General features: G+C 35.0%; 1 protein-coding gene across 1 annotated transcript; it reads left to right on the top strand.

The window, feature by feature from the left end:
* Positions 1 to 23,529: 23,529 nt before the first annotated feature.
* Positions 23,530 to 25,754, top strand: LOC149530375 (small heat shock protein, chloroplastic-like). The gene is made up of 3 exons (XM_089810349.1): positions 23,530 to 23,666; positions 23,763 to 24,079; positions 25,192 to 25,754. The coding sequence occupies exons 2-3, from the start codon at positions 23,794 to 23,796 to the stop codon at positions 25,620 to 25,622; spliced, it is 717 nt and encodes a 238-aa protein (XP_089666475.1). The 5' UTR covers positions 23,530 to 23,666; positions 23,763 to 23,793; the 3' UTR covers positions 25,623 to 25,754.
* Positions 25,755 to 72,089: the final 46,335 nt, after the last annotated feature.

Genomic DNA, 72,089 nt, shown 5'->3' with positions numbered 1-72,089 from the left:
AACAAAACAAAAGGTTCTCTTAAGAATGAAAACATCAATAGAACCATTTGGTCACTAGGCCTTTTACCTACCCAAAAAAGGGTGCAATACTTATGCACATAATATAATATGTATACACTTTGAATAATAAGTTAAGATTTAATAATCATTATATGATTATGATTTTTTTTTCTATTTTTTTTCAAATTTGAATATATAAGATTTTAAAAGATTAGGAGATAAGATTATTATGTTTATTTTGTTATTGTTTACAAATTTGAATATATATAAATTAAAAAGATAATGTGATAAGATTTTTTTTTAACCATTACAATTGTTTTAAAAATTCTAATGGTGCATTTGAATTTAATTTAGATTATTCAGTACTCAAATGAATGAAATTTCTAGGTAGAGTTGAATTGAACACCTTCATGTTTGTGTTATATGTATTTGCTTCAGTTTTTAAGATTTTTTATACAAGATGTATTTTTAAAATAGATCTTTTGTTTTCAAATATTTTTTTTAAAAATTAAAAATTTTACTTTTATTTAAAACAAAACTATATGTTTTGATTTATCAACTAAAAAATTATATATAATGATCAAGATGGTTATATAAATAATTATAAATTTAATTTTTTTTAAATTTTTAATTTAATATATAACAAGAGCTATGTTAGAGTCCCGCTTAATGTAAAAATAGACAAAATTAAGATGAGGTAATGGACGAAACCGATTGTTATTATTTTAAAACTATCATTACATTAACTTTTGTTGAGTCAACTACTAATAATTACATTGCTTTATTATTTTAAAATAAATAGTGCACATGCTAACAAATAAATTGTTATAACAAGAAAGTAATGATGGTAAGAGAATGTAATCCTAAAGAGTTACCTCGTAAAATTTAATGTATAGTAATATTTTTGAACTTTTAGAGAATAAATTTTCACATTCTGAATGCATGCAAAGGTAACGACATTCATTAACATAAGGAAAAAGATATGCATGCATAGCCAAATGTACACACTCACCATTAGAGTTATGATGCACTCATGGCTAGAAATTAAACTCATGCACAATGAAACATACTCATATGGTGAACTTCAGTTCTTTTAAATGTCAAAGTTTGAATTTAAAAATTGTCCTTTAATTCATGGGTCAGTGGAGAGCATTGTACTATGTCAATAGATTTTAGCTTGGACAGCCTCAAGTGGGTGCCATATTATGAGGATAACAACTTCATTGTTTTGCACTGTAAAAAGAGATAAGAGGTAATAATCATCCCTTTATTTAGAAAAAAAATTGGGGTAAAATGAAGAGTAGTAATATCGTGGTGTACTTTGTTACTCATCAAATGGAATGTGATATTAGTGCATTATAGTGATATCTTTTACTAGGATCTTTAAATGAACTTTCACTATGATAATCATGCAATTCCAAAAAAAAAGAAATGTAATAACAAAAGACATAAAATAATAAAATTTATCAAATATAATGCTACAAAAAGTTGTAATATTGATTAAACATGTTTATATAAGTCAAGTATTTACTAATCAATTTATATTGTTCTTTCATAGATAATTTTAAAATATTAAAAATAAAAATAATAAATTAAGCTTACCAATTTATGAATTATTAATAAATTATAGTGCCTTGCCACTTTTATTTTAATTTTTTTATTACAAACAAGAAAAACTATCAAATTTTAAGATTAAATATTTATATTTTCATTTTTTTTTAAATCAATTGTAAAAAAAAAATGATTTGAATATTTAACATAATTTAATTTGTGTACTGCTTATTTTCATTGGCCACACAAAAAATTAAAACTTGTAATAGATAGAAAGATTAAAAAACCACAACCAAAAATTAAAGAACTGACAAAAAAAGAAATAATCTTGAAAAAATTCAATGTAAAAGAGAAGGGATAGTCAAAGAGGGAGAGAAATAGTAAGAATGGGAGAAGAAGAGAGGGAGCTGAAGGGAGAGATGAACCTTAACACTTTAAGGGTCTATTTGGTTACAAGCATAGGAATAGGAAATTAGAATGGAAAATGGCAATCCTAGTCCTGTTTGGTTCACCTAAAATTTAATTGGGAATTTGTTTTAATTTTCAAAGATGCATACATTAACTAAAAAAACTTTGTCAATTTTTTCATATTCAGTAGAAGAAGACAAGATCACTACAACATTTGGGGTCAAATTGTGATAGCAATACAATTTGTGGTCACTTTCATGTTTCTTTGCAATTGTCCCCGACATTGTTACATATTGATGTTTGTGTCGTAATTGTGATGCCCCCATGAGTATAAACCAAAAAAAAAGACATAAACTATTCCCCTTTTGTTTTGATTTTGGTGGAGAGTTTCATGTGAAAGAGGGTGGAGAGCTCTGAACATTGTCATACCCTTGTCATTCATGCATTTCATTGATGTGATCTTTGCATTTCATTTCCATGCCCTTGCTCTATGATTTTATTGTTGTGTATCTCTGCATTTCGTTGTCATTCCCTTTCTCTGTGATTTAGTTGTCGTGCCCTTGTGGTCTCTGTATTTCATTGTCGTTCCCTTGCTCTACAATTTCGTTGTCATGCCCTTGCTCTACGATTTTGTTGCAATGGCATGCTCTTATGATCTCCATCCACTTGCTTTGCAATTTCATTATCATGTCGTGCCCTTGCTCTACAATTTCATTTTCTTTCCCTAGCTCTACGATTTTCTTCCAGGGAGCTATGTAAATGTTCATTTATTTTCCTTCTAAACAGGTATATCTTTGTATTTCCTTCTAAACATGTATAGTTAGAGATTTTTTAAAGGTCCTTATTACATCTTAGCACAATAAAAAAATTCATCCAGTTGCATATATATTCTAGAATCCAAATAATAAAACAATAAAACTCACTGAACCCGTGCTAAGTGACTTACCTCAAGATCCTCCACACAAAAAATGGGCAGAGTTCACAAGAAATTTTACAAAAACATATCATAGAAGATATTTTTAGAAAGAAACTAGTCATAACCCAGTTAAATGGGTCTAGTTATTGATTAGTTGGGTTGATTAAAAATTCTTGTAGAACTATCATCAAATTAGGTACAATAAAATGAACAATCAATTGTTCCCAACTAGCAGGATCAAATATAGTTTTCCAAGGTGATAAAATTGTACAACTAAGTGTATGTATGTATGTATGTATATGAACAGAGAGATCTTGGCACAATAGAAAAATAATAAAACTCACTCAACATGTAGCATGGCCACAGATGCAATGGAAACACCTATTGGTAAGTAGATTCCTCTTTTTCTCTCTCATTTTTCATGTGTTTATTTCACTTGAACTATTATTTCTTAGGGGGCATTTTGTAATATTAGATTCATTTTATCAAGGAGGCAATAAGGACATTCCTGGATGTACTTGTGTGATGAATTTCTTGTGAGCAATGAAGATGGACTTCCCTTGAGAGTAGCAGGAGGCAATGAGGACATTCCAGGTACTTTAAAGATTGATATCATTGTAAGGAAACTCAGGTGCGGAAACAGCTTCCTACACTAATCTCATAAAGAAAGTATGATGCAAATCCTATTAAAATCTTCTAGACTTACAGATTCAATGTCATGTAAACAACAATATTGCAACCAACCATACATACAGAAAATAGACAGAGAAAGGAACACATAACACAAGGATTTGTCGGTGGGGAAAAACCTTTCGGTAAAACAACCCCACCCCTTCAGAACCTGCACAATGTATTATCTTTAACATGAGGTTACAATACACTTGCAATGCAAGTTCAACATCAACAATAGAAGACTCCAATAGCTACTCGCAGTACCAACAATACACCTTTTTTGCATCGCATCTCTTCGCAACCCTAAAAATGCTTATAACATGTGCTTCACTTTAGGGCTATTCCCAAAATGTAAACCATATTAGGGTTTTACCATTCTTCGAGAAAATAGGAACCCCAAAAAAAATTCAACGTACAGTACTCAAATATCTTAGTTGCCACATATCTTCACCTGTCATTGAATCTTCCTAACATAGCTCTTACGTGTCATAGGAATCCGTCATAACCGTTTTAGTCATGATCTCCTTACACACAATTCAAGATGTCGACAAATCAACATTATTTGCAAGAAATAAATTTTACAAAACAAATAATAAGAATAGGAATTATACAAGGTTGAGACACCTTATTCCTAACAATCATGACATTCTAGGTAACTTACCATGCTTATACATGTATGAATATTTAGGTAATCTGATGCAGAGCCACACCTTGGAAAGCTCAGGAGGAATACTCACTCAACTGAGTTACTTCAAGGGGCACGACATCAATCAGTCGGGATCAAACTCAAACCAAACTCAAGATTGGATTAATCAGAATATATAAATCTCCATAGTTTATCTTCACCCGCACACCAAGATCTTTAACCCGGAATGTCCTCAAAGAAAATATATTTGCACTTTGACAAGAGAGACCAAGATCGAATTGCTGCCAAACTCCATAGTCGATTATCTATATCCTTTCTAAGACAAAAACTGAAACTTTCTCTATTACCCAAATTTGAATGAATCTCTTACATAGCCAACCAACTTATTTAAAACTGACTCTCCTTTTCTAATAAAAGGATGAGAAACTTTTTTTCATCTTCTACCCCAAGAAAAGGATAAGAATCTGAAAACCGCCTACTACTTATTATTGGAATCTAACAATCATGCAGTAGGCCGCATGTTTTTTTTCCGTCTTCTACCCAAGAAAAGGATAAGAATCTGAAACTGCCTACTACCTATTATTGGAATCTGACAATCATTAAAACTATTCTAATTTAAAGAATCTACACCCGGTCCTAGGTGGCTATATCTAGAGAGCTCATCGAATTGCTACTCTAGGTATGCCACCACATGTAGGACGTTTATTGAAAACATTAAATTTAAAATACACAAAACATAAACCTTTCTTATTCTATTTCCTGCTATACTACTGCAGCATACTCCCTTGTAGAAAGAATCTCAAGTCCACTTGAGATGAGATCGTGTACTGATGAACCATGTTTGCTAATTTGTTGCTCATCCATCCAAATAGCCTCTGTCACTGGTTTGTTCTTCCATTTGACTAGATACTGAGTGTATTGTCGTCTGCGAGTTTTCTTTATTTTGTATCTAGGATTTTCTCCAACTGAGGTGGTGTTGGTTTAGGTAGTTGTTGCAGATCTTTTGTTACTGAATCTTCATGTACGGCTTGTGTTTCAGAACCTCTGTATTGTGTGAGATCACAAACATTGAATATGGGTGAAATACCGATGTCTATAGGTAACTAAATTTTGTAAGCATTATGTCCATATTTTTCCAGAATTTGACAAGGGCCAACTTTCTTAGGTAGTAACTTTGTATTCTTCCTTTGAGGTAACCTCTCTTTCTTCAGATACGCCCATACTAAATCACCAACTTTGAATTGTACTTCTCTTCTTTTCTGATCAGCAACTTCTTTGTACTTTTGATTTGAATTCTGTAGCTACAACTTGACTTGATGTTGGACCTCTTTAATGGCTTTAGCAAATTCTTCAGCATGTGAACTACTTGGAAAAGTATTTGGAAGTTCCCTCAGCTCGAGAATTCCTCTTGGATGTGTACCATACACAATCTGAAATGGAGATTTCCCTGTACTTCTATTCACTGTATCATTGTATGAGAATTCAGCTTGAGCAAGTATGGAATCCCACTTTTCTCCATGTTGTTTTGTAAGGCATCTTAATAGATTTCCCAAAGATCTGTTGACAACTTCTATTTGACCATCGGTCTGTGGATGATATGCCGATGAAAATGATAAATTTGTGCCTAGTTTCTTCCAAAGAGTCCTCCAAAAATGACCCACAAATCTGCCATCTCTGTCTGAAACAATATTTAGTGGTAGTCCATGAATTCGCACTATCTCCTTGAAAAATAAATCTGCAATGTATGATGCATCTTTGGTGGATTTACATGGTAAGAAATGTGACATTTTACTAAATCTATCCACAACAACAAAAATGCTATCATACCCCTTCTGAGTTCTTGGTAATCCCATAACAAAATCCATACTAATACTTTCCCATGGTCATGAAGGAATAGGTAAGGGCTGATACAATCCTGCATTTGTACTTTTACCTTTACCTTTCTGACAAATGGTGCATTCTTCCACAAACTTCCGCACATCCTTTTATAACTTTGGCCAAAAATAGTGTCTACGAACCAGCTCTAAAGTCTTATCCAGTCCAAAATGACCAGATAATGCCCCACTATGTTTCTCCTGTATGATATTATCTCTCATTGAACACTTTGGGATGCAAAGTTGTCATCCTTTGAACAATAATCCTTCTTGAACCAGAAAATTAGAATATTCCCTATTGTACCTTTCATCCAGATTAATACATGCTTGATAAATGTCTTTGAAATAGCATCATCAACATACATACCTTTCAGATTTGAAATGCCTGTAGTTTCCAACTGAATTTGTGACGTAGTCAAAGTTCTTCTGCTTAATGCATCAGCAACCTTATTTGTTACTCCCTTCTTGTGCTTGATAGAAAATGTGAATGCTTGCAATGTCTCCACCCATTTCATGTGCATATGATTCAATTTCTCTTGACTGTTTATGAAACTAAGTGCCTGGTTATCTGTGTATACAATGAATTCCCTAGGTAGCAAATAGTGTCTCCATTTCTTCAGGGATTGAACAAGTGCATACATTTCCAAATCGTATGATGAATATCTCTATTTGGCTTCATTGAGCTTCTCGCTGAAAAAGGCTACTGGTCTGTCCTCTTGACTAAGAACGCCTCCTATGGCTATGTTGCTTGCATCACATTCTATCTGAAAGACTTTATTGAAATCAGGAAATGCCAGGACTGGTTGTCAGGCCACTTTTTGCTTAAGAAGTTCAAGGCTTTATTGGCTTCTTCTGTCCAAACAAATTTACACTTTTGGCCTCCTTTTATGGTGTTCAAAATAGGTGCACAAATCAAGCTGAAATTTCTGATAAACTTTCTGTAGAAAGTGGCTAAACCATGAAAACTTCTAACTGCTGCAATAGTTCTGGGAGTTGGCCAAGAAAGAATTGCACTTACCTTATCTTGATCCATCTTGAGTGTTCCCTTTGAGATCACAAAGCCAAGTTATGTCAGTTCCTCTCGCATAAAACTACATTTCTCCATATTGATCATTAACTTTTCCTCTTGTAACCTTCTCAACACCAAATCTATGTGTTTCAGATGCTCCTCTTTTATTTCGCTGAAAACCAAAATGTCATCTAGATATACGATCACAAACTTCCCTGTAAAATCCTTCAAGACTTCATTCATAAGCCTCATAAACATACTAGGAGCGTTAGACAATCCAAATGGCATTACCTTCCATTCATACAATCCCTCATTTGTCTTAAATGTTGTTTTTCATTCATCTCCTGGCCTAATTCTTATCTGATGATACCCGCTTTTCAAATCAATCTTTGAAAAATATCTTACTTTCCCTAAACAATCTAGTAAATCTTCTATTCTAGGCATTGGAAATCTGTACCTTATAGTGATCTTGTTTAGTGCTCTTGAATCTGTGCATAATCTCCATGTTCCTTCTTTCTTTGGTGCTAGGACTGCAGCTACGACATATGGGCTTAGACTTTTACCAATCAAACCAGCCTCTAGCAACTCTCCAATTTGTCTTGCCATTTCTTCATTTTGTTGTGGTGTTAGTTTATATGCCGCCTTGTTGGGTAATGTTGATCCTGGTATGAGATCAATGCAATGACTGATTTCTCGCACTGGTGGGAGACTTTTTGGTATTCCATCAGCTATAATTTCTTTGTACTTGTCCAGAATTGGTTCCACTTCGTTAGGTACCTTTTCCTTGTTCTTTTCTATCACTTCCACCTTCAAGTTTGAAGACTCCAACTCTAAATTTTCTTCCTCAGTCTGATTTTTAGCATCATTCTGCAATTTTTCCTTGAGTACAGGAATCAGTGCAAAGAGTGGGCTCTTCTTTCCTTTCACTTCTTTCAAGAATTCTTTCTTACCCATCACCATAACTTTGGCTTCTGCGGCTTTTGCTTCTTCTTGACTTGGCTCAACTAAAGGTATCAGTTCAATGACCTTTCCATTCTTTGCAATGTTATATGTATTCTTCACTCCATCATGATGTGCCTTGAGATCATATTGCTAGGGTCTGCCAAAAAGTAAATGGCATGCATCCATGTTAACAATATCAAACAATAATCTGTCCTTATAGGCTCCAATCTGAAATTCCACCCAAGCTTGCTCTTCTACTACAGTATGTTGCCCTTTATTTAACCAAGATATTATGTAAGGATACGAGTGTTGTATTCTTGGTAGCTTCAACTTTTCCACCATTTCAAGAGACACAAAATTTTCTATAGAACCAGAGTCTACTAGTACCTTGCAAACTTTTCCTCCAGATTTACAGGTAGTTCTGAAAATGGACTTCCTTTGTGGTGGTTCTTCTCTGATGGGCCTTTTCAATAGTGTTCTTCTCATCATAAGTGCTTCCCCTTTTTTCGGATAACCATGGTTGTCTGAATCTTCTTGTAAATCTGCTTCTTGTGCTAGATGTATTCTTCTTTCGCCATGAGTACTAGAGCTTGCTTTTGCTGGACATTTGTGTGCCATATGACCTTCCTGATTACAGTTGTAACATCTTATTGGTCCATTCGTCCTTCCTAGTGATCTTCCTCTGAAATTTGGCCTTCTACCTCTGAAACTTCCTCTGAAATTATCAAACTTATTAACTTCATTATGCATCTCCGTTTGTGGCTGAAAATTTGGACTCCTTCCTGCAAATGTACCTCTTCCCCTGAATGTTTGTCTTCCTCTGCCTTTGTTATTATTTTCTTGTCTCCTTTTGATTTTCTCTTCCACCTTCAAAGCCAGCTGATAGCATTTAGCTACCGTGTTAGGACTTAGCAACTGCAACTCTTCTTGTATGTTCATCCTCAAACCATTTAGGTATCTTGCTACCTTGATACTCTCAGGTTCTACAAATTTTGACCTTAGACTTGACTTCTGAAACTCTTTTGTATAAGTACAGACATCCATATCCCTTTGTTTGAGATTCTGCCTCTTCTGATGCAACTGTACCTCATAGTCTTCAGGGAGATATGTCTCTCTTATCATTGACACCATCTTCTTCCATGAACATATCTTCCTCTTATCTTCCTTTACCCTTTCTTCTTGCACGAAATTCCACCATGTAAGGGCTGCTCCCTTCATTCTGGACTTGGCCAATTTAACTTGCTGCGACTCTGAAACTTTCTCACATTCAAAATGATTCTCTAAGGCTTCAATCCATTCCAACACTAATTCAGCGTCCATCTTTCTTGTAAACATAGGTAAATCAACGGGTTTTCATCCCAAAGCCTTTAAAGCTTTAAAAAATGGCCTCTTGTTCTCAGCTATTCTATCTTCTTCACTGTCGGGTACGTCTTCTTCTTCTTCCATTCCTTCTTTCATTTCTTTCTTCTCAACTACACTCTGCATATATTCCAACTTACTGGCTAGTTCTGCCACTATCCCCTTCAACTCTCTATTCTCGTTCTGGAGAAGTTCTTCTTGCTCCTCGACCTTCTTCGCTAACTCTGCATTGGTCACCATCTTGCTTGACCCTACTGAAGAATCTTGATCAGGGGCGTTCAACATATAACTTCACAACCTGCAACTCTCAAGCTCTGATACCAAAAATTGATGCAGAGCCACACCTTGGAAAGCTCAGGAGGAATACTCACTCAACTGAGTTACTTCAAGGGGCACGACATCAATCAGTCGGCATCAAACTCGAACCAAACTCAAGATTGGATTAATCAGAATATATAAATCTCCATAGTTTATCTTCACCCGCACACCAAGATCTTTAACCCGAAATGTCTTCAAAGAAAATATATTTGCACTTTGACAAGAGAGACCAAGATCGAATTGCTGCCAAACTCCATAGTCGATTATCTATATCCTTTCTAAGACAAAAACTGAAACTTTCTCTATTACCCAAATTTGAATGAATCTCTTACATAGCCAACCAGCTTATTTAAAACTGACTCTCCTTTTCTAATAAAAGGATGTGAAACATTTTTTTCGTCTTCTACTCCAAGAAAAGGATAAGAATATGAAAACCGCCTACTACCTATTATTCGAATTTGACAATCATGCAGTAGGCCACATGTTTTTTTTCCGTCTTCTACCCAAGAAAAGAATAAGAATCCGAAACTGCCTACTACCTATTATTGGAATCTGACAATCATTAAAACTATTCTAATTTAAAGAATCTACACCCGGTCCTAGGTGGCTATATCTGGAGAGCTCATCGAACTGCTACTCTAGGTATGCCACCACATGTAGGACGTTTATTGAAAACATTAAATTTAAAATACACAAAACATAAACCTTTCTTATTCTATTTCCCGCTCTGCTACTGCAGCATAATCAACTCTACATTTAATAAAAGGAATATATGCTTGTATGAATATTTAGGTAATCAAATTTACATTTAATAAAAGGAATATATGCTTCAAAACCAGCTTTTAAACATAACTATATAAGAATTGAGTTAGTACATATATAGGTTAACCTTACATTAACTGTAAACTACAACACAAAGGTTGCACCAGGGTATTATATTATTGTAATTATAGAAAACCATCTGACTCAAGTGAGTGAATGATGGTGAAGAGTTGTATTAGGTGAGTAAAGCTCACCAGTGGTTATAGGAATATAGCTACATCAAAACAATTAGAAACCAAAACTACATATTTGTTAGAGTGAGTTGTTCAAGGGTCTTGATCCTATGGATGCGTGTATGTAGGCAGCTTGGTAGGCAGAATATGCCTCCAATGTGTAGACGCCTTGGACATAGTTAGGTAGCACTTAACTATTTTAAGACATTATATGTTAACTCACAAGGCTCATTCCCTTACAGAAGCCTCTACCACAATGACATTACCTCTAAACCATGTAAAGGATGTTAAAGTAGTTCCCAACCTTGAAACACTCTTATAAGCAATGGCAAAGCAAATGCGGATACAATACATATATTACCATTATTTATGTATATGTATGTATGTATGTATGTACGTATGTATATACATACAAAGATCTTGGCACAATAGAAAAATTGATCCAATTGCATACATATTCTAGAATCCAAATGATAAAACATTCTTAAGTAGACATTTGTGAGCACTAGGTGTGTGAAGACTCCATGTAAAAACATGTAGCAGCAAAAAAGGTCATGAAAATTTTTCATGACATGATTGCCAAGAGCATACACAAGTTCCTCAAGGTGACTTCCATTATTAAATTTTCATATACATTTTGCTTGTTATCATTTATTTCTTTATTAATTTTATTATAAGAATCCATCGCATTTTGTATTAGGTGATGAAACCTATGGGTATGGTAATATGTTTAAAAATGGAAGTATGCTTTCACTAAAACACATCCCACATTTAAATCAATTAGGGTTTTCTGTAAGTTGTCTATGGACTTAAAAGGATTATCATTCGGTGTTGTGGGTTATAAAAAAAAATTTCTTTATTGTCTAACAATCACCTGTTGCCACTTTGGAAAAAATTATGCCTCCAACATTGAAACCATATGATAAATGGGAATAATAGATGCCCAAGCCATAACCCATTTAAATTGGTCTAGTTTCTGATTAGTTGGGTTGATTACAAATTTTTGTAGAATTGTCATCAGATTAGGTACAATAAAATGAATTGTCATCAGATTAGGTGAATACCCTGGTCATTAGATGATTGTGAATGTGAAAATCTAATCTTCTCTGTGAGATGGTGTTTGCCTTTGAACATTTGTAACAAGTGAGAAATCATTTTTGGCATATTTATTATATCTGTCCACTAATGGCAGATGATTAAAATTTGTTATTTCAAGCACACTTTGTGTCCAACAATGAGACAAAGATGAGAAAAATTTTGTTATTCCTCTAAATGCAGATGCAATACATGACAAATTTCACAACTTGTAGTCCTCTCGATATTTGAACTATAAATTCTAAAAGACACTTGTAAGTGCCACCAATGTTAGAACACCTACCACAACACTTTCTTGGATATATTGCCATAAACTCTCTCTCTCTCTCTCTCTCTCTCTCTCTCTCTCTCTCTCGTGCCTTAAATTCTGATCAAACTTCTAAAAACTTGCCACTACCATATCTAAAATCAACTTCACATTGTGTTGTAACTCTGGCATAGGTGTTTGATCCTTGATAGCTTTCATTTCAGCATTTTAGCATTCAAGCTTTCAAGTTTTCTCTTCATTATATGTTTGGTTTATCATTGATTTCCTCCAGTTTGATTACGGTGCATCTCAACTAGTTGCTCCAATGATGCAATCACACATCTATCTCCAAGTTGTGCAAGAATTTGTTATTTTACAGAATCTAGATGGATACTGACAGTTGTAAAGACATAAACCTGAAGACCATCATGTGTGCATCCCACTTTAGGGAAAATTGGATGTCATGTTCTTATGTGTATGGTTCAATCACTTCCTTCAAACTCATCTATGGTGCACCCATGGAAGCTGAGGTTTTTTATTGAGCATATGGTGATGCTTCTTGTTGCTACTAAAGTGCCTCAAATTGGCGTTGCTCCATCACCCTAAGATAGCTTACATTCTCTCTAGCCCTAGGTTGTTCCATAGTCATACCCTCTACAACTTGATTCATCATTTCAAGGGATACATTTAGTTGACTTCTTATCCTCTCATTAGCAAGAAGCTCGGGGAAAAATAGTCTTTTCCACCCTAAAAACCATTGTGTTACTTCATTAAAATCAAAATTTGAACAAAACCAATGATACAAAACCTACTTTCACTTTCAAATTTTTTTTGCCTCCAACATTGAAACCATATGATACATTGGAAAAACAGATGCCCAAGCCATAACCCAATTAAATTGGTTTAGTTGGTGATTAGCAGGGTTGATTACAAATTCTTATAGAACTGTCATCAGATTAGGTACAATAAAATGAACAATTAGTTGTTCCTAGCTAGCAGGATCAACTACAATTTTCCAAGGTGACAAAATTGCATATGCAGATGCATCACTTGAATGCCACACATGAAGCACATTCCCCAACTTATAAAAAATGGTTGGATATAAAGGCTCCATGCGTTGGCCCAACAATGGAAGCCAAGGATGTAACCATGCATGTATTAGAAAGCTCTACTTGCGAGGATCCCAAGTATCTACTACTATTGTTAATTTGGGTATCACTATATGATTCAAAATGTTATGAAGTATTGAAGCCGATAGCAACTTCTCCCATATCTCCAGAAAATGTAGCATATGGTCAGGGTCCCTTGGCTCCTAGGAATTTGTAGCAGCTATTCTCACTGCTAGAAGAATAACTTCAGTTTAAAAGAGTTGAGTATAAGGAGTTGAAGGAGCAAGTTTTTCTTTTGCCTAAATTTCATAATCATGAGGGTCATTCCCTTACAGAAGCCTCTACCACAATGAGATTACCTCTAGACCATGCAAAGGATGTATATATGTATGTGTGTGTCTGTGTGTGTGTGTGTGTGTGTGTATTGTAGACACCCAAAAATTGGCAAAGACCTAAATCACGCATTTCTGATCAATCAGTGCAAATTAAAGAGAAAATTAGAAGAAACACAACAAAATTTCAAATCAAAAATCACATTAGGTCATTAATCATCTATCAAATCAACAAGACCTAAATCAACTTTAAAAGAGGAGAAAAATAATTTAAATTCATGAAATGAAATTCAAAAAGGGAGGAAGAAAAAGACAAAGTGTTGACAATAAATAAGACATTTATTAAATCAACAAAATCATTTATCCTCACAAAATTGAAAATCTCCCTTTTTCATTTTAAAATAATTAGAAATATCCTCAATTATCCTCAAAACCAAGTCTGTTGGACTCTTCCTCCTAGTCTCCTATGAGATATTTTCACTTTCACTTTCACCCATCAATCAAAGGTGAAAATCTTGATTCTTGCCCCAACCCCTTTCGAAATCCTATAAATAGGAGGGAAATCCAAGAGCCAAAGGACCCAAGTTTTAGGCATCTACACTATAGGCACATTTTGATTCATCATTTTAGCAAGTTCATAGCATTCTAGTATTGCTTTTATGTTATTTAGCATTATTTATTGCATGTTAGTTTGTTGCATATCCATTTTGATAGCATATAATCTACATTATAGTCATAGATCTTGCATGCATTCTTGTAGATCTGCATTTTTAGCATACTCCCATTCTAGAACTATCACTAACATGTTGGTCTAAGAGCTATTTTATCAATTGTAGTTAGGGAAACATGAGACGCTCATAGAGATTACATTCTGATGATGATATCTTGGGTCTAGTCTAGTTCGTCATCAATCTATTTGCATTCTACACTAAAGTTTCATGAATACGCGTTCACACCATATACATATATATGTATATATGTTTGTATGTATATATGTATGTATGTATACAGAGAGATCTTGTGGATTGTGGAGATCAATAGAGATCTAGGATTTCATTGTCATGTCCTTGTGTGTATGTATGTATGTATGTAAACAAAGAGATCGTGGCATAATAGAAAAACAATAAGCTCACTCAACACGTAGCATGGCCACAGATGAGATGGCAACGCCTATTGGTAAGTATATTCCTCTTTTTCTCTCTCATTTTTTATGTGTTTATTTCACTTGAAATATTGTTTCTTAGGGGGCATTTTGAAATATTGGATTCATTTTATGCAAGAGGTGATGATGACATTGCTAGATGTACTTGTGTTAGACGTACGAGAATCACTTAAGAATTGTGATGAATTGCTCATGAGCAATGAAGATGGACTTCTCTTGAGAGTAGTAGGAGGTGATGAGGAAATTTTAGGAACTTTAAAGATTGATCCTTTCTTAAATACTTTAGATGTTAAAGGGGAATTTAGATGTTAGTGGAGGCAGGGGCAGGGTGGAGCCAAATGAGCTTCCACCTTCACGTGGTTGGCCCTAATTAATAGAGAATATTAAACTATTCTAAAAACCAAGTGAAGCTCAACATTAACCTATGATTTCATGACAACTAACTATGTTAATCTCTTGGTTTCAAACAATGCATAAGGATTTCATAGTTCAAAATGTGGTCTCAAGTCATATGCATACGACATCAAGTGGAGCTGAAAAATGCAACAGGTTTGCATTTTTGTTAGAGGTATTTAATTAGGTATTTTAAGTTATATAACATCATGAACATTATAACTTTGACTCTTATAGGCAAGGGTAATGTCCTCAGCATGCAAGCAAATCAAGACTTTCTATGTGTTTGCTTGTTAGGGACATTCTCTTGGTGATAGCCAATAGAGTTCTAATGTTCATGATGGTATATAATTTTAAAAACTTAATAGACCTATTAAATAAATGTAATCATGCTACATTTTTTCAGCTCCACCTATTGTCCAAGCATATAGAACGCAGTTACACGTGCATTTTTGATTCAAAGTGGTAGCATCTTATTTTGGATGTGAGAAAAAATGACATGCACCAGAAGATGGGAAAATGATGTCACTTTTGTAAGTCTGGAACCTTTTTTGTACTTTAAATATTGATCCTTTCTTAAATATTTTAGATGTTAACAGGGAATTTAGATGTTGGGGGGGTGCGGTGGGGCCAAATGAGATTCCACCTTCATGTGGTTGTTCCTGGTTAGTAGAGAATATTAAACTATTCTCAAAACCAAGTGAAGCTCAATATTAACCTATGATTATATGACAACTAACTATGTGAATATACTATGAGCTATGAGAGCATCATAGCTGACTTTGAGCCAAAAAAAAAAAGTATATAGTAAGTCATTGCAATTGTGACGGTTAGCTATCACTCCCATAGAATTTCTATCACATACCCATCACTATAGTGACAGACATTGTCGACGGCTAGCCGTCAGTCCCACAACATTATTGTCGCTTTGACATCACATGTGCGACGGTGGCCCCAATGGCTAGTCGTCGCAATTGTGACGATGTAAGGTTGAACCCTTGTTGTGGTCTTGTTCCAAGTCATGACTACTTTATCCATCACAATTGTGATGGACTCCCATATCATCGTAATTTTTGACATCAAAAGTCTAACGCCCATCCGATAGGAGACAAATTGTGATGGTGTCGCTTGGGTGACGGGTGATCATCGCAATTATGATGGCCTGCCATTGCAATTCAAGCCCAAATTTAGTAGTGGATATACATCCTCAACAACTTGAAAGGGGCTAACATGATTAGATCAAGGGGTGCAAGTAAAGTTTACAAGGTCATTCTTCCCAATGACAACTTGTTTGATCGTCTACATTGTGACCCTGAACAAGAAATGTTGTTGTAATGGCCGACATGTTATGGGATCACTCTTGATGAGGCTCTAGGTTGAGATATATGCATCATGATTTCTCCCCTTCAATATTACAAAAGGATGTCACATCCAACAACATCTTGCTAGACGACAGTTTTAGGGCTAAAATTATAGATTTTGGTGTATGTAGAGTGCTTGACAGATTGGGGCTAAAATGTTCCTGCAAATTTATAACTCTGAACTCTCTCATCATTTTTAAAAAAACCATCCTATCACCATGCCATGGCTTGTCACCCAAATGGGAAAATGAGTTGTCATCCCTTATCAATTTATGTGGTCGAACAATGTTGCCCAAGCAAAGAACACTACCTTCAACAGGAACGGGCTAAAAAATAGTGCCAAAGAATGCAATGCCTAACAAAAAAAAGGCATTTAACCCACATGAATGCCCACTTAGAAATGGGCCCTTCCTCACAAACTTGGCTTGTGAGCTCAAATTAGCACCATTAAAAACAACACGAGCCTCAAAAATACAACTTCATGCGTGTTAGGATTAAACCTCAAACAATAATTACATGCAAATATAAACAATATCAAAAAATAATAGATCACATAGAAAAGAACATAAGACACCAAGATTTAACATGGTTCACCCAAACCTTGGGCTACATCCTCCAAACAGCAAGTCCAATATTATTATGATCTAATGATTACAATCTGTAATCCCTTACAGCTCAATACCGCTACAAGAACCAATTTTTGCATCACACCTTATCAAAAAATCCCTAACCCTAATCCCTTTTATACAAGTATTTTTGTTGCTTTAGGGTTAAAATTAGTTACAACATGTCAGCCATAAATTGGCGAATATAAACCATAGCCAATTAGCGAATAGTAGCCCAAAATTTTGTGTCATTGGCGAATGGCAAATAGTAGCCCAAAATTTTATGCCATTGGCGAATAGTAGCCCAAAAAAAAATTCAACCCGAAAGAATTTATGAAGTATGTACAATGCTTCCCTGATCAGTCACCACAAACTAATAATGTGTCCAAAGGAAATGCAGACACCTGCCAATGTGGAAAAGAAAATGATCAAATAGTACTATTACCATTTATGAATGCTTGAAATACAATCCCCTGCCAATGTGTTTTAGTTTTAAACATTCACTCTACTCATAGAAAAACACATGCATTTCATTTTCTTTTCATGTTCAAACAACTACCAAGGTTTGGCATTGCAATTAGAATAGCATTCCATCAAACAACATAAATTCTCCAAAGTTAGAATGGATCATTGCATAGCTCATCCACATGTACAAACAGTGATCATTCCACTATGAATGGCATCGTTTCGACATGAAGTAACTACCCAAGTCAAAACATTATACGACAGGGGAAGAAAAACACACCCTTGCATTATTTTTCATACACTTTATGGTTATGTTAGGTCACACACATATCAACCTGGGCTTCTCTAACATAAGAACTTGAGCTTCTCCGATGGAAGAACAGGGCCTACAAACCAAAGTGGCTTGCCCATGAAAGAAGTATTCCTATTCTCCATTCCAATAATAGGTATTTTTGGGAACGAACCTATGCTCATTTTGGGGATAAAATGGGAATACACATTCTTATTCCCCATTCCCATTTCACACACCAAACAAAGAATACAATTGGATATTCTAATTTTCAATCACTATTCCGGTTGTATTCTAGCAACCAAATGAGCCCTTAGTCTTCGTTTAAAAATAACATGAATCATATCTAGACTTACAAATTTTTTCTAAAATAATTCTTACAAAATTATGATCAATTTAATTTAGAATAATATCTAACAAATATAAAGAAAAATGATTAAGAAAACAAGAGCTGCAATGCAGCTAGAGTTCTGCCTTTTGTCAGAAAAATAGAAATGGAGGAGTTTATAACAACTCTAAGGTGTTAACTATTTATTAATGTTTTGTACTCCTAAATAGAGACATGTCTAGATAATATGAGTAGAATCACAAAAATGCAAGCAAAATCATAGAAAGTTCAACTATCATTTGGTAACAACAAAGAAAAATATGGTAACAACTAAGCAAAAGTGTGGTTGTATCAATGATCAGGAATAAGAGTGTGCAAAGAGCATGATCTAGTATCATATAAATTAACCTTGTAAAGACTAATTTGGAACTGATTTGGAACGTGGTTAGAGGCATTAACTTAGAAGAGGAATAGAATCCAATCTTCCATTGTTAAAATGTGACTCAAAAATTAATATGAATAAATGCAAGGTTGCACCATGTGTTTCCTTCTCATGTCTAGTAGCAAAAAGACATCAACTATAGAGTCCCAAATAGATAGTTTAGTTTTCTTTGGACTTTGGGTTTTGTATTATTTTTATCATTATGGAAGGATCTTTTCTCACCCTCATGTCAGTTTCTTGTCATCATACTTGGAGAATGAAAGAGAATAAAATGGTTAGCATGAAACAAGTGATTGGTTTGCATATTTAATCAATTGACAACATTTAAACAATAAAAATGGAAAAATTGCATTGTGTTTAAAGCTAGACAACAATCATTGTGAAGAAAATACAAAAAATGATCTACAATTAATAACATTCCAAGATAGTGATGCAAATTCTTCATAAGGGTAACCATTATCCATTAAATGAAACATGCCAAAGATGCCAAAGACACTATCAAAGAATTTTATGGAAGACAAAAGTCATTTTCTAGGTATCAACCAAAAAACAACCATCATAAAATTAGGGGAAAAATGAAAACTCTTCCCATGCAAGAAATAGAAATTGAAAAATATGTGGGATTTTTTTTTTTCCCAAGCTTGCTAGTGACCACAACAAGAGATGAAATAGAAAACTATAGCCAAAGATTATGTACAAATAGCATCAATAATGTGGGTGACATAAAATAATAGCATCAACAATGTGGATGATACAAAAGGGAAGACTTTGTGGGGGAATATTATGTAGACCTTAATGTAGAAAGTGAGATCATAGACAAGATATGTGGTAGCTATGCCACATTTCTCAAAATAGACATCACAACACCTTCCTTGATTTGGGAATAGAAATAATATGTAGTAGATTAGAATATGAAAGAATATTTTTGCAGAGTACTCCTTTAGTATAAAAGTTTAGTCTTGTTGAATGTAATACATATCTTCCTAGTTATAGTGAAAGTTGTGTTTGTTTGTGAAGGTCCTAAACTAAAACTCTTCCTTTTTAAGATTAATCAAAATTTCTTCTAAGAAGCCTAATCATCATGTGAATATCATTAGTGGCACTTATTTTTGAAGATCTTTCAATTCTTCTTAGAATTCATAATAAAATTAGAGGAAGTCAAATTGCATCTAAAACTAAAACTACGCTTTCCTAAAAGATGATCGAGTGCAACTAATGGGGTTGTGCATTAAATTCTATTGCATGAGGATGAGAATATCACTAGAAAATATTGTCTAGTGTTGGATGGAAATTTCAAGTTCAAAAATGTACATGTAGAGCTATCTTCCCTTGAGAAAAAGAAGGAAAGAAATCATATTTGAATCCAACTACTTACAAAAATAATATTCTAAATTTTAATTAAAAGAGAATAAAACGATAAAACATAAAGTTTCAGAATCAACTAAATTAAAGTACCTGTAGGTGACCAAAGCTATTTTGCAAATCTTGTTTGATTTAAAGTGTTCCCACATTTTTTTAAATCTTGAATTTTTGTAGATTCTCAAATATCCTTTCAAACTTGAAACTTATAAACATGTAACCCAAATTGCACAGGTCTCTATACACATACTTCTAATAGAAGATGAAGTAAAATTATCATTACTCATTTGAAATCAATAGATAAGTAGAAAAATCATAGGCTAATTCAAATTCATTTGAACATGAATTTTGACTATTTTGCAATTTTATTAGCTCAAACTTGTTGCAGCTCAATAATAATAAAGTAAACACCAGATTATTTGACAGATAATTGAGTGTATCTAATCATGGAAATTAGAAATAAAAAATAAATTATTCTAATGAATAACTGCACTTGTTGGAATATATTTTTGTCGACAGAGTAGTGCAAGGTGTGCCTTCATATAATTTTACTGCATTTTGTCAAAAATAAAAAATATATTACCAGAATCTCTTGAACAACTCGATGGACTCAAGCTCGGTGGTAAGTCACATGATGAGTGCCTCCATTGTAAATCCCCCATGATGAAGAGAAAAATTCCATTATACATTTTGACATCAAAAAATGTCTCGTCCCATTGAAAATATCTCCTGTAGATCTCCCTGTATCCATGACACACACCCATGTCCAGGGGCCCTTCCAAAGGACAAACATCTCTAGGCTTGAGCGGAAGAAACCAATTTTTAGAAAATATTGTGTAGTTGTTCTTCAAACAGTTGTAGTTTTGTCTTAGGTCAGATCTAAGGAAAAGTTATTGAAATGCAATAACAATCTTACACTTTATTGTAACTACTTGCAGAAGACAACGACTGCAGCACACACAAAACCTTTGAGATTTTACATTCACATCAGTAACAAGTTAGACATTGACTCCTAGCAAAAGTATACCCACTGCAGCCTTGATTTCTTTGTTGTAATTCTTGTTGTGAATAATACACTCTATTACACAAATCACAAGAGTCATGCTTAATTTGACAATCTATAAAAAGAAAAGAAAAGTAGCCATAGATAATTACAAGGAAATTTAGAAAAGATAAAAGAGTCATCTAAATCTGACACGAAAACATGGAAAGCTATAAAAGGAGAATTTAAAAATAAAGTTTAAAAAGTAGACCTAATAAAACCCAACTAAATAAAACATGAGGCTCAAATTCATTCCCACAATGGACATATTGTCTACAATAGAGAACCAAACAAGATCCCACAATGGCACATGCTTTGAGGTCAAATATCTAGTTGCATTGGATATAAACCCCACAATGGTAGTTACAAAAAAAATGGAATGCAGTCAAGGGGGCTGTTGCAACAGTGAGGGATAAATGTAAAAAACTATTACCCTTCTTAGAAACCACTCATTGCTTCATCTCAAAGCATTTAAAGTATCCTCATGGAGATGCAAACATGAAATAACACAAAATTCCAATGACAAAGGTTGAAAGACTACCCATGGACAAAATTTTCTCTAGTTGCATATGATTTATATAGGCAATTCAAGCAAAATAGCGTAGACGATCACAACAAGTTCTTTAATGGGCTTCTTTCCCGAGGGATCCTCTATAACTCAAAAGAAATAAATTCAACTTGTTCCCTCTAATGGTTGAAACAAGATGCATTCTAAAGAGATTTATAGTACAACTATCAAAAAACAGTAAATAGATATAGATTGAACTAAAGGAATTTAAAAAAAAAAACTTGTTTTCCTGTTCCATCCAATTTTATTTTATATTGTGTTCCTAATCTACTTTAGAACCACCTTTTCCAATTGGATTTGCACCCACACTCACTCAATTTATAAAGAAGATGAGGAAAATAAAAATCTCTTCTATGAGAAAAACATGGCATAGCTATGGTCCATAAATTGATCAAATCATTGACGAGGAATGAGACATAGTCATTGCTCTCCAAATGCTATTTTGACGAGGAATGAGACATAGTCACTGCTCTCCAAACTCATTTTGGAATTTCATGGAATCATGGGTGGAGCACAATAGAAATCCTCCAAATTCCCAAATTCTACATCATAGCAGGATAATTTTTCAAAAGTTAAATAGGGTACAAGTGGTCTTATCTTACAAATATTATCAAGGGATCATTGGAGCACAAATTTTCGTCACCTGATGTTGCCCCTGTCTCCAACATATTTTGGAAATTTTCATACATGTTCTAGCTTCTATGGGAGGTTTTTTTTTCTTTTGTGGGAAGACATAATTTCATGTGCAATTTCTATTTCACAAGCAAACAAGTACGAGGAATGCCCTAAACTGTCACCTATGACAGAACAGTTGGGAATTATAGAAAATAGAGAAAACACAAATAAGTCTTAACAAATGAAATCAACAAAATTACCATAGGAATGCACAAATATTGGAAAACTAAACAAACCTTTGAAATTGTAGTAAGATTGAGATAATGAACAGAATGTCAAAGATAGAGAACACATTTCATCTCTCAACAAGTTATCAACAAGTGAATGCTTGTGCATGCCCTCGATGCTTTACAACACATAAAAGGCCACGTATGTTCGTCTACACAGAGAAGCCCATAAAATTCATCCCCCATGATTTTGTCGCATCTTAATAAATTCATAGTAGCACAAATAAAGTTGTTGGCATACCAATGTTCTAGATTCTATTGGCAATGGAATTGTGACTTTACTAGATCACATTACAATGTACCAAAGACTCTTACAAAATTTGTAGCAGATGGAACAATATGGTTTGAGGTAAATTCTGGAGGACCTAGGCTTTTGCTATAAATTTAAGCAGAAATCACCCAAAGACTAACATGCATACATGCAAAATGTAGAACTACATACCAACCATGTGCTCCATTGTTTCTGGGTAGGTGGATTGTTAGCATTTTTTACCAAATTTGTTAACTTACAAATATAAAAAGACTACTAGAAAAAATAGTAGTGGTCAATCATAAAATTTTAAAAATTACAAAAAATCAGTTTTTAATATCCTAGGCTTATGCTATAATTTTAAGGAGAAATCACCCAAAGACTAACATGCATACATACAAAATGTAGAACTACGTACCAACCATGTGCCCCATGGTTTCTGGACAAGTAGACTATTAACATTTTTTATCAACTTTGTTAACTTACAAATATAAAAAGACTACTAGAAAAAATAACAGTGGCCAATCATAAATTTTTTAAAATTATAAAAAATATTATTTTCATATAAATATTTCAAAGGACCATAAATTAGGAGATTGAGACACATTTTTCAAAACATGATTGATAGAAGAAGGAGCAGGTGAAAACTATAATCTCGACCTGACATGTCACTTTAAGAAACGAGACAATAATTCTCACCATTAATCCACAACAATTCTCTCCGTTAACCCACAACACCTAATCTCTTTTTGAACGGCATATATTCAAAACTTAAGACATCAAAAAATGAAAATGAAAAACAGTAAAGTAAAATGTAAGGATAAAGCCACGTGGTAAGAAGCACCGAGAAGCCTCTCCATGCGTCCATGCGGTCTTCTCCGGCATCAGACCTTTCTCGAACTTTCTCTCTCTCTTCCTCTCAAATCTATAAGATGCTTCTCTTCTATGTGATATTCACATTGTGGTTGTCTACCGTTTTCTGCTGAATTAAGTGGTTTTCGTGCAGGCTTTTTGGTATATTTGAAAGGTGATTAAATCTTTCCCATCTTGTTCATGCTAGTGAATTTTCTCAGATTTGAAAAGGCAGTTGTAAAGATTTTAATTGTGTTTCTCAATTGTGCAGGTTTCTTAACTCTCTGAAAATACCGCTCACCATGTCTAGCCTGTGTATGTCTGCAAATGTTCCTGCTCTTTCTTTTGCTTCCTCCAGAAATGGAAGCGTTTCTTCAAAGCCCTGTGCTGTGAGAGCTAATTTACTTCCCTGCAGCACGTTTTTGGGTGCAAAGGTAGGACTGAGCTATTCGGGCAAAAGGAGACCTGTGAATCCTTCGTTGGCGAGGGCAGAGAGCAAAGATAGTGCCATAGATGTGCAGAAAAGCGGCAAAGAAGTTGAGAGAAAGACAAATGGCACGAGCAGGGGAACAGACATTTCGTCTTTCGGTAAGGGTTACTCTGAATTTTGAAAAAATTTCAATGAGTTTGTAAAATAAATTTAAAAATAGAGCGAGTTCTCCTTTGATCAATGTAATATACCTAAATAGGTCGCTAATTAGTAATTTAGGCAACAGATACTTCGTTTTTGGGTAAAAGCTCGAGCGAGTTCACAGTGAATTTATGAATTGAGAAAAGAATCCATTTAATTTACCAAAAAATAAAATTGAGTTATTGATTTTACTGATCTAATTAGTTTTATTCGATCGCTAGTGAAAATTAATATGCAAATTTTGGTGAAAGCTCAAGCGAATAGGCTTACTGCGAATTGTGAAAGTAGTCTTTTGAATTTAGTCAGAATTTATCCGATTTCTCCTTTTACTTATGTAGTGAATAATATATAAATCATAAATTTCGAGCCTGAAGAGGTGTACTGTAAATTAACGCAATTTACATCTTGGTAAAAGAATTTCGCGAGTTTACGCTGAATTGTGAAGATACTTGTTTCTGTTATTTCATCCTCGCGCTAAACGCCTGTGAATTGTTGAAGATTTCTTTTAAATTTGTTTTCTGTTAACTGCGAAAATTAATTTCATCCTCGCAGTGAATTGTTGAAGATTTCTTTTACATTTTTTTTCTGGTAGCCACGAAAATTTAGTCCGTCCGAGCAGTAAACGCTTAAGAGGGCGTAAGAGTTAATGTGAATTGCTAAAAAAAATTCTCTCAGTTGTGCAAAAAAATTCTTTCAATTGTGCAAAAAATTAACTGATTTCTCCTTTCATTAATTTAGCGAGTTAAAACTTAAATATAAATTTTAGTAAAAATTTGGGCGGTAAAAATTTACTGCGAATTGCGAAAATATGTCTTTGCTTTGGAAAATAATCAGCGGATTTTTCCTTTTGTTGATGTCGAGAACCATAATAGACAAGCCACGGGCATTTTGTTTATTGAAAGCTTTAAACGAGTTCAACTACGAATTATGACGTCTTCATTATTATTAAGAAACGGTGTTCTGCTTCATTTAACCTGAACGTACTTGAGTCAGCTGCCGCTAAGCAACAACAATGGAAATTTATATTTCAAAATTTTAAATAATTTTGTGGTAATGTGTTGTTTTGCAGGTCTGATGGATCCTCTGTCCCCGATGAGAACAATGAGGCAGATGTTGGACACGATGGACCGGCTGTTCGAGGACTCGTTCATGTTTCCTTCTACAAGGCCGACGAGAGAATCGGTCGAGGTTCGAAGCCCATGGGACATGATGGAGAACGAGAGTGAGCTGAGAATGAGGTTCGACATGCCAGGATTGTCAAAGGAGGATGTGAAGGTTTGCATCGAGGACGATCTTCTGGTAATCAAGGCGGAGAAAGAGAGCAAGGAGGAGGAGGACTCGTGGTCTTCCAGAGGGTACAGCTCCTACAGTACCAGACTTTACTTGCCCGATAACTGCGAGGCTGACAAGATCAAGGCTGAATTGAAAAACGGTGTGTTGAATATTACAATTCCCAAGACCAAGGTGGAATCCAAAGTAATCGATGTGAACGTTGAGTGAGTAGGGTCGTCGTCGGAAGCAGAGACTGTTTATGGGTAATTATTGTAGATGATTGTAAATGAAGGAGAGTTTTAATTTATTATAAAAGTTGTATATGAAAATGGGGAAGGAACTGCTCTATGCTTTCGGAAATATGTGAGGTTTTTCTAATGCATAGATTCTAAATTCTCATTTTTATGGAGAGTAAAATTTAATGTTGAATTTGTTTTGTAAGTAATTAATCATCTAGATCACTTTTCTACATTGACCCTTCCTTTTGACAAACGATTATTTTACTTGTGATTAAGTCGTAGATTACTTGGGAATTAAATCGACTGACTTGTGATTCAAGTCGGAGGGAATTAAATCGACTGACTTGTGATTCAAGTCGGAGGGAATTAAATCGACCGACTTGTGATTCAAGTCGGAGGGAATTAAATCGACCGACTTGTGATTCAAGTCGGAGGGAATTAAATCGACCGACTTGTGATTCAAGTCGGAGGGAATTAAATCGACCGACTTGTGATTCAAGTCGGAGGGAATTAAATCGACCGACTTGTGATTCAAGTCGGAGGGAATTAAATCGACCGACTTGTGATTCAAGTCGGAGGGAATTAAATCGACCGACTTGTGATTCAAGTCGGAGGGAATTAAATCGACCGACTTGTGATTCAAGTCGGAGGGAATTAAATCGACCGACTTGTGATTCAAGTCGGAGGGAATTAAATCGACCGACTTGTGATTCAAGTCGGAGGGAATTAAATCGACCGACTTGTGATTCAAGTCGGAGGGAATTAAATCGACCGACTTGTGATTCAAGTCGGAGGGAATTAAATCGACTTGTGATTCAAGTCGGAGGGAATTAAATCGAGTTTGATTCAAGTCGGAGGGGAATTAAATCGAGTTTGATTCAATAAAAGGAATTAAATTGACTTGTGATTTAAGTCAGAGGGAATTAAATTGACATATGAGGGAATTAAATTGACTTGTGATGTAAGTTGGAGGGAATTAAATTGACTTTGATTCAATAAAAAATATTGAAGATTTCAACTAATTTTTCAATCAACACAATTCAAGATCTTTAAAGTTTGGGGATCTTTATTTTTAAAATATATTTTTCTAGATTATTTTATAATTTTCTATTGATTAGAACCAATTTTTCTAGGGGTTTATTGTATTTTTATACTCTAATTTTTTTGGGACTTTTATGGGGTACTTTTTAGATCTTTTTAGCAACTATTTTGGGGTCAATTCCATGGCCATGGTACTACACTTTCTTTAAGGGTCGATTCCATGGCCATAATACTACACCACATACATAATTGAAATGTTTTGTGTTTGGATACTCTTCTCATAATCTGAGACTCCTCTCTCTACGCTACGATCCCATGAAGGCCATCTATATCATGTCGAGATTCATATTGCGTCACAATTCCCATAAAGACCATCTAAATGGGAAGGGAAAATGCAAGGATGAATATTGTCATAGACATAAATCCATGCTTATATATTTCTCCCACTTCTTGGAATTAAATTGACTTGTGATTTAAGTTAGAGGGAATTAAATTGACATATAGTTTAAAGGGAATTAAATTGACTTGTGATTGAAGTTGGAGGGAATTAAATTTACTTTAATTCAATAAAAATAATTCAAGATTTCAATTAATTTTTCAATTAACACAATTCAAGATTTCTGAAGTTTGGGGATTTTTATTTTTAAAATATATTTTTCTAAATTAATTTATAATTTTCTATTGATTAGAACCAATTTTTCTAGGAGTTTATTATGGGTACTTTTTAGATCTTTTTAGTGACTATTTTGGGGTCAATTCCATGACCATGGTACTACACTTTCTTTAAGGGGCCATTCCATGGCCATAGTACTACACCACCTACATAATTGAAATGTTTTGTGTTTGGATACCCTTCTCATACTCTGAGACTCCTCTCTACGACACAATCCCATGAAGGCCATCTATATCATGTCAAGATTCATTTTGTGTCACGATTCCCATCAAGACCATCTAAATGGGAAGGGAAAATACGGGTGCAATTTTTGCAATCATCGCTCATAAGGATGAATATTGTCAAAGACAAATCCATGCATAAATATTTCTCCCACTTCTACCACTCCTATGAGTTACAGTCTAGATCCCTACTCGAAAGTTAAAACATAGGTATTTTCCTCTAGAAATACAAAACAAAATCATTTCTTATTATGGTGCAAAAGAAAAATATAATATGGTGGAGAAAGTGACTCTTGTTAGTGTAAATCAACTTTTGCCTCCCCCGTCACAAAAGGAGCTACACACCGCACCTCTGACATCATATTCACAAAGAATTGACACAAATTTTATGATTCCAATCCAAATTGGAGAAAATGTATCAGAAATATTTCCTTACATAGCTTGGTGAAAAACCAAGTTTAAACCCTATAACAAAGTGTCAAAGAAATGCAACAATAATGTCCTATTGTCGCTTTAGCACATACTTGAGATAACGAATGTTCCTTTGTTCGGAACTCAATTGTTATTCAATTTCAATTAAATTTTGATATCATGTGTTGTTGTCATTCGAATTCCCCTCACCCTTCAACCACAAGAGGGGAAATAAAAGCCTAACACACACTCAACATGTCATTAAATCCAAAGTTAATTCCTCTGTTGGAGAAAAGGTAGGGTCAAAACAGAAGACCTAGTCTTCACTTTTCGACAGGAAACCAACTGGAAAATCTTCTTTCCCACCGGTGACTTCTAAGACTAGTTGGGAGAAAGGTGAGTTCCAGGTCTTTATCCCTAACCCCTTGGTGGATTTCTCTATTTCCTCCATGGATTTCATGCTGGTGGGCAAATTTCTGGGGGCAAGACTAGATCTTGATTCTCTAAGGAAAATGGTTAAGAGGAAAGGGGCTATTCGCGAGGAGGTGGACATTGCTCCCATGCTGAATGGTTTCTTTCTGTTTATTTTTAACTGTAAGGAAGATATGAATCTGGTTCTCTGTGGACGTCCCTAGTCTTTTGAAAAATGTTCTTTTACTATCAAAAAATGGGAGCCTAATATGGTTTTATCATATTCCTTTTTCCTTTCTACCTCGATTTGGGCCAGACTTCCTGGACTCCCTCTTGAATTTTGGCATGAGGAAATTTTTAAGGGTAGAGCCAGTTCTTTTGGTGAACTGGTGGCTCTGGATAATGCTACTGCAACCAGATCCAAACTCCAAAGTGCTAGACTGTATGTGAAGGTGGTGGATCTGAATCACCTCCCTGAAAAGGTGGATTTAATCTTTAAGTTTGATAAGAAAACTCAAGTAATCATTTTTGAAGATCTTCCTAATGCTTGTTATGCTTGTAAGAAACTGGGTTACTTGGTTAAAGACTGCCCCTCCAAGAGTAAAATCCACTTGAGTAGTGAGAAGGAAGTGAAGAAGACTAAGGTTCAGCAAAAGAAGGTTTGGAAACCTAAAGACGTTCATCTCAAAGAGAAGAAAGAGAAAGAGAACTCAATAGCTCCAGCAGCAGTTGTGGATATTGTCTCTGAGCTTCTTCTTGAGGATGGGGCTAGGCTCGTGCCTGAGACGGAGAACATAAACTCTGAAAAAGAAGTGAATGGCTTACAACTTGATCCCATCTTGCCTGAACAAGGTATAGATGACCTGTCGGATTTATCATAGCAAATTGTTCTTTATCAAAAGATGGAGGATAAATGGAGTGATCTTGATGAGATGATAGAGCTTGAGGAAGGAGAATTCTTGGCTGAATCTAGAGCTCATAGAGAGGATGATGAAACTCAGCCCAAGGAGATGGAGGTTTTTGCCCCTTTACTTTCCCAAGATACCCTTATTAAGGACCCTCCTATCCTAGAAGTTGTGAAAGAAGATGGAGTAATCTCAAAGCTTAAATCAAATTCAAGGAAAAGGGCTAAAAAAAAAAGAATAACATAAAGGGGGTCGAGACTTGAAGCAGTGAATTAGAGTTGCATACTAAAGTGAATCCCAAAGCTTCGACCCCGGTAAAACCTGGGAAAAAAATAGAGCAGCAGTCCAAGGTGAAACCAGATGTTGGGTCTCCGGATGGACGTGGAAGGAAATCTTCTAAGAAAACCAGGGAGTTAGAAAGCTTGCAGAATATTGCTGATGGTTGTCAAGCAACTATTCTAGATTATACCCCTAAAATATGGAAATGAAAATTATTACCTGGAATATTAGGGGGCTGAATAGTTACCATAAACTAGATGTTGTTAGAAATTTTGTTAGAGAACAGAAATTTGATTTTCTTCTGCTTCAAGAAACTAAGATGAACAAAGAGAAAGCAGAGCAGATAAAAGTTTTTTAAAATTACTCTATAAATGCTAGTAGTTCAGAAGGTGCTTCAAGGGGAACCCTGATGCTATGGGAAAAAAAAAAATTTACTGGGACTATTTTGAGGGCTGGTAAATACTTTATGATTGCTAAAATTACTAGTGCTGATAAAAAAGAGGACTGGTATATTGTGAATATATATGCGCCCAACATGAAAAGCCAAAGGAAGAAGGTTTGGGACTCTATATCCAATTTTTAAAGTATGGATTACTTTGGAAGGTGGATAATCATGGGAGACTTCAATGTCCCTCTTTATGACCATGAAAAAATGGGAGGTAATGCTACCCAGCTCGAAGGTAGAATGGACCTTAGGGAGTTTATAAACAAAGAGGGCCTAATGGATATGGATCTTCAAGGCATTCAATTTACTTGGAGTAATAAGAGAGTTGGCAATGATTGTATTCAAGCAAGGCTTGACCGTGCTCTTATCTCTCCTGATTGGACAAATTATTTCATCTGCAAGTTGGAAGCCCATCAGAAAATTGGTTCTGATCACTTCGCTCTTATTTTCACTGCTAATAAGATTAGTCCTAAGATGAATTTTCCTTTTAGATTTGAGAAGATGTGGATGCAGCACCCTCAGTTTGAAAGAAAAATGGAAGAATGGTGGAACATCAAAATTGATGGTACTGCTCTCTTCAGAGTGACTTCTAAACTTAAAATTGTCAAAAAGAAAGTCAAAATTTGGAACAAAAACTGCATTGGAAACATTTTTGAGGATAAATCTATATTGAAAGAGGACATCCAAAAAATCCAGGATATAATTCAGAAGGAGGGATATTCCCCAGACCTTCTTTTAGAAGAAAATGAAAAGCTGACTCAATACCACGACATCATTACTAAAGAAAAGATCTACTGGAGGCAAAGATCAAGATTGATATGGTTGACTGAAGGAGATAAAAATACCAAATTTTTCCATCTATCCACTCTGAAGCATAGAGCCAAATCTCACATTTCACATCTTACTAAGAAATATTTGAAGATTGAGGAGGATAAGGACATCATGGATGAGATGGTGACTTTTTTCTCTGGTCTCATGACAGCGGACCCCAATATCAATATGGAACACCAGGCTGAATTCCTTAGAGTGATCCCCACCCTGGTTTCAAAGGATCAGAACAAATTGTTAAGATCAATTCCTAAGAATGATGAAATTTTCAAAGCTGTTAGTTCTCTAGGAGGAGAAAAAGCCCCTGGTCCTGATGGCTTTCCCATGTTTTTCTTTTAGAAACTTTGGAAACTTGTTGGAAAAGATGTTTGTGATGCGGTAAAGGAATTCTCTGGGGCAAAACAAATGCTAAAGGAAGTCAATTCCACCTTCTTTTGCCTGATTCCTAAGAAAATTGGAGCTGATTCACCTAATCAATTTAGGTCGATCAGCCTTTGTAATTCTTTCTATAAAATTATCTCCAAAGTGCTTATTACTAGATTGCTTCTGGTGACCCCTTTGATCATCGTTGACCAACAAAATGGCTTCCCTCCAAGTAGACAAATCCTCAATTCTGTGATTTCTGCTCATGAGAATATTCATTCCTTATCTTGTTCTAACAATCAAGGATTTGTAATGAAAGTGGACATTGCTAAGGCTTATGACAGAGTTGATTGGTCTTTTCTCTCAAACATTTTGTTTGCCTTTGGCTTTGATAACAAGGTTGTTGGACTGATACATCAGTTGATCTCTACTTCTTCTATTGTTGTCTTGGTTAATGGTAGCTCTTCTCATTTTTTTAATCCCTCTCGGGGATTGAGACAAGGGTACCCTTTATCCCCCATTCTCTTTGTTATTATGGTTGATTGTTTGGGGAGGTACATTGGGGATCTGGTGCATAAAGGAGTTATTAAGGGCTTACAACCCTCTTCCCATCCTCTTATATGTTCTAATGGACAATTTGTTGATGATACCATCTTTATGGAGAAATTTGAAGTCAGGGAAGCTAGAAATTTGAAGCAAGCAATTAATCTTTATTCTTCTGCCTCAAGCCAACTGGTTAACTGGAATAAAAGTGTTGTGTTTTTTCTCAATACCCCTATTCTTAGACAACATAAAATTGCCAAAATCATTGGTTGTTCTATAGGGTCTTTCCCTTCTTCCTATCTGGGTCTTCCTTTAGGCTTGAAGGCTCTGGATTCCTTCTGGGAAGACCTTATTAACAAATTCAGCAAGAAGTTGGCTGGTTGGAAAGGGAACCTTTTAAGGCAGGTTGGTAAATTACTTCTTCTTAAAGCTTCACTGCAAAGTATACCAACTTATGCTTTAAATCTTTTTAAAATCCCCACTAAATTTGCTGAGGCTATTGACAAAATTCAAAGGAATTTTTTATGGACTGGTTTAGAGGAAAAAAATAGAATGCCTTTAATTGTTTGGGACCAAGTTTGTAAACCGGTCAGGGAGGGTGGACTGGGCATCCGGAAAATCAGAAGTATGAATAAAGCTCTTCTAGCTAAACAAGGATGGCGCGTCTTTCATGAAAAAAAAGAGTGGAGTACCATTTGGAAACACAAGTACCTTCTTAATTTTGTTTCTCTTCCTGATTTCTTCTCTTCTTCTGATGTTGCTCATCCTTCCTCCATTTGGGGAGCTGTGCAGGGAACAAAAAAAAATCTTGAAGAAGGGTGCTCTTGGAAAATTGGTAATGGGATTAGGGTGAGATTTTGGGAAGATGTCTGGCTTAAGGATCACCCCTTGATTGAAGATGTTCAAGATATGACACAGGTTGACTTATGTAAGTAGAGATATGGCACTCTTGTTAGTCATTACTGGCAGAATGACTCTTGGGTGAACTTGAAGGACATTGAACAATGCTTCAATCACATCCAATTATCTCTCAATGTTGTTTCTCTCCATCCTTCTTTTGAGGATGAGATTATTTGGTATGCTGATCCTAGTGGGCAATTCAAAGTTTCTTCTTTCTTTGTTTCTAAGGAGAAGGAAAATCTTCCCTTTTAGTCGCAGGCTTGGACTAAGGGTCTCATTCCTAAAATTAACATCTTCTTTTGGGTCCTGCTTCAAAATAAAATTCTGACCCTTGATAACTTGCAGAAAAGAGGTATAAATTTGGTGAATAGATGTATTTTATGCAATAATGGATTTGAAGATAGAGACCACTTGTTTCTGAACTGCTCTTATACCCAGCAAGTCTGGACTGAGATCCTTATGTATTGGAATTTGACCTGGGTTCATCATAACAATGTGGAATCTTCTTTTAAAAGCTAGCAATGCCCTTCTAAGAATTCTGATGTTCAATTCCTATGAAAAATTACTCTTCCTCATCTCTGGTGGGGTATTTGGAAAGAAAGAAATAATAGAATTTTTAGAAACGGAGAGGTTCCTAGATGGGTGCTTGGTCAAAATATTATTAGAGCTTTTAAAGAGAACTTCAAAGCTCTAAAGAACCCTGATAAAACCTTTCCTATTGATAATCCAATGCATTCCGAAAATTCTAAACTTCAAAATGATAACCCAAGATTGACCATCACTTCGAGTTCCCCCCCTTATGGTTGGATTAAAGGAAACTTTGATGGTGTTGCTAAGGGCAACCCGAGAAGTGCGGGTTGTGGAGGTGTGTTGAGAGATCATAAGGGAAATGTTAAAGATGCTATAGCAATCCCCATAGGCAAGACTAATAGTCACATTGTTGAAGCAACGACTGCCCTTTATACTATGAAAATTGTCGTGGATTTGGGATGTTTGAATTTATGGTTGGAAGGTGACTCTCTAAATATTGTGAATATCCTAAATAATAAAAGTTCTATCTCATGGTCGATAGAGGCCACAATCAAGGAGATCAAATACCTTATTCATAAATTTGAAAAAGTTGTCATATCCCATACCTTTCAGGAGGCCAACGATGTTGCTGATTGGATTGCCAACTATGCTGTGCTATCGAGGCAAAAGGTGAGGTGGACTGATGTATTAACTAACCAAGTTGATCTCAAAGCAATTATTCATTATGAAGCCATCCATGTGCAAGTGGGAAAGATTTGTAAAGATTAGAAAGTTAATGATTTCGTGGAGTGAGCATATTATTGCCAAATTTTCTTCCCCAAGGAAGTAAACTCAAATGAATGCGATGTGGTTTTCGCATGTATCTCCGAAAAAGGGAGTCTCTTTTGATGGGACAAAAAATAGTTTTCATTTTAACTCTTTCACTCTCTGCGTCTAGTTACTTTGGTTTGAGTGCGTTCTCAATTCTCTGCAGATGGGGGGCAAACCGCGCAAGCAGGAACCAAAAAATTGTGATGCTTGGAAGGCTCGTGAGGATGTATGGAAAATTATGCAGAAAGGAAATGTGACCTGTTATCTGGAGCGACTCAAATGGTTTTAAGCCACACATCACTACAGATTTCTTTAAGAACTGGTCCAATGACAAAGTCACTCTCCATGGTGTTACTGTGAAACTTACGGAGGATTTTACTGCAGAGATCACGGGGCTCTCCACGGCGGGCATAAAATTCACCAAGAAAACTAGTATTTCAAATGCAGCCTACAAAAAGTTTCCGGAAACGGAAGATGAGAGCAACTGGAAAAGAGTAGTGATTTCTTCGATGTGCATCAGATAAAGGAGATCTGGAGGGATTTTCTTTTCTGTATCCATGAGTATTTCATACTTGATGGAAGAAGTAAAAGAGTTCATAAATGCCACTTTGTTTTTTTAAAATCACTTCAGACATAAAGATAGAATATCTTTCCCCTTCTTTCTGCGGTTTTCTTTACTTCATAGTTTAGAAGCTCATAAGAAGAAGGAGTCCAGACCCATTTTACATGAAGGGTTGATTCTTCTTATAGAGAGGTATTGTAAAAATAAACACATTGCCTCCACTCCCTCTAAGGACAAGAAGAAGGACTCCATTAAGAGTAAGAAGGGTGACTCTGTTAAGGGTAAAGATAAAGCCCTGAATTTGAAACCCTCGGCTTCTCAAAAACATGAGGATGACAAGTCTAAGACCGAGAAAATGGAAAGCCGTGAGAATATTAACCCTAAGGTTGAGGAAGATACTGATGCCGAGGATTTAAGCTCTAATTTGGACGGGTACCCGGAGACTTAAGGTAATAATGAAAAAGGGAAAGAAGAAGCCAATAGTGAAGGTAATTCTGAACAGAGTAAATTTGTTAATGAGGGTAACCAAGCTATATCTAGTGGGGGTGATAAAGAGGAAGATAATACTGTTGGGAACCCTGTTGAGAAGAGCAAGGAGGACCATACGGCTAAGATTGCTTCTCCTGTCAAAGGGATAGAGGAAGAAAAAAAGAAGGATTCTGCTCACATAGAGGACTCTCGTGGGGTTCGAAAGGAGGATCAAATGGAAATGGAGAAAAATAATGACAATGTCTGTTCCCCCCCACATGGGACTGCTGAAGATGATAGCGACTCAATGTAGAGGGATACCATGCTCTCCTTCCTGCATTCTGCAAAGGATAAAGCTGACACCATGCTCAAAGTAGATTCCTAGATCTACAATGAAATGATGGGTTTGAAGAAAAAGGTGGAAATTCTCCAACATAACCTGGATACTATCAATGTCAAACTTAGCCAACTGGAAGGGCAGATGGGAGACATCCCTAATAAACTTAACAACTATGAGCAGAACCTTAGAATGCTAATCAAGGAGAGTGGCACTAAGATGGAACAGGTCACCTCGAGTATATGTGCGGCCGTCGCAAGCCTGGGCAAAAGGGCTAATGAAGATATCACTTCGGTTGAGGGTCCAAGCAAAAGAACAAGGCAGAGCTCGAGGAAGAATGCAATGAAAGTTGTTGCTGCTTCGGCTACTGACACCATTCAAGAGACTGATGCAATTGGTAAGGAAACTGCTAAAATGATCTTAGAGCTACAATAGTGGCTCTGGGTCGGGTTCCTTGGTTTAGTTTCTGTCTATTCTGGTTACTGGTTAGGGTCTTTGGTCCTGGTTTTTGGTTTTTATCGTTTTGACTGTTTGTGGTTCCAGGTCCCTGTAAAACCTAGTTAGTTTGTTCTTGGACTTTTCTAGTGGTTTCAGGTCCCTGTAAAATCTAATTTTGATACTGTTCTACAGTTTGTTGTAGGTTTCTTTTACCCGGTTGGGCTATAATGCTTTATCTTTCTGCTTTTTGTTAAAGGGTTTCGGGGTCCCTTCAAAACCTACTTTACCCGTAATCTAAAACATGTCATTAAATCCTAAGTATCATACCCAATTTCATGCCATGTCCACCTAGCAATTATTAGTATTAGTCACATCACTAATCATTAGTATTAGTATTAGTCACATCAAAGTTTTAAGGGGACAATGCATGTGAAATAATTAGCAATAACCATTTCAACGACTTGGAAAATACTAACTAGGATTATCCATTATACCTTTGTGTTGTCCTATACCTTTGCCTTGTCCTAAAAGGGACAGGCTAATCTCCATTTAAAATGCACTAAAGACAAAACAAAGTTAAACATTATTTTTTCCATATTCACGAAAATGCATATTTTTTTTCCAAATTTTTTGTTGTTTTTTACTACAAATTATGCAGATCATGAAGACCAAACTCTATTTTTTTAAATCATGATGTTTTCAATTTTATGAAAATTGGTCAACTGTATAGTTTGGATGGAGAATAGTTGTAGCCACATCTATAATAAAATCTAGTCATTAATTCAAATGATCATTCTATAATTGTTCTATTCCCAAAAGTACTATCTTCTAAATATAAAACAAGATAGATATATTTTACCACTCTTTCTTTTCTTAAAAGTATATATATAAAGAATGAAAGAAGATTTAAAATTTATGTTCTAAAATCAAAGAAATTAGAATTTAGAAATTAAAAAATTAAAATGTGATAGTATATTAAATTTATTTATAGTTTAACATAATTGAGTTCTATATTTTTTAATTAGATATCTTATGTCATTCTCAATGGAAAGTTTCATAACTTTCATAATATATAAATATATTAGACTAGTAGTAGGATCTATTGTAAATAATAATTATTTCTAGATATAAATTTACAATTCTAGAAAAAAAAAAATTAAAATTTATTATAAGTATTTATAAATTTGGAAGTTCTTGCTTTATTAGTTCTTCTTTTTATTTTTTAAGAAAGATATGTTTGTATTCTAAATTCTTCTTTTCTTAAAAAAGATCTATTTTTTTCTTATTTTTGAAAAGAAAAATTCTTAGGAAAATATGCTTGTATTATAAATTATCTAAAATTTAAAATTTTAAAGATAAAACTATAGATAATAATATTATTTTAAAAATATTTGTTAACCAATCAAATATTAGATGTTACTTATATTTGAATATTTATTTAAATTGATATATAAATGTGATTATATATGTAAAAAGTTAATTTTCTAAAATTTGGTTAGTCTAAATTTATATTCAAATGCAAACCTCCCCTCTAAAATCTTCAAAAACAACTAGAGTTTTGGGATGCTAACACTCATTTGGAAAGGGAGCATGGAATGAAACTTTTAGTCATCCTCACTCACTCATTTTTAACTTAGAAAATGAATAATCCTCACAAAAAGTTGGAAAAATTAATTCACAAATGAATCAATTTAAAGTTTTTTAAAATTAATATTTATTTATTGTTAAACTCTTTATTACTCTTCAATTTTTATCTATATCTATTTTGTATTTTGTTAGGTTTTATTGTTTTGTATTTTATTTAAACTATTAATTTTAATGTTATGATTCAAAACTTTACTTTCCATAACCACAAAAAACTATCTAAATTATAACCATAAAAATTATAATTATTTTTTGTTTAACTTTTTTACAATAGTTTATGGAATTCATATAAGTATTTGCCACTTAATATTCGAGGGGTGTTCGGAGATATTTAATACATCAAATAATTTTAAATTTGGACAAATTGTTGTTGTTATAAAGAAAATCTATGAATCAAAATTGGAAAAATGGACAAATTTATTTCTATTGTATAAATTTTACTTATACATAATTGAGATCATTAAGTATTGATGACTATTAAACATTAAATATTTTTACATAGATTATTAAAATATAGATATGACTCATGTCACACATATTTTTAAATTAAAAAATTTTGGTTAGTTATTTGTTAACAATAACTTTGTTAACAATAAGGGGAGAAAGTGCCAGAAGGTGACTAGGGTTGCTAATGAAGTGAGCTTAAATCGTTTCTTTCTAAAGAGCAAAGAACCCATTCGTCATAGGGGAGGGTTTTTGAGGGAGAAGCTTCTGGAGCCTTAGAATGAAGTATGTCTGATGCTAATGAAGTATTTAATGTGTGAAGGGAGGTATGGTGTTTACTAATATTATCATTTTCCTCTTCTGAACCATTTCTATCACCGTGATCACATTTCTATTTCATTTTTTCTGTTACACGATTTGGTTGATACAGTTGCTGATGTTAAAGAAAAAATGAGGAAGGGGGTAAATTATATTATTCTCCATCAAGGGTTGATGTTTCATCTTTATCAATTTCACTAGCTTTGTTATCCCTGAGATTGTTGAGGTTGATATCCCTACTCTCCCTAACCCCCACCCCCACCAAATCCCACTTAGAATTATTGTACCTAGAGCCCCTACCCCACAGCCTTCTCCTCGTGGGTCCCCTATGGAGAGGAATATGTCTCCCCTTGGTAAAAAAGTGAAGTCAGAGAAAAGTAAAGAGAAAGAGCTAGAGGACACTAAGGATGAAAGGAGAGGCAGTAGGAGGAGCTCTGGCAGAATTGCGAAATCTAATGCTAAAAGGAAGTTGAGGTATGGGGCCTCGTAGGAGGAGGATTTTGATTCACCCTAAACAAAGATTAAAATAGAAGACTTCAAGTTATGGTGGGGGGAATATGAAGGAGGAGGAGGTGGAAGTCTTAGACTCCTCAATGTCTGGCTCGGGAGGTGTGACTAAAGGTGGGAAAGAGACGACTCATGTTTTGGCTTCCATTGTGTTGGGGTGTGTGGACCTCATGTGGGACTAGTTTCCTGACATGGAAGGAAAAGCGCCCTCCCCTATGATGGTGTCCTCACCTGCTAGGGTTATAACCAAAGACAATGTTATCTCTAACCCCCCAGTTTTGTAGGAAGTCGCTAAGGATTTGGTGGATGGTAATCAGTGCAGAAAGCAAGAGGTCCTCAAGGAGGCTCAAAAACTGGCTAACAAAGAGGTGTGGGAGAGAGTGTATGCCCTGAAGGAAAGAATGAGACTTCTGGCTAAATTCACAATCAAGGTGACACATGTTGCGGCTAGTACATTGCACCTGCTGAAGGATAACCAAGAGGAAGATTTGACCAATGAAGATGTCAAAATGTTATTTGACTTCCTAGTTGGGGACTGGGCCAACATCCTTCTTAAAGTGAAGGATGAGAAGAAGCCCAAATAGGGCCTTTTCCTCTTTGTTTTCCATGATATTAGTTTGTTGGTTCATGAACTTTGTTACATTTAAGGCAAATGTACCTTGGTTTATAAACTTTTACAGTTTATGTAGTTATGGTATAGGCAATAGTAGTATGATGCCTAGTAAAACTCTTATTTTGATCTTTTCGGGTGGTATTTTTGTGATTAAAAGTATTAGGGGGTATTTTGTTCGGTGGTTATCTGATGGTTGTTGACCAATTTGACTGTTGTCAAGCCAGCACCCTTGTTTTGACTACTTTTTAATTCAAAAACAATAACTTTTCTAAAATTTAATAAATTTTTATTGTAGATCATGTTTCAAACTCTCTCCTCTTTTCTCATTCGCTTAAATTCTACATTATTACCAAATTTCATAAATTAAAATATTATTATTGATATATTATCTACAAGATTTGCACCAAGTGTCATGTGCAAGGCATTTAATAATTGCTAATTTTAAATAAATATCATTATAAAATAAGAAGTCAAATTATAATATATATAAATCTAATAATTGCTAATTTTAAATAAATATCATTATAAAAGAAAAGTCAAATTGTAACACATATATAAATCTAAGTTTCTTAGCTTAATTCAATAATATAATAAATTAATTTTACCGAAATGCATTCATCTATAAATATGAATACAAAATTCAAAGTAACGGTCTAATTGTGTCAGAGCTCTTATATCCTTTAGAGTTGAACCTACCAAAATATCAAAGGGTAAAAATGACATGTATTATTTAAGATACATTAATATTTAGTATAATTTTATTTATTTAATTTGACTAAAAATAAAGAAATAAATTTATGTATAGATTTATTTTATATATTAAAAACATTATAATTTTCTAACTATATTTTTTAAAAAAAATTAAACTCTATTATCTATTATATGATTTAGCATAATATGATAATCATAGTTATAGATTAACAAACATTGAAAAATCATATTTTAGATTATATAAATTAAATGTAAGGAAAAATTAATTACATTAAAATCTTGCTACAAAATTGATAAGGCAAGCATACACTCTCTATTTCAAACTCTTTATTTTGTTTTGATTATTGAATAACTTTTTTTTGAAACAAGTATAGTTTGTGAAAAATCATGGACAAGAAAGGTAAAGAGTTAAGAACCTCAAATTCTTTTCTTTTAATTTTTTATTAATCAAATATTTCAAAACAACTCTTTGTCCCACTTAGCTAATGAGGAATCTGGTTATATTTTCACAATATTTTATATGATTACTTTAGACATTTGCCCATATTCTACAAATTCTAGAAAAATGAATTACAACAACACTATTTCCAAACTCTTAGAACCTTTACCTATTTCAAGAACATAAGGGGTTGTTCTACTAGAGATTTTATCCAAATCTGTTATGATCAACATGCGAAGCTTAAATACTACAACAAAAATTTCCAATTAAATTGTGTACGTTTCATGTCCATCTTGAATGTTGAGACAAGTTTCTTAGGAATCTCAACATTGATAGAATACCTAACCCGTACAAAAGGCATGGACTCAAGCTCTCTAAGAGCTCTTGTTAAATGTTTAGTTATATGGAAATGAAAATCCTTATTCAAAATAAGGAATGATGGATAAAATTGGTATGTTGGAAATGAATATCGATATTGAAATTTTTAATTAATTTTGAAAACTTCAATCTTAAACAAAGAAATTTAGGCTAACTTTAATTTATATTTTGTGTAACTTCAATTTTAAAATTTAATGTAAATATTCAAGCTTTAATTTTTATTTAATGTAAATATTCAAGTGAAATTTTGTTTAAATTTAATTGTGATATTTAAGCTCCAACTTTAATATATATTTAATTAAATGTAAATATTCATGTGGAAATTTATTTTAATTTAATTGTGATATTTAAGCTTGAAATTTCTAATTATATTTTAACATTATATAATGTAAAAAATTAACAGTCTATATCAAATAATTAGCTATCAAAAATAATCATCTATATCAAATCGTTGTTATAAAGGTTTATTTTTAAATAAACATACCTTGACCTTAGAAAGGTCCATTTTTTCAAACATTATTTAAATTAACATACAACTAAGATGAATTTACTTGTGATTTAGTTGGGTTAAAAATATAATTATATAAGAAATGATCATATGTTGAAGGTAATGTTAATTATCTTAAAGTTTTGGACATGGAAATGAAAATCTATATTCATGCAAAACTAAGGAATTAGTCTTGTTGACAGAATATGTGGTGGCTAGTCTGGCTACTAATGAGGATTTAGCTCAATCTCTGACCTTGGTTACAGTACTAAAATTTCTTGTCTTGGTTCTAATGGGAATTTAGCCAAGCAACCTCTCGCAGTCAAGTGTTATTTAGGAAGCATGGAAGTTGTGGTAAACAACACAAAGGACTTGGTATATGTTGAAGACATCTTGGGTCTACTACTTTCAATCCCCATGGTGAGGATACGATGGTTGTTCAATGTACGATGACCACCACAACCAAACCACAAGGTTTTGCTATGGCTATGGTTGATGGGGGAGAATGACAAATATAGAAAAATAAAAGAAACCTATGAAGGAGAATGTGGGACTTAGTTCAAAACTTGGCCGACCCATAAAGAGAGTGCAAAGATAGAAAGTCATTGCAAGGGAGATTGCGGGGGGGAGATAACTCACCCTAAATACAAACCACACATGTAAGAAATGATTTTTCTTTCACAGAATATAAGAGGACTCATAGCCTGAGGACACAATATGCTATTAGACAATATACTTTCAAACATAAAGTGGATATCCTTTTGCTTCAAGAAGTCAAAATGTCCTACAACATTTTTTCTACTTTAGTGAACAACCTTTGGTCGAGGGCTTTTTTCACCTAGTTTAAATCTATAAGGGCCTTTGGAGGTATGGACACCCTCTGGAACCTTGCGCGAGTGCAGGGCTCCTCCTCATCCTTCTCTCATAACTACTTTGTCGTTTCTTTTCTTAAGGACCAAAATTCATGGCATTTGTTAAACATCTATGCTCCTAACACAAGAGCGGGAAAAGAGTCCCTTTGGGAGGAAATCAATAATTGAATGTTGACAAACCCTTTGGATAACTTTCTTTTGGGTGGTGACTTCAACTCCCCCCTCTACCCCATGGAAAAATATGGTGGATTATTTGATTACAATGATATTATGGGAGACTTGGTGAACTTTAAAAATGATTCCAATTTGGTGGATATTAATATTTCATGTAATCATTTAACCCAATCTAACAATAGGAAAGGGGTTCACTTGATTTAGGTTAGACTAGATAAATTTTTGGTTTCTTCATCTTGGGAAGCGATTAATGATACCCACCTTAAGTCCCTTCCCAGGACTACTCATGATCATAATTCACTTATTTTTCAATGTTTGGATGCCCCTTGGTGCAACCCTCATCCTTTTAGATATGAAATTATGTGAACAACTCACCCTACCTTTAGGGACCTAGTTACAAAGTAGTGGACTACTATCATAGGCTCTGTTATGTATAAGGTTGCTACCAAACTTGAGATTATCAAGGATGAAACCAAGGGGTGGAGTTAAACTTTTTGTAGGGATATCTTTTCTCAAAAGGACCTCTCCAACACTTTTGAACAACTTCAAACTTAGTTGGCTATGGGTAACACACCCTTGGATGTAGAAAACAAGGAGGAAAAATATTGTCATGTTGTCAAGATTGGAAACTTACTGGAAGCCAAGATCTCAGGTGCAATGGCTATAGGAGGGGGATCATAACACATTCTATAAGAAGTAAACTATTGACTTTACAAAATTAGAAAGGGAAGTGATAAATGACAAGTTGTAGCTTGACCCGCATGTTACAAATTATTTTAAGAAGTTTTACTCTACCTTGCACAGGGAAATAACCTCCAAGACCCTCTCTTGTGCCACCTTCCCAATTAGGTCACTTTTGGGGATAATGAAACTCGCCTTGGTCATGTTATCGATGAGGAGGTCAAAATGGCACTATTTATTATGAATTCCTACAAAGCCCTAGATCCAGATGGTTTCCCCAACTTTCTTTAAAAATTTTGGAATATTGTTGAGCTAGACGTCACCAGAGCTGAAAGAGACTTCTTCAAGCTAGGTAAAATTCTTTGAAAACATAACAAAGATTGTGTTGTTTTGGTTCCCAAGCATTATTTCCCAAAGGCTATATCTGAGTTTACACCCATAAGTATATGCTCCACCTTCTATAAAACTCTATATAAATCGTAGTGAATAGGATTAAGTCACTATTGGATAAAATCATTAGTCAAAATCAGGTGTTTGTTCTTGGAAGACAAATTCTTGATGTTGTCATCTTTGCACATGAAATCATTCATTCTATGGACAAAAGGAAAAATATGGTATGACCCTCAAACTTGATATTTTAAAATCTTGTGATAATTTTAATTAGTTATTTCTAAAGATTTATGATAACGTTAATTAGTCCTTTCTTCACAAAGTTCTTGAACACTTAGGATTCAATGATAAGTTTATTACTATAATTAAAGAGTGTAGAAACTGTTAGCTACTCTATTATTATTAATGGTAGTTGGGGAGAATTATTCCCCCTAAATAAAGACCTTTGACAAGGGAACCCCATCTCTTCATCTTGATTGCAAAGGTGCTTTACAAGAATATGTAGAATCTGGTTAATCATAGAAGCATCAAAGGCATCAAACTGACCTCAACGCTCCTCTCCTCTGTTATTTAATAGTTTTTGGATGATATTTTCTTCTTTGGTGGTTAAGGAATGACAATGGAAGCTCCTTTTAGACAAGAATTTCAAACCGTCTGGACAGAGTATTAACATCCAAAAGAGTAGAATATTCTTGTTCAACACTAGTATGGATATCCAAACTAGGGTCATCAATATCTCAGGTTTCTAGTCAGAAAATATCCACTCCACTCACCTGGGGCTTCCTCTAACTATCAAAGAGTTTAAAGATGAATTGTGGTCTACAATCCTCAAACGCACTCAAAACAAATTTTACAGGGTGGAAGGATATGATGGAAATATAAGAGGAGTGACTGAGAGGAGAGGGGTGAATTAGTTACCACTATAATAAATCCCAGATCCCTTAGATGTCAATACATAACATAAACTTCACTAAAATTATTGATGCTCGGTTAATACATAGGCACTTGGTTTACACTAGTAAATGTTGTAACTAGGCAAACACTGAAGTAACAATAATAACTAGGCAAACATTGAAATAGCAACAATAATGTGGCAAATGCTTAACATGTAAATCTTAAGATACTATTAGTGATTAACCTTACTTTAAAACTTAGTTGCATACACATGAAAGAAATAGCATGAACACAAGTGACACCAAGATCTAACGTGGAAACCCAATTTGGGAAAAAACACCAATTGCAACTAGTTACTGATTTTCACTCTTCTAAAGTGAGCCCTGTTAGGAGCCAACCTTGTTAAAGGTTTCAAAGCACACTGTTAGGTGTGACCCTGTTAGAGGATTTAATCACCCTATTAAGAGTGGCCTTGTTAGAGGTCTTTAGACACTTCAATCTAGAAATGCCACCTTGTTAGAGGATTTACAAATAGTTGTTAAGCCAACTTTATTAAGAGATTTAGATCATTTCTACAATGGTTAGAGAGTAACAATGAGATATCCTAATTTATGATGCAACTAAGTTGTTGATTACATATCTCAATTCTAGCTTGTATACTTGATCATTTATGATTGAATGTATCTTTGTAGCTCAACAAGGATATTCTGATTATCCTTCTAATTTGCCTACTCTAAGCATCTTCAAATTTTCTATTGCTTGCACACATTCAATCCTCAATTTGACCTTATATTTTTATCTTACACATTGTCAAGTTGGCTTGAATACAACTTAGAATACTTAATATGCATCTCCTTAGTCGGTTAGAACCAATAAATAAATAAATTGAACTCAATATGCCAAAATAAGAAAATCCTTCGTAGTCGACCCTACTCACTAGACACTAACTCAGAAATGGTTTATGTGTTTTAACCAAGTAAACTTGGTTAACACTGCATATTCACAAAGTTCCTTTGGTAACTGAGTGAGGTTGGTTAACATTGGTTCGTTCTAACTTTTCCTTCATTAACTAAGTGAGCTCAGTTAACACTCAACTTGTGTGATCTTCCCTTTGTCACCTAAGTGAACTCAGTAGACATTGTTTTCTAAACTTGGAAAACTCTAGGATGCTTGGTAGACACAAGAAACTATCTTCAATGCTCAAGTGAGCTCGGCATATACTAACTGGAAATTATATGAAATTTTGTGTAACATCAAAGACAATACACAATTAACCAATTTTTTTCAACAATCTCCCTCTTTGGAATTGATGGCAACATAACATATCATAATACAATGAAATTTTTAGAGCAAAAATAAAGTAAGGAACATATCCTTAGTTTCATTTTGATTCTCATCCATGAGAACTCCCTCTATCAGTGTGAACTCTCTCTACCTTCATTTTCTCCCTCTATCAGCAAACTCTCCTTTGATATTAGACCAAGTTCATCTTCTTTCTCTGATATCTTCAAATAAAATTTCTATGAAATGTGTACTCTCCCTCTTTAGAAAATTTCTATGACATGACAACAAACTCTCCCTCTTTGACATCTCATGCCAAAGACAATATTCAGAGAATATCAGTGTACCTTATGTACTGATTCATATGCAATGTGCCCTTTTCAATACTGCATCAACTAACTAATCTTCAACATGCTTTGGTTGATGCATCACTAAACTTCATTTAGTGAGCTTCAAATAGGGGAATGACCCCTAACTTACCTCTTAGATACAAATAAGCATCCTTAAGTAATGTCTTAATGAATATGTCTGCAATTTGTTCTTTAGTATTCACATATTCCAATCTTACCTCTTTATCTTGTACCAATTCTCTCAAAAAGTGATGTTTTATAGCAATGTGCTTGGTTTTGGTATGCATCACATGATTCTTTGATATATTAATTGCACTAGTGTTATCACATAATATAACCATTGGATCCTTGATTTCTATCTTCATACCTGTCAACGATTGCTTGAACTAAACAATATTGGAATAATTAACTACTGCTACCACATATTCTGCGTTTGCTATGGACTAAGGAATACAGTTATGCTTCTTGCTTGTCCAAGACACTAGTCTTTTACCAAGAAAGAATGCTCCACCATTGGTGCTCTTTTTGTCACCAACACTTCCCACCCAATCAACATCTATGAAGGCTTTCAAATCTAGATTGTCATTTTTATCATACCACAATCCATAGTCTTCAATACCCTTCAGATACCTCATGATCCTCTTGATTTCCATCATGTGATTTTCTTTGGGATTTTTTGAGAATCTTGCCAACGTACCAACCATTAATGCAATATCAGGCCTTGTGTGCACTACATATTGCAATTTTTCATTTATTGATTTGTATTTGATTTGATCTACCTCTCTTGAATCATAATTTTTGGAAAACTTATGTCCTGTAGACATAGATGTCCTAACTAGTCTTGAATCTTCTATTCCAAACTTCTTTAGTATCTCCTTGATATGTTTGGATTGAGTAATGTAGATATTGTCTTTCTTCTGCTAGGTTTGCAACCCAACAAAGAATTTTATTTCTCCAAACATAGACACCTCAAATTCTTTACTCATCTCTTCTAAAAATGCCTTGCATAAATCATCATTTCCTATAAATAAAGTGTCATCCATAAAGATTCCGCCAACAAAATCTTCTTGTTTGGTCCTTCTTTGATGTATAGGTTGTTTTTATCATTTGTTCTTTGAAAACCAATCTTTATCAAGTAGTTATGAAGCCTTTCATACCAAGCTCTAGGAGCTTGCTTGAGACCATACAATGTTTTTTGTAATTTATAGACCATGTCTTTTTTGCTAGGATTCACAAAACCTTCAAGTTGTTCTATGTAAACTTCCTCTTCAAGAATTCCATTCAAGAATGTAGATTTTACATCCATTTGATAAACTCTTAAGTCCTTTATGTGCAACATAAGAAAATAAAGATCTAACACCTTCCTATTCTAGCAAAAAGAGCAAAAGTTTCACCATAATCAATACCTTCCTCTTGAGAATAACCTTTGCATACTAACCTTGCTTTGTTTTTGGAAACTTCTCCATCTTCATTCAACTGGTTTCTGAAAACCCACTTTGTGCCAATTACATTTTTATCATTGGGTCTAGGAACAAGAGTCCAAGTCGTATTGCTTTCTATCTATTCTATTTATTCATTCATAGCTTCAATCCAACTTTCATTATCCAAAGCATCTTTCACTGATCTAGGTTCAAAGTCAGCAAGCAAACATGTACTTTTCAATTTGTTTCTTGTCATTGTTCCATCTTACTTGTCTCCAGTGATCTGATCAGGTGCATGGTGCTTTTTGACATATCTTGCTAATACAGGTACTTTGGATTTAGAATTTGTTCCACTAACCTCACAATGATCTTCTATATCAAGCTCGGGTCCCACTATCTGTGAGTTGGGTCCATCAGACTCGGTTTGCTCTAGCAACAACTCAGTGGCTTCTAACTATGACTCAAATCCTTCAAACCATGACTTGGGATGCACTAGTTGCAACTTGATAACTTTTGGAGATTTTGGGGACTCGTCAGATGAAGTCTGTTGACTTCTAATTTGATTTTGCATTGTATCAAGTTCATAGTAGACAAACATTTTGTAATCCTCAGGTTCTTTGTTGCTTTCTTCTTTACTCTTTTCTACAAACTCATCGATTCTTATATGTTCACTTTCTATGATCTTATGAGTGGATAAATTTAAACATTTATATGCTTTTCTTCTGTAGGAGTATCCTAGGAACATGCCTTCATCACCTTTGACATCAAATTTACCTTTCCTAGATTCCTTCAAGATATAACATTTTCTACCAAATACTTTCAAGTAACTTACATTAGGTTTGTAGCCGTACCATAGTTCATAAGGAGTTTGATTTGATTCTTCCTTCAACTATACTTTTTTCAAGGTATGCACTGCAATATTGATTGCTTCCTTCTAGTATTTGATTGCAACGTTATTTTCTATCATTAAAGTTCTTGCACCATTCGTGATGCATCTATTCCTTCTTTCAACTATACCATTCTCTTGTGGTGTACCAGGAGCTAATACTTGTCTCTTAATTCCTCTTCCAATGCAAAATTCATTGAACTCATTGGAAATGAATTCACCACCTCTATCTGATCTCAAACAGTTTAATTTCTTTCTCTACTCTTTCTAGATACCACTTAAATTTTTGAAATGCTTCAAACTTTTCTTTTAGATACATTACAGTCATCATTATTCTAGAATAATCATCAATAAAAAGAATAAAATAATTATCTCCATTGTAACTCTTTATTTCAATAGGTCCACATAAGTTTGTATAAACTAGATCTAAGACTTCTTCAGAATGATAGTCCTTGCTTTTGAAATTTGTCTTACCCATCTTACCAATTTCACAATTTTTGCATAGGCCCCTATCAAGTTTTCTCAAACTAGGAATACCTCTTACTCTTTTCTTGTTGCTAATCTTGATTAGATTATAAAAGTTCACATGACATAAACTTTTATGCCACAACTATCTTTCTTCTACTTGAGAAATAAAATATGAACATTCACTGAGATCTAGGTAGAATAGGTTACATTTTGTTTGTTTTCCAGACCCAACCAGATTTCATTTTCCATCCAACAACTTGGCCTTCCCATTTATGAATTCTACCTTGAATCCAATTTTATTCAATTGTGCCACACTTAGTAGATTATACTTTAGTCCTTCAACCCAATAACAATTATCACATCTAAGTTTATTGGTTAGTGAGATACAACCTTTTCCCTTTATGCATCATGGTTCATTATTTCCAAATCTTACACTTCCACCATCATAATTTTTCATATGTTCAAACTTTGTTTTGTCACCAATCATATGATGTGAGCAACCACTATCAATAATCCATGTATCATTTTTTCTAATATGAGAGATAAGTGTCATTTTATCTCCTTCATCATCAAATTCATCCTTTATAGCAATATATACCATTTCATCATCTTCTCTACTATCTAAATCTTTAGCCATAAAATAGGATTTCTTACCTTTGTCCTTGTAGTCCTTGAAGTTCTCGAAATCCTTTTTGCCTTTGTACTTATTGTTCTTTTTTTCATCTTTGTCTTCTTTGTTTGGGCACCTTTGAAATGTCCCCTTTTATGATTTATATGGTATTTCACACCTCTAATCAGATTTTCAAAAATCAAACAACTGATATCACAAAGATCCACCAAATTTCTCAAGAAACCCCAAATCGGGTATGCCGAAAATAGTGCCAAAAAACTTCACAGCTTCACCTGTTATTAATAAATCTGAAAGTAAACATTTTTACAGAAATTTGAGCAGCATAACAGCCTATAAAATGTCATTTCTAGATCTGTATAACATGCACACAATAGCTCCCAAATGGAGGACAAAAACAATGCTCATTGGGCTCCCGAAAATAGCACAAAATAGCCCGAAATCACCACAAAAACTTAATAATCTATCATAGAAGTATAATAATATCCAAATACATATTTTCAGCTCTATTTTAACATTTAAAAGTCTGATATACAGCAGCAACCCAAACTGATATGAAATACTCAACCGAAAACACCAAACTCTTACAAAAATACACCTAGAAACTCACAAATCTGCACTGTTTAGCACAAAGGCAAACTCTGAATGAGCATGCACATGGAATGGCTTCAAACTCCCGTCCTTAGCCTTCTTGGAAACCTACAAACTCCTGTTCTTGGGTCTCCCTGGAAACCTGCAAACTCCCGCTCTTGGGTCTCCTTCTCCACAGGTTTGGCAGCCTCTAAAGAATAACAGAGAATGAGCAAAATCAAGTTCTAGCATGAGCCCAAAATGCCTCCAAAACCCCTTAAAAGAGGGCATAATTGTAACTCACGTCCAAGAGAGGTTAATGAAACATATTTTAATAATAATTTTCATTTATTAGTCCAACGGTTTCCAAAGATTAACCCCCTTTTTCCGAAACTTCACTTTCTTGGGCCTACCTGCCTTAGCAAAAATTATTATTTTTTAATTATTTGAAAAGGGGACATGACAAGTCCTCCCCTCTCAAAAATTTCTTGTCCTCAAGCAATGGCTGAACAATAAACCAATCAATCCACCTAGATCCCAAATGTATTCATGAACTATACTACTACCAATTAACACAGGCTCCTGCAATATCCTCTGCAATATGACCAAGATGAATCCATAATCAAACTGACAATTATAGCTCAACCAAACTCCAAAATCACCACTACCACAGTCAAAAACCCATGAGACACAAACTCTTAGAACATTAGAACCCAAGTAAAGTGGACAAATCAAACTGCCAACACCATAAATACCATCAACGCATCCCACTGGCCTATACGGAATGTACAATCCAACTCTGCAACAATGGTGAATGCTCTCAAATGAAACTATACCAAGTATGGAGAATCCACACACTGTACAACTCCTGTAGTCAACACAACTCTGTAGATCATCGGCCACTGTCTCATAACCATAACTCCCATGCACCCCTAATGGTGAAAAGCCATCACAAGATAAACAACAAGAAATGGAACCCAAACCAAATTTTCCTGCCATCAACTCCTCAACACAAGGATCATTTGCTAACTGATGTACATGACTTGCAATATAATGTTGATTAAAAAAACTAACCTCAGTCAACAACTCACCATGAACAAGTGATATAACCCACTGTGACTGATCACTAGCTAAGTCAGGAGATGTCATAGCCAAAGGAGTAGAATCAATAACAACACTTGCTGAAGCATCACTCCAAAACTCCTTCTCTAAGTCATGTATTATCAAGCTATCAACTGCATGACCTATCACCATGTCGTGCCCATCACAACTCTCATCCCGAGGCATCAAACTATTCCATAACTGATGATAAGCACTAGGAACCAAAGTACATCTCTGTATCATAATCTCATCAACATGGTCATCAAAGGTAAATTGATGAGCGTACCTCATAGTGTAATGCCGATAGAATGCGCCAATCTCAGTCAGTGGCTCAGACTGTAATCTAGATGAAACTAACTGCAATTAATCATTAACCATGTTGGAACTGACTACTACCTCCAAAGATATCACCAAGGGAGTAGTATTACTACCAAGAACCATGCCAACTGTCGACTCACCAACATCACACATGATCTTTGATGCATCTCTAGTCTCTGTGCCATCAGTACCAGAGGCCACCACCATGTCAGGCATACAACAATCTGCTATAACACCCAAATCAACTGAACCTAACTCTAGTGGGAATGAACCTGATATACCAATGTTAGTATCAAGGATGGATGCATCCCCATCTCCACTGTCTCTAAAAATCTCGGCCATGGACATCCTCAGATCACCAAACACCATAGCTTGTGACTGTATAGAATCAGGTAAAGACTGTAGTTGCTCTAACTCCATGGTCACCTTAGCCAAATGAAGTTGTGACTCCTTGAAAGCCAACTGTGTACTCTCAAGAATCTCAGAAGTCACCTCAAGCTGCTCAGTAAGCTCACTCACCTCATCTTCCTTGGCCAACAATGCATCATATGCTGTACTACCCCACTCCATAAGATAATCTCTGTCGGCTAGCAACTGCATATAATTCTGTCTCAAAATCTGAATAGCCTCCCATAAAGAGTGGATCTCTGTCAAGGAAAGATAACTGCCTTCCTGCTCATCACTAGTAGGAGAACCCCATCCATAAACTGCTAACAACTGACGAACATCATCGAAATGCTGGCAAGTGATAGCAATGTCTCGGTCACTAACTCTCAACTGATTAGACACATGATGGCGCTGGCTTGACTGTCTCCTACAAGCCTCCTCTGATGCATTGTCTAAAAGAGTATCCTCAAAGTTAATAGTCTCTAGAGTATTACCATCCATATCGTGTGAATCAAATCTAAAGCTCATATCAACATACGGAGTATCAAAAACATTAGCATTGCTGTCCAACTCCTCTATACCCAAGGAAACTAAGTCTTCAAAACTGCCCACTGCATCCTCTTGGATGTCATCAATGCCAATATGATCCTGGGACTCATCTATCCACACTGCCAAATATGAAATATCATCAACACATTCTAGCAAGTATGGTCGACTAGATATATGAACAAAGCCCAACATCGATGTATAAAAACTAATACCAACATCAGACAAGATATTGGCACAAGAAAAGACAACACCGTGTAATTTGTTAATCAACTCCATGATAGCACCCAAACAAACACTGCTACCAAAAAGTGTTAAAGATCTCCAATCAACTGAATCCCAAACACCAATATAAAAATCTCGAGTCCATATCCGAAAACTAGAATCAACAGGTAACTCAAGAAAACTCCTCACCTGAGTAATATGACCAATACCAACTAACTCCACATACTTGTCATGATGAGATAATGAAGTCACAATACTATCTTTGTTCACCTTCAGCTGGCTGGACAAATCATGTGAAGTACTACCAGCCTCAACCTCATGTGATGAAGCATCTAACTGTGCCTGGTATTCTTTCTCAGCAAAGTCATGAATGCTCAATGTATGCTCATCTCTACCAGGTATCTCACCATCTTGCACAACAACATCCTCATAATCATCATCTGAACCCACTACACTGTAGTCACTGCCTGTTGTAACTATACCATCCTGAATACTTGTGGCATCACCCTTTGACGACCTGTAAACAATTGTCTCAATCTGAGTATCAAGTTGACCGTTACTATCAATCTGTGTAATATCCTTTCCCACCACCTCCTGTGGCAGAGTAGAATCTGAGACCTCTACCTGGCTATCAGCTAGTTTCTCAAACTCCTCATGCAACTTCTTGGGAATTGTGTCATCTGTCCTGTGAGAAAATATGCCAAATAGAAATCCAGTCAACTTATCCACCTTAGCTGGGTCAGATAACATGTCATTCATTATACGGTGGTGCTCAACCAACTGTTCAGACATGTCATGGCTTATTTTCATAAGTTTATCTCGAATGTCTAAATAACCATCCTTTCTACTGTTTTGACTCTGGTTATCAATTGTCCAAGATCGTGTCCTCTGAGACTCTGTACTATACCTGTCCATTCTGGATAAAGTAGAGTGTAACCCCAATAGGATATAACTTCTTCAAACACCAAGAACTAACATGCAAATCATTAGAAGTAGCATGCAACCATAGATTTGGACATGCAACTGATTAGAAGCAACATGCAACCACCAAATTATGACATGCAAGATCTGGGTAGTTGTCAAAACTGACATGCAAGATCTGGGTAGTTGTCAAAACTAACATGCAAACTTCTACAACCACCAAATTCACCAAGAACTAACATGCAAATGATTAGAAGTAGCATGCAACCATAGATTTTGACATGCAACTGATTAGAAGCAACATGCGACCACCAAATTATGACATGCAAGATCTGGGTAGTTGACAAAACTGACATGCAAGATCTGGGTAGTTGTCAAAACTGAAATGCAAACTTCTACAACCACCAAATTCACCAAGAACTAACATGAAAATGATTAGAAGTAGAATGTAACCATAAATTTTAACATGCAGCTGATTAGAAGAAACATGCAACCATAAATTATGACATGAAAAATCTGGGTAGTTGTCAAAACTGACATGCAAGATCTGGGTAGTTGTCAAAACTGACCTGCAACTTCTACAAACCCTCAGGCTGGCAAGATCATGGCTCTGATACCACTGAAATGTCCCCTTTTCTGATTTGATATGGTATTTCACACCTCTAATCAGATTTTCAAAATCAAACAACTGCTATCACAAAGATCCACCAAATTTCTCAAGAAACCCCAAATCGGGTATGCCGAAAATAGTGCCAAAAAGCTTCACAGCTTCACCTGTTATTAATAAATCTGAAAGTGGAAATTTTTACAAAAATTTCAGCAGCATAAAAACCTACAAAATGACATTTCTAGATCTATATAGCCTTTACACAACAGCTCACAAATGTAGGACAAAAACTATGCTCATCGGGCTCCTGAAATTAACACAAAATGCCCGGAAACACCACAAAAACACTAATAGACTATCTCAGAAGTTTAATCACGTCCCAATACATATATTCAGCTCTATTTTAACAGCTTAAAGTCTGAAATACAGCAGCAACCAAAACTGATATGAAATGCTCAACTGAAAACACCAAACTCATGCAAAAAACACACCCAAAAACCCACAAATCTACACTGTTTAGCACAAAGGCAAACTCTGTATGAGCATGCACATGGAATGGCTTCAAACTCCCATCCTTAGCCTTCCTAGAAACCTGCAAACTCCTGTTCTTGGGTCTCCCTGGAAACCTGCAAACTCCCGTTCTTGGGTCTCCTTCTCCACAGGTTTGACAGCCTCTGAAGAATAACAAAGAATGAGCGAAAATCAAGTCTAGAAAACCCCCCCAAAATGCCTCCAAACCTCTTTAAAAAGGGCATAACTGTAACTCACGTCCAAGAGAGGTTAATGAAACATATTTTAATAATAATTATCATTTATTAGTCCAACTGTTTCCAAAGATTAACTCCCTTTTTCCGAAACTTCACTTTCTTGGGCCTGCCTGTCTTAGCAAAGATTATTATTTTTTAATTATTTGAAAAGGGGACATGAAAACCTTGCAGCAATGTGTCCAACTTCTTTACAAGAGAAACATATTAGAGAGATTTTACCTTTATACTTTCCTTTGCCTTTGGGTACCTTCTTGCAAGCAATGCTTCAATGGCTTCAAGATCACTGTCATAATTGTCTTCCTCTTCACTTTTAGATTGTTTACTTTTAGACCTTTTAGCTTTCTTATTGAGTTATACCTTGGCTTCAAATGTAGACTCAAGATTTCTAGAACTAGGAGTATGATTATCATAGTTATCTAGTTCAAATGTGGTCACTTTTCTAAATAGAGTATCCAAAATTATCTTGTTATTGGGATCATATCTTATCTCTTGAACATAAGACACTTTGATTGCATAGATAGGAAGAAGGTTTCGAGTACATTTTTTACCACTATTACATCTTCAATTATTCCTTCAAAGGATTTGATAGCACTAATACTGGCTTTGATTCTCTCAACATATTTTGCAATGTTTTCATCCTCTCTCATTTTCATCTAATCAAACTAGCCTCTCAAGCTTTCTTCCTTGGCTCTTTTTATGTTATCATCACCTCCATAGATATCCTTTAGTTTGGTCCACATGTCATGAGTAGTAGCACATCCTTTGACCTCATCAAACTCAGTATAGTTAAGAGCTGATGCAATGTCAATCATCATGATGTTATGAATTTTTCTTTTCATCAATCTCTTCTACAGTCAATGTTCCAGTAGGAGCCTTGTAAGCATTTTCCAAGTATTTCAAACCTGAATCACTAATGGTTGCCAAGTACAACTTCATAAGTTCCTACTATACCTAGAAGTTATCTTTGTTTAGCTTGGGAATCTCTCTCCTATAAGACATCTTGATCTTTAGCTTAGGTCCTTGAAAGCTTTCTCTGTAAGCACCAATAAGATTTGATACCAATTATTGAAAATATAAAAGGAGTAACTGAGAGGGGAGGGGTGAATCAATTACCACTAAAATAAATCCTAGATCCCTTAGATGTAAATACATAACATAAACTTTATCGGAATTACAGATGCTTGATTAATACACAGGCACTCGGTTTACACTAGTAAATGTTGTAACTAGGCAAACACTGAAATAGAAATAGTAACTCGACAAACACTAAAATAGCAACAATAACTCAAAAAATTCTTAACATGTAAATCTTAAGATATTATCAGTGATTAAAATTACTCAACTTAGTTTCATACACATGAAAGAAATATCATGAACACAAGTGACACCAAGATTTAATGTGGAAACCCAATTTGGGAAAAACCACCAATTGCAACTAGTTACTAATTTTCACTCTTCTGAAGTGAGCCCTATTAGGAATCAACCTTGTTAAAGGTTACAAAATAAATTGTTAGGTGTGATCCTATTAGAGGATTTAATCACCCTGTTAGGAGTGGCCTTTTTAGAGGTCTTTAGACACTTCAATATAGAAATGCCACCTTGTTAGAGGATTTACAAATAGTTGTTAAGCCAACTCTGTTAAGAGATTTACAGCACTGCTACAATTGTTAGAGAGTAACAATGAGATGACCTGATTTCTTATGCAACTAAATTTTTGATTACATATCTCAATTCTGGCTTGTATACTTGATCCTTTTTTATCGAATGTATCTTTGCAGCTCAACAAGGATATTTTTCTTAACCTTCTAATTCACTTCCTCTAAGAATCTTCAAATTTTTTATTGCTTGCACACATTCAATCCTTGACTTGACCTTATATTTATATCTTACACATTGTCAAGTTGCCTTGAATACAACTTAGAATACTTAATATTTATCTCCTCAGTCAACTAGAACCAACAAACAAATCAATTGAACTCAATATGCCAAAATAAGAAAATCCTTCGTTAGTCAACCCTACTTGGTAGACACTAACTTAGAAATGATTTTCTTATGTTAACCAAGCAAACTCGATTAACACTTCATATTCATAAATTTCCTTTGGTAATTGAGTGAGCTCAATTAACATTGGTTCTTTCCAACTTTTCCTTAATTAATTGAGTGAGCTTGGTTAACACTCAACTTCTGCAATCTTCTCTTTGTCACTAGAGTGAATTCGGTACACACTATCTTCTAAACTTGGAAAACTCTAGAATGCTCGATAGACATAGGAAACTATCTTCAATGCCCTAGTGAGCTCGGCATATACTAACTAGAAATTATATGATATTTTGTATAACATCAAAGACAATACACAATTAACCAATTGTTTTCAATAGGATAAACTTCTAATTCATGTAGGAATGCACTCAAAAAGTTTGAAGGACATGTTTCAATTTGATGCAATTCTCAGTTTTGTGACCCCTTTTTCTTATGATAATCTTAATAATGATTTTCATTCCACCATGGAGGCTTCACTTCAAGATCACAAGGTCTTGAGTTGCATGGAAGATAAATGCTCTTATTTAAGATTAAATTTTTGAGTATCACATCATAACAGTCTCCCAAAGGTGTAAAACCATGCTTGGGTTTAGGTATCCATGTTTTAGTCTTATTGGCATCACTAGACTTTGAAGCTTCTTGTTTCTTAGTTTCTTGAATGACACTAGTCAAATTAAAAATAGGTTCCTTAGACTTAGGTTTATCAAAAACCCCAACATTAACAACATTTTTGTTTTTGTTCTATGGCATGTTCTTGTCTTTGTTGTAACCATTCCCATTATACTTATTGTTGTTCAATGTTTTTTCACCCTTCTTGACTGCAAAATCCTCTATATGAAAGGCACTTTAAATCATGTCATTAAATGTGAGGAAGACTTATTTTCTATGATCATAATGCACTTTGAGTATAAGGTTGTTGACAAAGATGTCAAATTTCTCACTTTTAGAAAATCATCAAGGATATCTAGAATGTAACTTCCTCCACCTTTTCAAGAAGATAACAAAAGGTTCCCTAGTTTTTGGTTAATGTTGCATAGATCAAGAATTTTAATGGGATGTTGAATTTTATAGGAATAGTGTTGAATAAATTTTTGAATGATTCTATCAAATACTTGAGTGGAGGTTGATATTTGTGAACCATTCCATAGCTTGACCATTTAAACTTCTAGGAAAGAGTTGTATGAGGTATGTGGTGTAGGAGCACCTAGGCAGGCTAAGTATCAAACCTATTATTTCCTTATTTTTGGCTTGTATTGATGATAGCCACATCACTAGTCTAATAATAGGTCCTATGTGGTCCTTAGGTGTGTTTAGGAGACTCGACAAGACCCAAAGTGACCAAGTTGCTAGAAGTTGTCAAATATTGTCAATTAGGTGACTTAGGTCTTGTAAAGGCTAAAATGGTCTAGAAAGGTTCTAATGGCTTTAAATAGTTTATTTTAAGTCATTCTATTCATATTATATGTCTACTTGGTTTTTGTACCAAATTTGGAGTTCTAACTCCATGTAGAACAAAAGTTGCTTAAATGTTGTCATGTTGTCATGACAACATTTTCTTGAAAAAAAGCAACTTTTTGCATTTTTTCACTTTTCAACATCCTAAATATTTAGAAAAGTTATATAAATGATGGAGGAGCCTTTAAAAATGTGATGACAACCATTTTCATGGATTGGTCAAGTTGGGTTTGCATTTGTTCGGATTGTACAAGTGTTTTCTTGCCAGTTTTATGCATTTGAAGGCATTTTTAATAGAGAAGGATTGAATGGACTGATTTTTGTGTTGAAAAAGTTTTGAAATATTATCTTTAATCTTTTTGTATTTTTGTTTTGATCATTTCAAATTGTCTGCATTAGTTTAGAAAATCTCTTTGTTCTTGCCAAGTTGTTGGTCTAAATAGGGCTACACTTAGAAAATGGGATCTTAGGGCCACTTCCCACCATTGGAAACCTCTGGTATTTTGGGATTTGGAACTAAGGTCCATGTACATTATTTACCAATAAGGAGGGCCCTTGGAAGCATCAGCAAACATTTTTAAAGTGATGCCTTAGGGAAGCCAAATGCAACTTGGCTAAGAATCACAGTTGGAAAATTGAGCTATGAAGGGGATTGAGCATGCAAATACCTCAATCTAGCCACACAAAGAGTAAGGAGAAGGTATAACCTTGCTTCAGTCCAAAGGAGAGGTCTTGGAACGTTTTTTAAGGTGGTGTCTCATCACAATAGTGATAAAGCACTTGAAACCCTCATTTTCGACCTAAAATTGTACTTTGGTTGTACGAATAGTTTGGGGGTTGAAAAATCACAAAATATTGAAGTAATCTAAAAAGGATATCCATAAATGTAAATTTTTTGTAGGGTTGTTAAATTTTTTTCCAAGAAATCTTGTTGCCAGCTATTTAGGAGGGCTAATTCCTAGTAGCCTTTTTGGAGCAATTTGGTGTATTTTTCCTAATAGATTGAATGCACCTATAAAATCAGCATTGTTCAGGGTCATGGATGTTAGAAGGAGTCTAAACAAACCCTTGATGAAGAACTAGCACCCTTGGAGCTATAGATGGACTTGAGGGTTAGTAGTGGACTAGAGCTAGCTAGTAAGAAATTTGATGTTACTTTGTTGGTGTGCCCCCAACTAAAGGATTAGGATCTCTTGAGCTAGTTCCTAGTAAGAATAGGTTGTGAAGAAGCCCTAGTGGGTCTAGTGAACGACCTAAGGTATCCCTGAGAGAGCTTGGATTTTGGAAGCAAGGTTGGGGTGTTACATCAAAGTGGTATCAAAGCAAGTTAAATATTTGGGAAAAGGTAGTGGATGTCTGAAGCTATAGAATAAGTAGGTGAAACCATGATGATGACTAATGTTGAATTAGCCAAAGAGTTTAATGAAAAAAAGCAAAGAAATTTGCTTCTTGAAAAAGCATTGGAAGAGGTGAAGCAAAAACTAGATACAGTTGGAGAGGTAGCCAGGAAAAGAAATGAAGAAGAAGATGGGAAGGGTAAAAAGGTAGCAGAGGAAGACATTACACCTGAACCTAATCCTATCTTGCAAGAAGAGCCCTTCTTGAAGGCAATCAAAGCTTTAGGAGGTAAAGCCTTGGAAGGAGTGCCACTTTTAGTGGTAAGATGGATATTGATGTAGTTATAAATTGGTTAGAGGGTATGGAGAATGACTTTGAGTGAGAGGCACAAAAGGTTAAGGTTACTAAGTCAAGGATGAGAAGCTTAGCCTTAACATGGTGGAAGTATGTACCAGATGAAAGAGTCAACATGGGCAAGAATCCAATTGCAAATTGGAGTGTTACGGCAAACAAAATCAAGGAGAACTTCCTACCTGAAGACTTTGAGATCCAACTCCATAGAAAAAGGAAAGGACTAAAGAAAAAAGATCTTGATGTGACCTCCTATATTGAAGAATTTTAGAAGTTGTGTTCGAGATCCAAGAAGCATGAAGAGGAGTCACTCAAGGTGGCAAGGTATCTCGGTGGCTTGAAGTGGAACATTCAAGAGGAGCTTAGCTTATGGGCCCCTACCACTGTCCAAGTATGTCATCAACTAGCTTTGAAGGTAGAATAAAAGAATAAGAGGAAAGGAGATTCTAACTTCAAAGATAGAGGCAAAGGGAGAAATCAAAAAAATCAAAGAGGAGGCTACCATGGCGAAGGTAGTGATCAAAAGAACCAAGGAGAAAGCAAACCCATAGAGAAAACTAGTGACCACTCTTCAAGAGGTGTTTATAATAGAGGGAGATTCAATCAAGAAGGATCAAGTAGGGGTAGAGGAGGTAAGAGAAGCTCTTACTTTTCAAAAATGCAGTGTTACAATTGTGGTCAACTAGGCCATACTACCTATAGGTGCCTAGATAAACCCTCTTCCTCAAGCCAAGATAAAAGGCTAGCATATGCACAAGAAGATAATACAAATTGCAAGGATGTTGATATAGACCATATTGAGTCTAAAAAAGGTGAGAACCTCATGTTTAGGAGGGTGTTGATGAAGCAATCAGTTCCTGATGAACCTAGACATAGGAGGGCATTATTTAGGATCAAGTGCAAGTTCCTAGGAAAAGTATGCACAGTAGTGGTTTATTCTAGATCAACTGATAATGTAATATCAAAGGAGGCTGTTACAAAGCTCAAATTAAAGAAGATACCTCATGACAACCCTCACAAGGTCACATGGCTTAACAAAGGGCAAAGCATCCTAGTGAATGAGCAAGCATCGGTGGACTTCTCAATTGCACAATATAAAGACCGATTGTTGTGTGATATTTTTCCAATGGATGCTTGTCATCTTCTGTTAGGTAGGCCATGGAAATTTGATAGGGAGGTGGTGTATGATGGTAGCACTAATTCCATAACATTCAAAAAAGGATCCAAGACTTTCAAAATTCAGTCCTTGTTGGAAGGGGAAGAACCATAGTCCCAATTGCCTAGTGTGTTGCTATGTGGAGAGAAAGAGTTTGTAAAAGAACTTAAGCATAAGGAGAGCCAAGGATTTGTAGTGATACTAAAGTCCACTAATGAAGAAAAATCAGTCAAGGAACCCTTACTAGTTGAAGTCCAAACTTTGCTTGAAAAGTGTAAGGACATAATGAGTGATGGTACCCTAACTTCCCTACCTCCTAGGAAGGTTATAAGTCATCAAATTGAATTTTTACTAGGTTCCTCTTTGCCTAATAAGGAAGCCTATAAGCTCACTCCAGATCAGAACCTTGAAGTGGCAAGACAAGTCCAAGAGTTGATGGACCAAGGTCTGATCCAAAAGAGCATAAGTTCTTGTCCAGTCCTAGTGGTTTTGGCATCCAAGAAGGGAGGAAAATCAAGGTTGTGTACTAACTCAAGGGCCATTAACCGCATGACAATCAGGTATGGGTTTCCTATTCCAAGAATTGAAGATCTTATGGATTGTCTAGGAGGTGGTATGTATTTCACAAAGTTGGACTTGAAAAGTGGGTATCACCAAATCAAAATAAAGGAGGGAGATTAATGGAAGACAACATTTAAGACTATTTATGGTCTTAATGAATAGCTTGTGATTTCATTTGGTCTTTCCAATGCCCGTAACACATTCATGAGGCTCATGAATGAAGTGCTCAAAGACTTCATAAGTAGATTTGTGGTGGTGTACTTGGATGATATCCTCATCTACAACAAGACCAAAGAGGAACATATCAAGCATGTAGAGGTAGTTTTGAAGAGGCTTCATGAGGAGAAGCTAGCTATCAACCTTGAGAAGTGTGACTTCTTCAAGCAACAATTGGTGTATCTAGGCTTTGTGGTGTCTAAAGAAACCTTGAAGATGGACAAGGAGAAAGTTGTTTCTATCCTAAGTTGGACTACACCTACCACTACCACTGAGGTAAGAAGCTTCCATGGATTGTCCCAATTTTATAGGAAATTCATTAGAAATGTCAATGGTATTTGTGCACCCTACTTGATACCGTAAAGGGGGGAGTTAAGTTTAAGTTTAGGTGGAACTTAAAAGCTGAAAAGTCCTTTGATATGTTGAAGAAGCAAGTAACCACTCAACCCATCCTACAATTGCCTAGTTTTGACAGGATATTCACCCTAGAATGTGATGCAAGTGGCTTAGTAGTGGATGGGGTTTTGAGTTAAGAAGGTAGACCAATAGCCTTCTATAGTGAGAAGCTAAATGAGGCCAAGAAAAAGTACTCATCCTATGACCTAGAGCTTTATGCCCTAGACCAATGTCTTAGGAAATGGAGACACTATTTGTTGCCAAAAGAATTTGTTGTGTTTATAGATAATCAAGCTCTTAGCTACATCAACACATAGGAGAAGTTGAGCAACAGGCACTTAAAGTGGATGGATTATTTGTAGGCCTTCACCTTTACAATGAAGCATAAGAAAGGACAAATGAAAAAGGTTGTCAATGCATCAAGTAGAAGGGTTTTAACAGTCCAAGAGATTTAGCTCCATAGCATTAGAGTGGAGATTTTTCAGAATCTTTACAAGAATGATGAGGACTTTGTTGAAGCCTATAAGGTATGCATGGACTTTGAAAACCACTTTCATAATATATTTTCAGAATACACCTTGCAAAATGGGTTGCTATTTAAGGGCAACTAGTTGTGTGTACCAAGTGGTTCCATGAGAGAGAACCTAATAGAAGAGAAGCATAATGGCAACTTAAGTAGGCATTTTGGTATCAACAAGACAATATAACTAGTGCAAAGGTTCTATTATTGTCCTAAATTAGTCAAAGATGTAACCAAGTATGTGGAGCAATGCATGGTGTACATAAAAGAAAAAGGAGGAATGAGCAATGTAGGTCTTTATCAGCCTCTACCAATTCCCAACCAGCCATGGGATTGTGTAAGTATGGATTTTGTTGTAGGTTTACCTAAAACTAAGCAAGGACATGATAGCATCTATGTTGTTGTTGATAGATTCAATAAAATGGGGCATTTTATTCCATGTAAGACAACTAATGATGCAAGTCATATAGCTCATTTGTTTTTCAAAGAGGTACCAATTCCCAACCAGCCATGGGATTGTGTAAGTATGGATTTTGTTGTAGGTTTGCCTAAAACTAAGCAAGGACATGATAGCATCTATGTTGTTGTTGATAGATTCAATAAAATGGGGCATTTCATTCCATGTAAGAAAACTAATGATGCAAGTCATATAGCTCATTTTTTTTTCAAAGAGGTTGTAAGGATTTATGGACTTCCATTAAGCATTATGTTAGATCAGGATGCAAAATTCATGAGTCACTTTTGGAAGACTTTATGGAAAAAGCTTGACACTAACATGTCTTTTGGTTCAGCTTACCATCCTCAAAATTATAGTCAAGATGAGGTGGTTAATAGGACTTTGGTAACCTTCTTAGGTGCCTAACTAAGGAGTATGGTCAGACTTGGTATGTTATCATCTCACAAGCTAAATATGCCTACAATGATAGCAAGAATAGGACCATCAGAAAGAGTCCTTTTGAAATTATTTATGGCATGCATCCAAGAGATGTGTGTGAACTAGGGTGTCTTGGAAACATGGATCAGATTAGTGGTCAAGCTGAAGACTTTGTACAAACCATGAAGGAGATTCAGGAGCAAGTCAAGAAGACTATTCAAGAAAAAACTCTAAAACTCAAAGTCAAGGTGGATGAAAAGAAGAAAGATGTTTAGTTTGGTGTTGGAGACTATGTGATGGTCCATTTGACCAAAGCAAGGCTTCAAAAAGGTATTCCTACTAAGCTATAGATGAAGAGGGTAGGGCCTTGCAGTATATTGGGTAAATATGGAGCAAATGCCTATAAGGTAGATTTACCTTCCGATTTGGGTATATTCCCTATTTTTAGTGTGCCAGAATTGGTGGCATATAAAGGTGAATCATCTTAGATCAGTCCAAATGTTCATGAAGATCTTGAACCTACTGCAACACCTACAAACAACAAGTTGGAGGTACAAAAGGTGTTAGACTCAAGGGTGAAGAAGTCTACAAGGCACAAGGTGTATATGGAGCACCTCATCAAGTGGAAGGTAAAACCAACTATAGAGGCTAATTGGGTTGCTGAGGCAGATTTCAAGAGGGTTGGCATACCCTTGGACCTGATACCATCAAGTTCTTCTTAGCTCCTTGGAGGGGGGGAGTATGGTGCAAGAACACCTAGGCAGGCTAAGTGTGAAACTTTGATATTTCATTATTTTTGTCTTGTAATTATGCTAGAAACATCACTAGTCTAATAATAGCTCCTATGTGGTCCTTAGGTGTGTTTAGGAGACTTGGCAAGACCCAAAGTGACCAAGTTGCTAGAAGTTGCCGAATATTGTCAACTAGGTGACTTAGATCCTATAAAGACTAAAATGGTCTAGAAATGTTCCAATGGATTTGAATAGTTTATTTGAAGTCATTTTATTCATATTATATTTCTACTTGGTATTTGTGCCAAATTTGGAGGTCTAACTCCATGTAGAACAAAAGTTGCTAAAATGTTGTCATGTTGTCATGACAACATTTTCTTGCAAAAAAGCAACTTTTAGCATTTTTTGAGTTTGCAATTTCCTAACTATTTAGAAAATTTATAGAACTTATGGAGGATCCTTTAAAAACATGAGGACAACCATTTTCATGGGTTGGTCAAATTGGTTTTGCATTTGTACGGATTTTGCAAGTGTTTTGTTGTCAATTTTATGCATTTGAAGGCATTTTAATAGAGAAGGATTGAATGGCCTGATTTTTGTGTTGGAAAAACTTTGAAATATTTTTTGTAATATTTTTTTAGTGTTGGTTTGATAATTTCAATTAGTTTTCATTAGTTTATAAAATCTTTTTGTTCTTGTCAGGTATCTGGTCTGAACAGGGCTACACTTAGAAAATGGGATCTTAGGGCCACTTCCCACCATTGGAAACCTCTGGTATTTTTGGATTTGGAACTAAGGTCCATGTACATTATGTACCAGGAAGGAGGGCCCTTGGAAGCATAAGAAATCATTTTTAAAGTGATGCCCTATGCAAGCCAAATGCAAATTGGCTAGGAATCACAGTTGGAAAAATGAGCTATCGAGGGGATTGAGCGTGAAAATACCTCAATCCAGCCACAAATGGAGTAAGGAGAAGGTCCAACCTTGATTAATTCCAAAGTAGAGGTCTTGGAATGTTTTCTAAGGTGGTGTTCCATCACAACAACGATAAAGCACTTAAAACCCTCATTTTTGGCCTAAAATTGTACTTTGGTTGTACGAATAGTTTGGGGGTTGAACAATCACAAAATCTTGAAGTACTCCAAAAATGGTATCCATAAATGAAATTTTTTTGTAGGTTTCTTAAGAAGTTTTCCAAGAAATCTTGTTGCTAGCTATTTAGGAGGGCTAATTCCTAGTAACCTTTTTGGAGCAATTTGGTGTATTTTCCCTAGTAGATTGAATGCACCTATGAAATCAGCATTGTTCATGGTCATGTATGTTAGAAGGAGTCTAAACAAACCCTAGATGAAGAACTAGCACCCTTGGAGCTATAGATGAACTTGAGGGTTAGTAGTGGATTGGAATCGGCTAGTAAGAAATTTAATGTTATTTTGTTGGTGTGCCCCCAACTGAAGGATTAGGATCTCTTGAGCAAGGTCCTAGTAAGCATAGGGTGTGAAGAATCCCTAGTGGGTCTAGTGAATGACTTAAGGTAGCCCTGAGAGAGCATGGGGTATGGAAGCAAGGTTGGGGTGTTACATCAGTATGTGTCATCATGCATAAAGTACATGCTCAAACCATAGAAATGTCTAACATTGTCATGTGGATCCACATTCCCATCATATTTATCATAGTTAGGGATCTCAACATCTCTAGGAGAAGGCATCATGTATAGACTCTTATCAAATGGTAGAGAACATATTTACTCAATAGAAAATTATGGCTTAGGATTTTCCTTTTCTTTTTCCATGAATGACACTTTATTTTTTATGGCTTGGAGTTGCTTCTTCAAAATCTTTGTTTAGGTGGGTTCTTTCTTTTGAATCAATATATCCATGCCAAATTTATGGGGGATTTGCAACCCTCTAGAAGTCAAGTGCATGAAGTATTGGCCACTATTTTGTTTTAAGGCTTTTAACATAAGATTTTGGTAACAACTCTCTTATTGAAAGTTCAAGAGTTCTTCATCGATGCTTTTAGGTTTCGATTCATTGCCATGTTGAGATCCATGTGAGGTACCCTTATTATCTAAAGATCTAGGAGAATCAAACCCATTATGTTGTGAAAAAGATCTAGGAGGTGTATTGTTTCCATCATTCTCAGAGATGTTAGCATTGAATTGTTGAGCCAAGTGAGTTTTTTGTTCATCTATGTAAGTTTTTTTTCTAACTCAAGTTGCCTCAATATTTCAATGTTTGTAAATAGGTCAATCAAACATTTTTTATAATTTCCCTAGTGATGGTGAGAAAGAGACTATTTTCAAATGTAGATTAGGCAAGAGGTGTCTCAAAGATACTTCTAAAGGTGCTCAAACCAAGTTTTACTATTTATCTTATCCTTGTCAAAGATAGGTTGAGATTCCTTGTCTTGATGACGTTGATGCTTAGTTTGAAAAGAAAATTTGTAAAATCTAATAGGAGGTTTCTTTCCTTGACTAATTTGATGTCTAGTTGTTACTTGCATGAAACAAAATGTAAGGAGCTAATCAAGATGATGCAAGACAACTTGATGTCCACATTAGAAAATAAAAGTGGTCACTTGTTCAAAAGAGAAAAAAGAAAGTAAAAGAGAAATATCAAGATGATTTGTCATGAAGTGTCCAAGCTATAGGTTAGAATACCCTTTGTATGACACTTGTGAATCGATTCAAGAGTTAGGAGAACGATGCCAATCAACCTAGTATCTGCCCACCATATTAGAATCATTCTAGATTTTGATGCAAGAGATGGATAATTAAATAACCTTACTAGGCAATAATGTAATCAAGAGATCTAGGTAATCCTTTTCAGCTAAAAATAACCTCTAATGTGTAAGTTTTAGACTAGTAGAGTAGAAAAAGTTAGGTAGGAGTGTCTTAAACCAGCTAAGAGAAAAATTGAGGGAAGACCAAATCAAATCAACAATCGAGTAACCAATATCAACAACCCTAAAAAAAATGTGACAACTCAAAAATCTGTATGATACTTCATAGAGCAGTCAGGTGATAGATTATGATCATATGACACTATGAAAAGTAGACATGTGTTATACCATAATAAATGTAGACAATACTTCACATGAGGACATATGAAACTTTAATAGGCCCTAAAAATATGATATTCTTCACTAGAATATGCGATAGTAGACTATCAAGCATGAAAATATCAAGTTTGGACTCTAAAATTCTAGTCTGAAGGACCATTTTGATAGTTTGGATAGTGTTGACCATTTTGAGAGAAATTAATCTTAGTTTGGACATTTGAAAGTAAGGTTTTGGCAAGTAATTATAATACAAATAATAGTCTTTAAACAATCAAGAACGGGACAAAGCAACCTTGAGCAATACAAACATTTGGGAGGTTTGAAAGAAAAAATCTATGAACACTACTGTCATGTTTATGTTCCAATGATTTCTATAAGTCTTATCACAATCATAGACACATTATACCTAAGGTCACAATTCATTACTCAATATCATGGCCTACAACTTGATGCTCCCTCACCTCACACAAAGTGGTTGCCCCTAATAGATATTGGCTTTTTCATAGAGTGGTTATCCACATCTAAAGGAACACATATGGTGAGTGAAATCTTGGGGTGATCTGGGTAGTCCACTAAGATCGATCCTTGCACCAAGATATTGAGTGGACAAATAAGGTAGCTTCTACTCTAAGGTGTCTAGTAAAGGTCTCCATTTATAGCACCCCTCTTGCATCCAATATGAAATAGAGGCCTCGTAGCCACCAGAGAATTCAAACTAGCAATTTTCCTATGGTCGCAATCCCATGAGCCTCCTCACTAGAGTGAATGAAGATAATATATCCCACAAGGATTTAGCCTTTGTCTAGGGCTTTGTGAATGTAGTGGGTTGGACAAGTCAGGTTAGCTTGTTCCCACGTGGGTTATGTTAGAGTAATTAGATATTTCCTAGTTAACTCTAGTTGCTTAAGCTAACTTTATGCATCTAATAATTATTTTTTTATTAATTATTTTGATGCAACCTAGGTTAGACCTTTTTAGGGCTTTGATCTCCTTTATAAGGATGACCTCTCATTGTAAACATTGAGAATTGAGATTAATTCATTGTTGATAATAGAAATCTCTTTTTTGCTCATCACAAATGTCTCATCTATGGATCTGGCAACTCCCACCTCTATAGCTTTTTGCCTCTCTCTTTCTGTGATAAGTGTTTGCATGCAAGTGATTCTTGTGAGATTATTAAATGAGCATTTACCTTTTAGGTTACCCTTTTTAGGTTTTGATCTCCTACTATAAGGATAGATTTTTTGTATGTATCTTTTATTTTTCTAAGAATACAATTTGCATATTTTTAGAGAAAACCCTCATTTCTTCTTGTCTTTTCTTTTCTGTGATAGGTTTCTACATGTAGTTATTTGAGGGCTTCATGGAATTTTTTTGCATATTTGTTCAAATCCTTCAGGTTATTCCTATTAAGAATTTCCTCCAATAGAAGGCCATCTAAATGTAACATACATCACTAAGAAATTAGACACAAAGGTGGACCCACACAAGGAGATCAAGAATTTTGATTTTCCTCAAGAGGCAAAGAGCCTACTCTCCTATTATAAGTGTATCTCCCAGACACACCAAGCAAGTTGATTAAATGTACTAAAGAGTGACCTCTCTACTCACTTTCTATGATCTATTAATGGGTCAAGATTATTGATTCACCTCAAGCGGAAAAAAACATACTCTCCTACCATTAATGAACCCCTACTTGTGAATTATTAAGTGCCTATGGAAATGAAAGATAATGCAAGAAATCATAATATAATCAAATGAAAAAAAATTGAAATCCTTTTTTTTTCCTTTCACTTTTGGGAATCCCTACAAAATCATAATTTAGGGCATAAAAGAAATTCAAATGCAATGAAGTAACCTGCAAAACCACCTATTAGAAGCTGTTAGGAAACCTGGAAAAAAAAAAAAAAAAAAAAGCTAAATGCAAGAAGCTATAAGGAAACTTGCAAGAAAGAATATAATTTTTTCCACATAACTCATAATAGATCTAAAATTAATATGCAATTAAAATCCACATGCAAGAGAATAGACAACATACCCATAAAAATTGTGACACAAGATATACCCTAGGAAACCCTCATTGAGGGAAAAACCCAACCTTCAAAAGCATCCATCACCATGTATCATTAAGCAAAAAATACTATTGCAACACAACCATGGAAACCATCAAATCCATAGCCACATCCAAGAAATCCATGTGAATAAGCATGAATCCACACATCTCATGCCATGCTTCCAACCTTCGCAAATGCTCTCTTGGCTAACCTGTCAAGCCTTGTCCCGCTTGACTCTTGCCTTTTTGCCTTCTATCTTCTCCTTTGTCTCTACAACTACCCTTGTGGCTACTTATATATCAGCAAGTCACACAAAACCACCAAGTGGTATTACATAAATCGTGTGCTACCTAACCCATTGACCCCACATTTAATATTGCAAATTTAATTCTTTTCCCCAATATTAAATAATTACATGAAATATTAATCACAATGTTATGATACAACTCATCAAGTATATGCCATGGGAATCTTTACATGTCGCACGTCCATCTAGGTGCAACATTACATAATAAAATAAAATACAATATAACAATGTTATGCAATGTGTGCAACAAGCATTATCTCAATAGAAGCCTAATCTAAATGACTTAGACCGTGCAAGAAAGTGAATATGGGCGACACTTTACAGATTGACAAACAATCGTACGATCCATATCTGAGGGTGAAAATGACACTTAATGTCTAGGCGATAGAGGATGTCAAATTGGATTATACTCTACCAAAACAACGACAATATTTCACAATAAATCCATGTAATAGTCTAGATGTTGGTAAGGATCTCCTGTGAATTATATGAGATATCATCTTAGTATAGAGTAAAGTGTCGTACTATATTCCTACAAACAAAACCATAGATGAACCTGTAACAAGAAAATGAAAGAAAATGAGAAATGAAGCTAAACCCTAGAGTCTAGCCCCACGGTGGGCGCAAAAAATGTATGCAAAAAATGTGACACACTTCTATAAACAATTATACTTGAGATAACCCATGAAGAGGGAGTCCCAAGATGTAACTTATAACTTCTTATCTATGATGTGCAAGAGAGAAGAAGAAAACAAAAATAATGAGTATGGCCCTCAACTGGACCTCAACTAGACCTCAATAAGATACTCTTACAAGGTGCACCTTAGAATGGAAGATTCAAATATAGGAGCAACAATGCTAGTATTCAAGAATCAAGAGTATGCTAATGCAAATGAATCTCAATGAGAGTGCAAGCTAATCTAAGATGTAAATACAATAACAAGAAAGAAAACTAACTAAGAAGATGAGAAATATTGCTTTTCTCCTATTTAAGCTATGTGAGCTAAGATAAATGCAATAAAGAAAGCCAAATTAGTATGAAAGTAAGCTATGATGAGTGCAAAAATGCTCCAAGAAGATGTAAAAGTGCAATGAGTGCTCCAATAGCTCTAGAATGAAACCTAAAACACAATAATAGCATGAGATTCTAAAATATGAGAGAGTGGTAAGAGATCCTCCTTTTAAAGAATAATAGATGGTGAGAGATTAGGAGACAAGATCTAAGGTGGAGAATAATCCTCATGTTGACTTTGGTGCATGATATTCTCAAGAGGCAAAAGATGTTTGGGGGATAATAAGAGGCAAAAGAGATTTCATTACCCTAGAAAGTGTGCATTCAATGTGTAGACAAAAAGTCCTTTTCTTTATTTTTAAGTGAGAAAAATCATTTTTCATGTGCACACATTGGATAAAGGGAACGTAATTTTATTGAAGGGGGCAAGTTTTTCTAATTAAATAGACTTAGATAAGGTTGTCAAACCATAGGTTATGATTGAATAAGTATTTAAATGAGGATTTGACTAAAGATAAGAGATTAAATAATTATGCACAATTGATTGAAAAAAAGATATGGTCTAGCATAGAGATTAAAAATGTTGAGAAGGGGCTTATAGTTTACTAGACCATTGTTGGGTGATTATTTCTCGAACCTCTTTTGGGAACCAAAGATAAAAAGGTATTATTGAAGTCCTTGAAGATAAAACCTCCTCATTTGGATTCCTCCACTACCTCTAATAGATCCTTCCCAATAATATGCCAAGTCTTCTCAAAGATCAATATAGGGAAACCATTAGGCCCCAGAGCTTTATCACCCCCTAAACTGAAGAGAGTTGCATTTAACTCCACCTTCAAAAAAATCTTCAATAACAATGATTTTTTTTCCTCCGTAATACACCTTGGGACAACATCTAAAAAGGTAGAGTCTACCAGATTACCAACAAACTCTTTTTGCAAATATAGACTCAAAATAGTTAACCACTTCTGCATTAATCTGGTATACTTCCATGTCATGAGCCCAAATAATAGACAATGACTAAATCATCATAATGTACATACAAACATATTTAATTCATCTACTTCTCTAATGATGAAGTCAACTATTAAATTATAATCGACAACTCTAATTATAATAAGCATTTGATAAAGTAAAAGATCAATTAATTATATTTATTGGAATAACTAATTACTTATTAGATGAATA

Source organism: Cupressus sempervirens, chromosome 11 (assembly GCF_028749045.1).
Source record: "Cupressus sempervirens isolate cs-2001-9-10 chromosome 11, ASM2874904v1, whole genome shotgun sequence".
Classification (NCBI taxonomy): domain Eukaryota; kingdom Viridiplantae; phylum Streptophyta; class Pinopsida; order Cupressales; family Cupressaceae; genus Cupressus; species Cupressus sempervirens.
This window is presented reverse-complemented; position numbering and strand designations above follow the sequence as displayed.

Coding starts and splice junctions, on each gene's coding strand:
- LOC149530375 (XM_089810349.1), top strand. CDS start 23,794: ATGTCTAGCCTGTGTATGTCTGCAAATGTTCCTGCTCTTTCTTTTGCT. Junction 24,080..25,191: donor AACAGACATTTCGTCTTTCG/GTAAGGGTTACT, acceptor GTTGTTTTGCAG/GTCTGATGGATCCTCTGTCC.